The 60948-nt window shown below is 35.7% G+C and overlaps 2 protein-coding genes across 2 annotated transcripts; one reads left to right on the forward strand and one right to left on the reverse strand.

Annotated features, from left to right (window-relative positions):
- Positions 1-16877: 16877 nt before the first annotated feature.
- Positions 16878-48259, forward strand: LOC129942695 (uncharacterized). Its single transcript, XM_056051742.1, has 3 exons — positions 16878-17461; positions 46889-47152; positions 47212-48259. Exons 1-3 carry the CDS (start codon positions 17450-17452, stop codon positions 47971-47973), a joined length of 1038 nt encoding a protein of 345 aa, XP_055907717.1. The 5' UTR covers positions 16878-17449; the 3' UTR covers positions 47974-48259.
- Positions 48260-54893: 6634 nt separating this feature from the next.
- On the reverse strand, positions 54894-55746 carry LOC129942701 (uncharacterized). Its single transcript, XM_056051748.1, has 2 exons — positions 55596-55746; positions 54894-55512 (listed from the first exon to the last, which is right to left on the reverse strand). Exons 1-2 carry the CDS (start codon positions 55642-55644, stop codon positions 54992-54994), a joined length of 570 nt encoding a protein of 189 aa, XP_055907723.1. The 5' UTR covers positions 55645-55746; the 3' UTR covers positions 54894-54991.
- Positions 55747-60948: the final 5202 nt, after the last annotated feature.

Below are 60948 nucleotides of genomic sequence, written 5' to 3' on the forward strand. Positions count from 1 at the left end.
AGAAGCGTGTGGTCGAAGATGTTGAGAGGTTTAAAAGCAGGAATGAAGTTCGAAAATTTTATGAACAGGTGAAACGAAATTCACAGGTACATAAACCTAGAACCGAAGGCTGCAAAGACAAAAGTGGAACCGCAGTAAATGTAACGGCAACGACGAACTGAATTCCGCTGTCAGCCAGGATGATGAGTCCTCCTGACTTAGACGAAGTAAAGATTACCTTATCTAAGCTGAAGTCTAATAAAGCCGCTGGAGCGGATGGCTTGAATGCCGAGCTCTTTCAAGCAGCTGGAGATAAGTTGGTTAGGAGCATGCACCAACTTATCTTTAAGATATGGTCGGAAGAAAACATGCCCGATGAATGGAACCTCAATATTGTTTGCCCGATCCTGAAAAAAGGAGACCCTCTTAACTGCACCAACTATAGAGGCGTCAGTCTACTTAACATCGCCTAGAAAATCTTCTCTGCCGTAATATGTGAACGTCTAAAGCCCATCGTCAACAACCTGATAGGTCCTTATCAGTGTGGTTTTAGACCAGTAAAGTCCACAGTTGATCAAATATTCACATTACGGCAGATCCTGGAAAAAACCCAAGTACACAAAATCGACACCCACCATCTTTTCATCGATTTCAAGGCCGCATATGACAGTATCTACAGGGACGAGCCATGTCTAGTTTTGGCATCAATGCCAAACTCGTCCGTTTGTGCAGAATTTACGCTGCTCCATAAAGGTTGCAAACAACTTAACAGAACCTTTCGATGTCAAAAAAGGTTTTAGACAAGGTGATGCCCTGTCATGTGATTTTTTAACATCATGCTTGAAAGAATAGTACAGAGCTCACACGTCAACACTAGAAGCACTAACTTTCAAAAGTCCGTCCAATTACTGGCATATGCTGATGACATTGACATAATCGGAAGAACTCAGCGTGATGTCAAAGAGACTTTTATGAGTATTGAGGCAGAGGCGCCAAAAATGGGTTTAACGGTTAATGAGGGCAAAACAAAGAACATGCTGTCGTCAAGAAAGGACATACAACACTGACATCTTGATCAAAACGTCACCATCGACAGACGTAACTTTGAGGTAGCCAAGGACTTCGTCTACCTAGGCTCCGCTGTAAACGCAGAAAACAACACCAGCGCTGAGATCAAACGCAGAATATCTCTTGCTAACCGCTGTTTCTTTGGGCTAAGAAAACAATTGAGCGGTAAAGTCCTCTCTCGAGGGATGTAAGACCCGTATCATCACCGGTCTGCTATACGCTGCAGAAGCATGGAATATGACAATAGATGATGAAAGCGCCTTGGGTCGGTTCGAGAGAAAAGTTCTTGGTGTGATCTACGGTCTCGTATGCATCGAAGGGGAGTGGAGGAGAAGATGGAACGACGAGTTGACGGGCTGTACAGCGACGTAGACTTAACCAGAAGGGTAAAAGTCAAACGAATAAGATGGCTGGGTCACGTAGAGTTCATGGAAACTAATGCTCCGGCCCGGAAAGTCTTCGAATCCACACCCACAGGATAGCGCAGTAGAGGAAGACCGCGGATCAGGTGGCGCGCACAAGTGGAAAGTGACCTCACCCAACTTGGAACGCAAAACTGGCGATATCGAGCTAGATCTAGAAGTTTGTTGGGTGAGGCCCTAGTTCACACAGGACTGTAGCACCACCTTAAGTAAGTAAGTAAAGATTGATGCTGAACACTCTAAGAAACTTATTTCGGTTAGTAGATTGCATATTAGATCCTTACAAGACACTGCTTAATGGGTAGGCCTGTTTTTTGACTTGAAGATAAAGCAATTTTATCGCTAATTTCGTGCTTTATCAAAAAGACGAAGACTCCACCTTAGAGACTTTTACTTCATTGATCCTAGTGATCTAAGAAATTATATTGTCTTAAACGCTTCTTAGCTACTCTGGTTTAACGAATAAGCTATCTTAGGATGTGTGTGGTATTTAAGCAGATTGACAATTAGGATGTGTTGGTTTTCCCGGCAACAGCAATTCTTAATAATAACAGATATTTGCTATTTAATGCTTGTTGTCAAACATTTGGGGCTTACTTGACGAATTTCCAAAAAAATTGGAAATGTAATCATTACATTTTGTACTGTACTTTAGAATCGTAAATATTAAGTTTTCAATGATCTCCTTTGTTTGCATGTACTTAAAATTTCATACTTCTACATGAATAAGAAGGATACTATTTTAAAAATAACAAGAATTTATATGTAAATGGGCGCATACCACGCCCCTTAATCAAACGATATATGTATATATGAGTAAATTTTAGCTTTTGCAAATTTTTAAAGTCCTCTATCTCAGAAACTTCTTATGCTATAAAGCCTAAATTTGGTGAAATGTTTATTGCAAATTTAGAGTCTATAACTCTATAGGTTAGGTAATGCCAGAATTTGGCTAAAATGAAAGGTTTAAAAATGTATTGATCTCTGCTAATGTTGTGAAGCTTTTTTTCAACTATTACTGGGAGCTGCAGTCTGTAGCTTTTTTATTTAAATGTTAGAATTCCGCAGCCTTGTTTGCCCTCGTAGTTTATTTTTGCCAATGTAGATAAAGCACATTATTGTCAGTTTTTCCTGCAAGAATCTTTCCCCTAATTAAAACATCCATCAGCAATCATTCTAACATTTGTTTCATTGTTTCCTTATTATTAGCCTCATTCGTCATCTAATTTGTGTCTGCGACTTCAACAGTTTGTCCAAATGCCAAAGATAATGTATTCCAATTAGTGTCTTATCTTCAAACAGATTCAGTTTGATTTAAGTCGAATAAAAATCTTTAAGAAATTAGGTTATGAACAACTTAAAACTACGATCATCGGCGGTAAGTTTTCTCCTTGAATTTATATCAAAACATCAGTATTTCTGCCGCGAATCGTTTGTATGCCTTTAAATTACCGTCAAACTAGAAATGTTTACTTTTTGTTTACCTCGCATTTACGACTTTTTGACTCTTATGCAGTGCTGCTCCACCTCTTCGATGTCTGCATTATGCTAACTAGATATGCTTAATGCACTTGTTCAGTTCAGGGCACATCCGAGGCAAACAGCCAGTCCAGTAGGACATTTGAAATTATAGGAGCAATTACGTCTTCAACAGTTAACAGCGGTAAGTTAGGTTCGTATTTGCATTCGGCGGCGGCGGCTGAGCGGTCCAGCGCTGCGGCTGACTATTGGCAAGTTGTAACTTAAGCTACAAACGACATAAGTCAAGTCAAGCACGCACTTTATAAAAAGAGTGCCTGGTTTTGGTTGCATATGTCTCCTTATATCACTTAACTTCCTGAAGCTAGACCAGGTTTGGTTTTTTGGGATGTTTTTTTTTTTCATCGGAGTCTTCGTCAGGACTCGTTCCTGATTGGAATTTCATTTGCAAATAGATTCGCGAGCAATATTATCAGATCTCTTTCTCGGTCTGTTGGTCAGTGGTGACTTTTCTCATAATTAGAGTTTGCATATGCATTGCATTGAGATTGAAAGTGAGGATGGCTTTGGGAGAAAGGGGGCTTCATCATCTCGATCTGGATTGGAACATATTATGTGAACATTTGGTTGCAATAAAAACGTAGGTATGATTTAATACGTTTTTGAATTGCGACTACTTTCACCTTTCGTTGAAGGATCTCGTTTAAATAAAATATGCAAATAAAAATTATATCGATATGGATATGCATTAATAAAAGTAAAACTTGAAGTTGTTGATAAAGGGGCGGGGCAGGGATGTTACATTAGATTTTTCATAATTTTGTGTAGGTTGGTATTTAGTGTTGGACATGTGTCGGCTATAACATAAAGTACTTGCGAGTTACAAAAACAATCATTTCATAATCTTAAGGCGTTAAGCACTTGGATTACACAAATATAAACAGGGGTTAAATAACTTTTAAATTGGAATTTATTGGATCAATAAATGAGAAAACAAATTGTGATCGAGGAGGTTTCCGAGAATCACTTCCTTCTTCAGTTTGACTATACATTAATAACATGGTAGTAAAATGTTTAGCTTTTGAAAGGCTGCTTGAAGCAGTTTATAATTTTGAAAACGAACTTTTTGTATAAAACGTAAAAAGTATCTTAATAAACTGTCAGCACTTGAATGGCAACATTTTTGTAGGTTAAGCCATTAGGTTGGACGGGCATTAAATGGTATCAATAAATCCCTGCCAGCTGAATCATTTCGAGCTTCTTAGATTCATCAATGGACAAGGTTTGCTTCAACATACTGTTTCCTTCTCCTAATTTTTAAAGCTTCTGCAAAAATCATTCACAAGGACTTATTAGATAAATCGGTGTCATGTCGGAATTAATGCGTAATATTGCAACCTGATCAGAGATTAGCAAAGCTAAGTTAGTCTGATCTGTTTTACCCATTTGATGTTTTTTTTTCTCCAGTCGGACTTAAGTGCTTTGAGTTAAGTTCACATAACATGGTAGTTGGATTGGCTTTCTCTGCGTTGTTAATCAGACGCATAGACTGGGAAACTTGTCAAGCTAGTCTGCTGAATTCGTAACGCACATAGCTTTTAAAATAAACCACAGAGTCCAGTCATAAGACTTTAAACTTATCTTGAACAAGGTTGATTTCCTTGATTTTGGGAGCATTAAAGTTCAGCCTAATGTAATTTCTATCCAATGTATCACAATTTGACACAAAAATGTCACTATTTCATGGTAAATTTCAGCTTAAAAAGGGTGGGTCAAATACAAGTTTCTTGTTTTTAAAGGCAAAAATATCAACAAGATTAATTTCTTCTAGTTTTATGGTCTTAGTCGTGCATTAAATTATAAAAAAAAAATAAGGTGGCGCAACAGTCCGTTGAGAATTAGGGCTTTGTGACTTACAACTCTCAACCATTTCTGTGTGCGAGTACTGTTGTTTTAAGCTGAATCCAAACGGATAATTTAAGAAAGGCCTTTTCATGGCAAGAATTACTCTTGGAGAAGTTGTGAATTTTTTGAAATAATATCGCTGCTTCCTAAATGAACCAAAGGTCACGCTTCTACTCCCCAGTCTGAACCAAATTGTTACTTGGCCCCAGATTCGGCAATTGTGTCTGTTAGCGTAACCGCCGAAGTAAAAATGAGAATCACCCAAATAGAAGGTTGTTCTACCAAATTCAAGCCATTTCAATGTTCAAAGTGATATAACTTCTATGTTAAAAACGTATAACCAAGATCTTTCTGGCAGAATTTCCTTCACTCCTCCTGCTGTTCATCGACTTTGAGAAGGCCTTAGATAGTGTTAAATATCCCAGAAAAACTAATTCCTATTATTAAAGCAACATATGATGGATCCAAATGAAACGTTCTGCACGATGATAGGTTGTCAGATGATTTCGAAATCCGAAGCGGAGTCAGACAGGGCTGTATTCTGGTCCAATATTGTCTTTGTTGGTGATAAGCGATGTACTGCGCTCAGCTCTGTCAGGTAGCGGAGGAATCCAATTTACTTTTACATCTTTATTAAAGCACTTGGATTAGGAGGACGATGTTTGCTTACTCTGGATAATGGATTTCTATCAAATGACAACAAGTGTAGAAAGAGAAGCAGGAGTTGTGGGGCTGAAAATTAATTCCCGCAAAACAAAAATGATCAGCCTTCGAACCCGACCATCCTCTTAAATAAATATTTTCTCGCATTTGGTGCAAAAGTGGAGATCTTTTAATACCTTGGAAGCATCGTTTCAATCGAAGGCAACAGCAAAAGCAGCTTTCGGTATGCTGTAAAAAATTTGGAGCAATAACTCTATCATCTTAAGAACAAAATTACGACTGTTTCGCACAAACGTCGAATTTGTGCTTCTTTATGGGTGCAGCACTTGGAAGGTTACTTCAGCCATAACAAGAAAGCTGCAAACCTTCGTGAAAAGATTACTTCGCAAAATCCTTAGGATTTTCCGTCCACACCGTATATGAAATGAGGTCCTTCATAGAAGGATAGATCAGAAATCTGTAGACTTCACTATACGAGAGAGCAAGAGGAAATGGATTGGACATACGCTTCGAAAAGGTAACGACTGCATTGCAGCGGAATCCGCTCACACAAGAAGGAAGAAGAGCTGGACGACTGGGAAGCACATGGCGCTGGACAGTCAAACTGTACGAATACTTTTTACTTCATGGGCATATACATATATGAGACCTTAAATAAACTAGGACGGACGGAAGAAAGTTAATAAGTAGTACAAATAATAACGTCTCAAGGTGACTACCCTGAGGTATATCTATAAAGCAGACATAACCGCCATCCAGGAAATACGATCGTTCGGTCAAAAAGAGTATCAAAAACTGCGATATTTATTATGGTGACTGCTTCCACGAAAACCAACAGCACTTATTTGGATGCGGTTTGGTCATTGGAGATAGACTTAGGCAAGAAGTTTTGAGCTATAGGGTGCATCAATGAGCACCTCATGACCTCATGACCATACGCATCAAGGCTAAATTCGGCAACATTAGCCTGATATGTGCGCACGTCCCCACAGAAGAGAAGGATGTCAACACCAAAGATGTGTTTTTCGAGCTCTTGGACAAAACATATGAGCAGTGTCCTAGCTACGATATTAAAATAGTCCTGGGCGATTTTAATGCCAAGCTAGGAAGGGAAGACATTTCTGGTGGAATAATCAGGAAAAACAGCCTGCACGACAACACTTCCGACAGCGGATTTAAGCTCATAGATTTTGCTGCGGGGTGAAACGTCATGGTAGCCTGAACGCGTCAACATACACAAAGAAACTTGGAGTTCTCCAGATCAATCAACCGTCGACCAGATTGACTATATTGCGATCGACGCCAGTCACGCTTCCAGCATCATAGATGTACCGAACTTTCCGAGGAGCTAACATTGACTCGGACCACTACCTCGTTGTAGACAACGTAGAACTTCAGATTTCCAGACCTAAGGCAAAACAGGGAGGTGCTTGAAGAAGGTACAACGTCGAACGGCTACAATCGCCAGAGATCCTCAAATACCTCTCCAACCGAGTTACAAATAACCTCTTTCGAAGTTCTCTGCCGCCAACACAATGTATCGAAAACAAGTGATAACATTGTCAAGATGCAATCAGAGAAGCAGCCTCTGATATGCTGAGTTTCAAGCAGCCACCAACACCCTGGTTTGATGAGGAATTTCGGCAGGCAAATGCAGCTAAACAACAGGCACGCAAAGTTGCGCTGCATAAAAGGACGAGAGCTGCTCATGAGCTCTATGAGCAGAAGAGGCGAGAGGAATACCAACTTTTAAGAAGGAAAAAGTGAGGACATGAGAAGCGTGCGGTCGAAGATGTTGAGAGGTCTAAAAGCAGAAATGAAGTTCGAAAGTTTTATAAGCAGGTGAAACGAAATATACAAGTACATAAACCTAGAACCGAAGGCTGCAAAGACGAAAGTGGAAACATCATAGTGGAACCGCAGTCAATGCTGAGGATATGGTAGGACCACTTCTGCAGTCTGTATAACGGCGACGACAAACTGAATTCCGCTGTCAGGCAGGATGATCCATTCAACATAGACGACGAAAGCCAACGATCCCGTCCTCCCGACTTAGACGAAGTAAAGATTGCCATATCTAAGCTGAAGTCTAATAAAGCCGCTGAAGCGGATGACTTGAACGCCGAGCTCTTTAAAGGAACTGGAGATAAGTTGGTTAGGAGCATGCACCATATTATCTGTAAGATATGGTCGGAAGAAAGCATGCCCGATGAATAGAACCTCAGTATTTTTTTCCCGATTCTGAAAAAAGAAGACCCTCTTAACTGCACAAACTAAAGAGGAATTAGTCTACTTAACATCACTCAAAAAATCTTCCCTACTATAATATTTGAACGTCTAAAGCCCATCGTTAACAACCTAATAGATCCTTATCACTGTGGTTTTAGACCAGGAAAGTCCACAGTCTATCAAAAATATAAATAACGGCAGATCCTGGAAAAAACCCAAGAACACTAAATCAACACCCACAATCTTTTCATCGATTTCAAGGCCACATATGACAGCATCTACAGGGACGAGCTGTATAGAGCCATGTCTAGTTTTGGCATTCTTGCCAAACTCGTCCGTTTGTGCAGGATGACCATGGAGAATTCACACTGCTCCATAAAGGTTGGAAACAACTTACCAGGACCTTTCGATGTCTGTCCAATTACTAGCATATGCTGATGACATTGACATAATCGGAAGAACTCAGCGTGATGTCAATGGCGCTTTTGTAAGTATTGTTTCAGAGGCAGAAAAAATGTATTTAACGGTTAATGAAGGCAAAACAAAGTACATGCTGTCGTCAAGACTTCTCGGTCAAAACGTCACCATCAACAGACGTAACTTTGAGGTAGTTAAGGACTTCGTCTAGCTATGCTCCACTGTAAACACAAAAAAAAAAAAACAGCTCTAAAATCAAACGAAGAATTACTCTTGCTAACCATCGTTTCTTTGGGCTAAGAAAGCAATTGAGTATCAAAGCCCTCTCTCAAACTACCAAAGTCTGGCTATATATAAGACCCTCATCAACCCCGTCCTGCAATACGGTGCAGAAGCATGGATCCTTTTAAAACATAAGGATCACGAAATTCTCGAGAAAATCTTTTAATAAAAATATTTTCATTGTTTTACACTTGCCAATATTTAAAATTAAATTAAATTGCACCATTTCCTAAAACTTTAAAGGTCTTTTTGTAAAAGATAATAGTCTTCAAAATAGTTAATGGTACGAACAATATTTACATCATCGGCACATATAAGAGACCTATAATTAAATAGGACGAAAGACAGTTAATAAGTGGTACAAATAATAACGGACATAGTTGACTACCCTGAGGTACACTTAAATCAACAATATTTAAAAAAATAAATTGGGTGGCGCAACAGTCCGTTGTAAACCAGGGCCTAGTGACTTACAACTCGCAACCATTCCTGTGTGCGAGTACTGTTGTCAGGAATGGAAGGGACCTACAATTTTAGGCCGAATCCGAACGGCTAATTTGAGAAAGCACTTTTTCATGACAAGAATTACTCTTGAAGGAATTATCAATTCCTCGAAAGGGAAAAAATTAAGGTGTCACAGGCAGGGATTGAACCCAGACCCCTTGCACGACAGTCCAACGCACTTACCATCATGTCACGGGTACTACAAATCAACAGTATAGACGCTCTTAAAATAAATATTCTAATAAACTGTCTTTGAGATATGAAGATATCCACAACGCATATTATTTGTCGTTAAGACCGTTAAGACTGTGGTTTAGCTTATCAAATGCTTTGCTCAAGTCAGTAAAAATACAGTAAACTTCTTAAACTATTAAAGATTTGAGCACATTACTGTATTTTAAAGTTTTAAGTTACTAAAGTTAAGTTGATAAAATGGCTTAAGCTTTTGATAATTTGCTGAATCCGTATGAGTTCTAAGTTTCAAATTAATAGTTCCGTTTCCCTGATTTGATTGGTTTCTTATGATTTCCCATGAAAGTTATTTTGTACACGTGTTCAAGGTTGTTTCTTTGGTACAAATATGTTTATTATTTATTGTACCCATAATAACATCTTGAGTCACTGTCTATAATCAATAAAACGCAATAAGAAAAAATCTCTTAATTTATAGAAATATCGTGATAATCCTTACCTCTTTTTTCTATGATTTATTTTATCAACATTAATTATCAAATCAACTGAATTATGGGTAATTCCTTATGACTGTTTTTGTGAAGATTCACTTTACTATATAGTTGCAAATAATATAATTGATTGCACTTAAATATTTTTTGTAGACCGCCTATCAATTGTAATTTTCCATCAAAACAATCATCAATAAATTCCTTATTGCGAAATAATTCAATTTGAAAAAAAAAATGTACAAGAAAAGAATTATACCTATGCAAAAGAAGTTAGGTGCAGAGCTTACCATTTACACTGAAAAAAGTTAACTCTAAAAATTTAGAGCTATTTTAGTTTATGGTCATTTACGCCTAAGGCCGTTTTCACAAAAAAATACGGGCCTAAGTGATCGATCTAAAAAAAACATTAAAAAGTATTGGTGACCGTATACAGCCTTGTAGTACTCCAATTTCAAAATTTCTTTGAGAACTTTCATTATTTAAGACACATTCTGCAACTATTTTTATGAAATTCTGAAAAATTAGCTCGAATTGATATCTCCACAAAATTTTACAAATCGATCGAGAGTATGGGTTCTTAAAAACAATTCTAGATCTTTTTGTGAGTGCATAAGTTAATATTTCTATTCTATTTGATGCCAATCCATAGCGCAACCAATTCAAACAATAAATCTTCCAGATAAGTTCATTTTCTCAGAACCTCACATCTTGACCTAGAGTTGGTCTTTTCTCTATGCAGAATCACAACATAAATGGATTCCATTGTTTAGAACATAGAGGATCATTCATAACACTTTCATTGGGAGATTTTCGTTTTATTTTTTTAGAAAGTAGACTGAATTTAGTTCTGTTAGAAGTGAATAGTTCCAAATGAAAGTGATAACTTTTTTCGAAAATAAAAAAGGTAAAAGTGCTAGAGTTGGAGTTAAACTAGATCCAAAATTTCGAGCTAAACAAATTGCTGCATTTATCATAAAACTCAAGAACTGACAAACAAAATTGTTGTGAAAGTTCAGCGAATCGAACTTTGATTGATGATACTCAAACTCCATTCAAAAATGAATGCTGCAGTTACAAACAATGCTTCACAACAAATTGGTGCTCCCCATATACTCCTGCATAATTCAGCCACCAGCCGGAAAGTTCGTAAGTCTTCAGATCATTCGATGATCAATGAATGCACGAGTAATCGATGGTGACATGAATGTGAATATCTATGAGTAAGCATCTTTGCGGGAGTCTTTTGATGGGCACTTTATGTGGTTCTTTTGGTTGCAAGTCAATGCAAGACCAAGACCAAGATCAGACCTTATACAAAGGTTCTTCGTATAGCCTTCTTTAATATGGTTCACTTAGATTTAATGCATGTGATGCACAGAAGTTGTTGGGTTCTTCTAAGTGCACATGAACACATTGGGCCGACCGCCCTTTAGATTGGGTCAATAAAAAGGCTGACAAACGACAAATAATGCTTCCTCATTGAGACAAGTCAATGGGTTTTTGCTTGAGTCTTTGTACGGAAATTTAGTATGGCAGAGTTTATAATATGGGTCAGTAACAAATTGACAGCCGATCTCAAGTTTTAACGAGACCACTTGGGGTATAGTCATTGATGTTACCGACATAACTGAAGTTTTGTTTGTGATTGAAAGGTAAAAAAAGAAATATGGTAGTGCCAGTAATTGGAAATTGGTCTCCAAAGATTGGACCCAAAGTCGCAGTAATTAGCCATATATGAGATTTGAGTTTTGTGATGTATATTGGAAGAACGTAAAGCGTAATAGGTCAATTATGTCATTCAAGGATTGGTCAGCTATGTCTATGAAAAGACCAGTCAATTCTATAGACGATATTACATTTCGTAAGCACATAGTTTTTAAAAGATTAAAATGCAAACAATCAAATATCGAAATAAACGTACACAATTATTTGTACAACTTTGTTTGTTTTCTTTTAGGAAATCTTCTGAAATGTAAGAAGAGGTTAGATATTTCTATTTTCTTTAAATCGACAAAGAAATCTTGTTGTTTAAGCAAAGTTTCTAAGAACTTACATTTTTTTAATTCTACTTGAAAACTTTAAGGGTGGACTTAGTAACGTTCGTGGTTGAAGAAATAACAGCTATGCCACATAAGTCCACACTGTATGAAACAGGCCAGCTGTTTTGGCACTGAGTGAAACTCAAATAGGTGAAGATTCCGATAATTCGGAATTCAATCTAAATGGGTGCAACTTAGTGCCATTATTTTTTCTCCATGGATTAGCCGTGTATATAAGAATTGATGCTGCATACCAACTCCAGCCACAATATGGTCTGTGCTCTAAAACAAACTTTAACTTCATGAGGTTAAAATTCACGGTATATAAGCACATCATCCACTCATGTTTTTTAAATCGAAGTCCAAATCTGGACAGAAATTCAACTTTTAACGAATTTGATGCTCTATCTGACTCCATTCAAAGAATTGTTGCCCAATTGCGGGCGATTTCAATGTACAAAATTCTTCCAGTCAACACCGGAAGGAAGGTATGTTGAGATCTTTGCTGAATTAAATCAATTAACTCAGCTTGTCGATGAGCCAACTCGAATCCCTGACGTTGCAGGTCAATCCGCCAACACCCTACTTGTTTCTTACCTCTGACGCTAATAAATACACAATCAGTGAATTACCGCTAGGAACATCAGACCATTGTATCTTATCTTCAAAAATCACATGTCTAAAAAACCCAGTTAAAGAAAAAACTCCTATGAGAACCGTTTGGCAATATGAGAAAGCCAACTGGACGGTCTCAAATAATTCTTTAACTGGTGACTATGCTTCCTCGATAGTGACGTGGATTCCAGCGCAGATATGGTTACAAATTTAATTCTTTGTGAAATGAAAAATTTTATCCCGAATAGGATGAACTCTATTAAACCTAAAGAGAACTCATGGTTTGATTCGAGCTGTAAAGAGGTAATTAGGATCAGAGATGTAAGTTTCCGGATTTATAAAGCCAACCCAACTGAGGAAAACCGGAATAAGTTCAAACAAGCTAGAAGGACTTGTAACGGCCACATTTGACGAACCAAGTTTTTGCATGACCTTAAATTAAGGCAAAAAATACTACAATGTCCTAAAGGTAGTAAAAATGCCTGGTCATTTGTGAAAAAACATACGAAACACCACGTCATTCTCGGTTCTAACGCTCGTCCACAATGACCTTCCTATGTAAGCTCGATTGATAAAGCCAATTTGGTTTAAGTACAGTTTGCTGTTAATTTGGCGCTGCAGGAAAGTGCCATGAGTCCTCCTGTTCTTGAGAGCGTAAATGATTCTATGGGACGAATCTTCTTTCGAACTCGTGCAGTACTTAGAACTAAAAGACCTTGACATGCACAAATCCGCTGGCACAAATATTATCTCCTCAATTGTTCTGAAGAGGTGTTCTTCATCTCTGGCAAAACCACTACGTAAGTTTTTCCATCTTTCCTACTCTGCAGGTCTCTTTTCGAGCGGATGAAAACAGCATTTGTGCAGCCTGTCCCTAAAAAAGGCTAATCCCCCTCCAATAGCACTCACGTCCCTTCTTTCCAAGGTCATGGAAACACTGATTAATTATCAGCTTAAGAAATATCTTAAAGAACGGGAGCTTCTTAATGACCGGCAGTATGGCTTTCGTAGCAATAGTTCCACTGGTGACCTCATGGTTCATCTCACTGAACAGTGGAACAAATTTGTACATCGATTTGGAGAATGTAAGATTATTGCACTTGATATTTCAAAAGCATTTGATAGAGTTTGGCACCAAGCTCTATTATCGAAAATGCGTGCATTAAGTATTAATGAATCTCTTCTTCATTGGTCTCAAGTCTGAAATTTATAAAATAAATGCTGGTGTTCCCCAGGGCTCCGTTTTGTCTCCGACTCTCTTATGTATTTGTGAGTTTCGTTTCTTTTGCTCATAGAATTTTAAAACTTAATTTCTTCTCTTGGACTTCTCGTCAATTGTGATCATCTTTTTTGTAAAACTAACGCGTACTCAATGGGGGTTATTTATACCCTTAAAATGTTTAAAGAAGTATTAAAAAAAGATACTAGTGTACATTGGTCTTAAAGTTTTGAACAACAAAATAAAAGGAAAGCCGAGTTGGGTAAAGCATTCCACATTTTCGATGCGCAGTTAAAAAAAGAATCTTGACTTATTTGACAGTACGTCCGAAATTGAGCTCAATGGTTAACTGATGAGCATTTCTTGAAGTGCAAATATTATTAAATTATTTGAAATAGGTGTGCAACTGCAACTGAGGTAGAAAACAACGAAAGGTAAGAAACATTGCAGCAGTGGTCGAGAAATGTAAATGTTTTGGTTATAGTTTTACCGCCTATCATTTTTTCCTTGATACAAGTGCCGCTCATGGTTAGCGACATCAAGGGTGGGCTATGCCTTAACGACAAGAAACCGCATTAAGCTTTTGAAGCATTGAATTGTACACGGTTAATAATTCCCCATTGGACAATTACGACGAAATCGGAATTTAACAAGCTTTATACACGCTACCGTTGAAGTTCCACATCCGAAGGATAAATATGTAAATCTATATAATGGATTAGAAGTGCCAAACAAGAGATCGTTTATGGATATAAGAAAGAGAGTCGGAGACAAAACATAGCCCTGGGGAACACCAGCACTTATATTCAGATTTAAAACCAGCCGGTACAATTTGTATTGAACAGTTAGAAAGGAGCTTTCTAATCCAACAAAGAAGAGATAAAATCTCTACCGAGTTGTGATTTAGTTGACAGTAGAGCTGCCTGTATATAGATCCTGTGGCGTCATTCAAGTATTTCTCTCGTTGTTTTATGTCCACTGCAGAAATGACCTGGTATAAAGAAGCTTTTAAATCATCCTGATTATAACACAAAAGGTTAAGTTCCATTCCACATTCTCTTGCCGAATTTATCCAATCAGCACACTAACTTCTTTGGTTCGTATTACTTGAAGCGCTGCTATCTTCGGAAGCCTATTTTTGCTCATCTTCATAACTCTCAAAATGTAATAGTTTGCATTTTTAGGGTTTTTATGGACATAGGTGATAATCCTAAAATTCGCTGAATAAAGTATCGGAGAAGTTTCTCAACTGTTTCCTCAAGTTTGTGCCGCGTAAAACATGACAGACTCAAATACCGCTTCAAATATCTTGAACTTGCTGCTATGTGCTATACTCTTGTTGAAAAAACATATTTTCCAAGTTGCACTAATTGCACCTTTCTCCTTAACTAGTTTCTCTCTTAGGTGAATTTCCATGCTCAAATTGTTCGTTAAGTGAACTCTAAAGTATTTGAATTCCGTGACAACTTCAATGATCTCTCCATTATAGAACCGTTTTTCTTTCGCCGAATTGCGGCCTCCTCCTCGTTTAAAAATGTTGGACTTATTAAGATTAACCACCAAACTCCAAAGCTGGATTGGTTCCACTGTTCGGTTAAATAAGCAATCAAAATATCCGTGGACCTATTGTCACGAAAGCCATGCCATCCTTAATATTACCATAGTCTCCAAAACATAGACTCTTAGAATTTTGCGCTAAGTTACCTTTAAAAGCCTAAATACCTTAGTGTTAATGTAAAATCTGGTGTAATGTTGGAAGACGAGACAGTTCAACGAGAAATCGACAAACCTGAGTTTTTGTCAAAACTACTGGTTAAAACAGCAATATTCTCATTTGTCCTTCAGCATTTTTCACATCACTAAATTGTTGTAAATGCTAAAAAACTAAAAGCTAACATTTTCCCAACAATTTCACTACTGCCGGAAAAGAGAGTGATTTGCAATATTAGCAAAATTTTCAATATTTGTATAGTACATTTTAACAATTATCAGCAAAGTTAGTTGCATTTGAACAAACCATACAAAAAATGTAATTCCTGACATATAGACTTCCGCTATATCGTAGAACCTTGAAATTTCGTAAAAAGGTAGGTCTTATTGGACAAACAAAAAACTATCAACATAACATTTTTTATTTAGAAGAAGAAGTAATAGAATTTCCAATAATACCTAAATGAGACAAACTTTATTCAATCTGTCGAATTTTAGTCATCAGGAAAATGATGTCTTAAGATGACAAAAGGTATCATAAAACTAATGACATGTTCATATCTGTCGAAAGTCATTTCTTCAATCATCACAAATTCAAAACTGTCAGATAGTTCCCAAAATGGAGAGAGACTAAAATCCAGGCGAAGTATGTATAAGTACAACGATATTCATAAAAGTCACTTAAATGAGTTAATTTAAGAAATTAGAAACTCCCCATAAAACTACGACACTTCTGCATAGGCTTTTGAAAAGTTGAACTTTTGGCCATTAAAATGTCAATCAACCACACGGAAATATAATAAAAAGAAAAGAAAAAATAAACAAAAACCAGTCTGGCCGTAACCCAAAAAACTAAACAAAGCCGTAATTAATTGTAACAACAAAAAAAACGTTACTCGATTACCCATCGCCGAAGTCGAAATGTACCTATATAAGAGTCAACAACGTGCGGTAAGGCATCCAAAGCCGAACTCAAAACTGCAATTGCAACCAACTTCTACTTCATAAATAAACTATATATATAAACAAAATTGATGTCTCTATGCCCCAATGACTGGTTAAGGTTCATTAAACAATTATTATTCTTGTAAAACTCTTCCATAGGTACTCGGATCTAACCTCTTGTATAAACCTACTTTATACCATCCTATATCTACCTAAAGTGCTCTTGGGGCAGATTCGCACGAACTCGATCAATCGCTCGACTGCACTTCTTCTTCTTCTTCATCTTCATCTTCAACTAACCCAAAAGCCAAATTCGCGTCCGCAATGAACTACCAAGTCAAGCAAAGTCAAGCCAAGCCCAATATGATCTAAAATCTATACCGCCAAGCCGACAATAGGGAACAATCTTTTGTAATAGACAAATTTACCACCAACATTGGCTGCAGCCAGCACACACCGCAGCGCTGCGCAGCTCAGCACCTAGAAGTAGCAGCAACAGCAGCAGCAACAGTAGAAACAACAGTGACTACAACATTAACCCAGAGCCAGACCCCCTTCTACTTTTCGAAGCTTCAACCGAGTTAGATATTTTTACAAACAGATTCATCCATCTAGCTGTTTGTCTATAGGTAGACTCCAGCTGGCCAAGTCAGATTCAGATTCAGATACTTGAATCCGCCACTCAACTTGGAGAAAGGTATAAAAGGTTTCGAGTCTTTAAATTTTGCTCAATCGCTCTCGGTGAGTTCACAGTTTTAGGTGGTTGGTGTACAGGATAACTGCCTTATCAGTTGGATTTTAATTTTGTTGTGTTCTCTTTTTATTTTCCGACTTTTTGGGTTTTCAAAGTGTTTTTTATTTGTGTCCATAATTTGTTTGAAAATTTTGTAAAGGAAAATAATTTAAGTCAGAACTTAACCTTCTTCAACTTTAAAGTGTTGTGGGTGATAATCGTGAACTGCAAACACAATTAACTGACATAAATAAATCTGTGACTTGTATCTTAAATATTTTCAAAAAAAAGGTTATTTTAAAAAAACAAACTCAAGTTAAGTGTATCTGAAGAATAAATCCATAACAAAACCTTCGCGGTTCAAAGACACGAAAAACAAACAAAAAGTGCAACAGGAGCTGACTGCAATTGGCAAACTGCAGCGACATTGTTTGCATTGTTAATTGCATATTCGAAGACGCAACGGACCGGGCGGCAGCGTTTAGTTCAGTTCAGCTCAGTTTAAAAAAAATACGCTTATTACGTAAAATATTGTAAAACCAATCTTCTTCTTGATCATGGATGCAAAGGTGAATTTTAAATTTGTTGATTTTGTTATCTTAAGTTTTTTTTTGTTGTTGTTATTTTAAAATTCAAATCACATTAAGTTAAGTTATTAAGTGAGGTACTATTTGATATTTTTTTATGTTCTCGTTCTTAAAGGGCATTACATTTTTGGACCTTTTAAGTAGTCAGGTTGTTTGGTAATTGATGTATATGGAAAGTTGAAGGATGAATGTTAAATATAGGTCAATTGATGTTTTAGTATATTTCGATACAGAAATTATGGAGTTTTTTTAAGGAATTATCTTGCGTTTGTTGAAAACCAAAATGTCAAAAAACCATGATAAGTTTTTAGATAGTCTTGCTACACGCAAATTGCAGTCAAAAGCTACGTACATTATATAAAAACATACTTTTCTGACCTACATACGAAATGTTTCTTCAAATCAATTAAAAGTTTTTTAGATTTGTTCGAAAAATATAAGTTGTGGAAATAATTTCAATTTTCAAAGTTTTCTTAAATTACATTTCATTTTCATCAATTTAGTACGATTTAGTCACTATGGATTGTCAGAGTTCCAGGCGAAAACTAACAGATTTCGAAATGTTAAATAAATCGCCTGATTTTTCTTTAAACAAAAATGTTGACAAATAAATTCCAGTTTTCGCCTAGAACTCTAAATCGTGCTAGTCTGCGTCTTAAAAGAAGTCTGTTAGTCTTCGTCTCAGAATTCGGTATGTTATTGAACTTTTTCCTAACCAATGTTTCGTCAAAAGAAGGTAGATAGGATTGTACATTTCTGAATTGTCCAGTGTTCTGTTTTAGATATAATTTAAATCAAAATTATATTCGAATAAAAAAATAAATTATCTGCTTTAAGAATATTAGAGATTTTTGTATTCTCAGAAACATATGTACACAAAGTTCTATGGATTTCTCGGTTTCGTTGTCAAAACACTGAGATACCAAATTTTATTATTCGATTCCTCAATTTCGATTTCAAACAGGAAGACAATTTATTTGACTTCTCGTTGAATGATAAGGTTTATTTCTAATTCTTCTGCTCTGTCAAGCTTACTGAGAAAACTTTCAGAAGTTTTAAAAACACCAACTTGCAAAATATTTATAGTCATCAAAATCTTATTTTTGGAAAATTTGTTCCAAAACTTATTTTGAGGCCCTAAGCATTTCTTCATTTGTAATCATTTCCTATTGAATTGAATATTGAATTTTAAGGATATTGGATCTCTTACACTGATCGACAAAACTACGTTTTTTTTACAAACTAAAACTTAATAAAAAAATGTAATAAAAATAATTTGTCTATCACATCCCGTTTTTAAAATATGAGCCTCGAAAATTGCTGAAGACAACAAAAAACTGGGATTTTAATTCTTAGTTAAAATCATTTTAGAATCTCACTGTAATGTCTCATTAGTTTTTGTTCTTTATTTGACTCTATATGAAGTTTTGAATTTTTAGAGTTTGAATCCAAACTCCGATTTCAGATCCATACGTTTTCAACATTTTTAACTTCCCATAGAAAGTAATTGTGACGGGTCCGATTTGACAAATTGAACATTTTAACATTTCTTGAAGTTTTTAGGTCCCTAGATTAGAAATAAAAGGTTTTTAGAAAGATGTTTGTGCGTGCGTGTGTACGTACATCCGAACGTTAACGAAGTTTTTTTCGTTGTCCATAGCTCAAGAACCTAAACAGATATCGACTTCAAATACATTTTGTTATACTGATAAAAAAGCAGAAAGATGCAGAAAGGGCTCTCAAGAAAATTTTGTGGGTGGTTTTCTAACCATAACATTTAAAAAAGAGGCTGGGATGCGACCCACACTGATAATTTCCCATCCCTTCTCTCGATTTGTCTTGCTTAAAAGCAAAATTTTTACCAAATTTGCGTGCTATTTTTTGTAGATTTTAATTTTAATGAAAAAACGGGCTGTTGGATTTTTATATAAAAATTACTGAATATCTAAAACAATATTTTGTGTGAAATAAAATAAATTTGAAGCCAATATTTTTAGATTTTGAAAACCTATTTGAGTCGAAAATCATTTTGTACCAACTTTTATTTATTTTTTTTTCGGTTTTTAATTTTTTGTAAAAAACTGTCAATCTGATTTTTTCAAAATTTTACTGAATGTTGACAACAATATTTTTTGAAAGATAAAAGTAAATTTAAGAAAATATCTACAATTTTTGAAAAGATATTTGACTCAAAAATCAATTTTTACCACCTTTTATTAATTTTTTTTTTAGGTTTTTAGTTTTTGCAAAAAAAACTGTCAATTAGATTTTTCTCAAAATTTTTCAGAATGTTGAAAACAATAGCTCTTATAAGATAAAATAAGTTCGAAGCCTAAGTTTCAAGTTTTTGAAAAGATATTTGAATCGATATTCAATTTTTACCAACTTTGAGTAATGTTTTTTTTAGATTTTTATTTTTATAAAAAAAAATGTCCATTCGATTTTTCTCAAATGTTAAAAACATTATTCTTCGTTGCACAAAATTGTTTTGGAGATGAAATCATATTTTAGTCCTAAAATTTTGGAGGTGACAATTTTTTTTTTTCAGTTTTTTTTTGATTTATAAAAAAACCCGTTAAATGGATTTTTTTTTCAAAAAATATAATTCTTTGATATCACATTACAATATATTATACAAAATTTAATTCAAGTTTCTAGCGTTTTTGGTTCGTAAGATATTTAGGGTTAACCAAAATGTTCACCTTTTTTCAAACTGCTATGGTAAAAAAAACTACCCACGCAATTGTCTTGAGACCCCTTTCTGCATCTTTTTGCCTTATTATCTGTATAACAAAATTTATTTGAAATCGATATCTCTACTGGTTCTTGAGCTATGGACGACGAAAAACTTTGCGTACACACGCACGCACAGACATCTTTCTAAAAATATTTTATTTCGACTTTAGGGACCTTGAAACGTCAAGAAATGTCAAAATTTTCAATTTGACAAATCGGACCCATTACAATAACTTTCTATGGGAAGTTAATAATATATTGTAAAGTGATACCAAACAATTATATTTTTTGAAAAAAAAAACAACTAAAGTTTTTTTTACAAATCAAAAGAAGCTAAAAAAAAAAACTTTAATGAAAGTTGCTAAAAACTGAATTTCGACGCAAATATCTTTTTCCAAAAATAATTTTAACTTATAAGAAATATTCTTTACAACATTTGTTGAGAAAAATCGAGTTGACACTTTTTTTACAAAAAAAAATTATTAAAAGTTGGTAAAAATTGATTTTCGACTCAAATATCTTTTCAAAATTTTGAGATATTGGCTTTAAACTACTTTTATCTATTTAAATATATTGTTGTCAACATTCAGCAAAATTTTAAGAGAATTCTAATTGATAGAATTTTTAGAAAAAATAAAAACCTAAACAAAAAAATTATAAAACTTGGTAAAAATTTGCTTTCGACTCAAATAGCATTTAAAAATTAAAAATACTGTCTTCAATTTTTTCTTATTTCACGGAAAATATTGATTTCGATATTCAGTAATTTTTTTTGTATAAAAATCCAACAGTCCGTTTTTTCATAAAAAAATAAAATCTACAAAAAATAGTACGCAAATTTGGTAAAAAATTATATTCTGTTCTTGATATCTCTCAAATTTATTTCGTTCATCCAATTTGTAAAAATTTAAGAAATTCTACTCAAATTGGTGAAAAATTGCTTTCGACTAAAATCTATTTAACAAAACCAGATTTCCAAACTTAACTGTTTCTTGATAAGAATAATATTGTTGGTACAAACTTTTAGTAAGACAAATCGACAGACGAGATGCGAAGTTATCAGTGTGGGTCGCACCGCAGCCTCTTTTTTTAATATATTCATAAAATTGCTTTATATCGTTTTTCTGTTAAGAACAGTTTTAGCATAAATGCATCATCATTTTTTAAGGTAAATGAATAGCAGATGAAGGCTTACTTTTTAAAAAACGGTTTGAAGTAAAGGATTGAAGGTTTGGAAAATCAACACGAAATTTGTTGAAAGGAGCTATTCTTCCTTAATTAACGTCGCCTCAAAAAACTTTATATAGTTTTTTTTTAGAATTATAAATCGTTGTATCTTAAAAACATGATATTTTGATTGATTTTGAAGTCGAATTTGCACTGAACCTCCTATACATACATTAGAAGTTGAACAGTGTAATCATTGCCCTAAAATGGTTCTTCTGGTCTAACTGAAATTGCTTTTTGCTTGTTTCTTCTTCACGATCATTTTTTTTCAATTCTTCTTGAACAACAGAAAGCTAAACTAGAACTTAAAATAAAAAAGGATTTTAAAACCCTATCAGAAATATTTATTTAAAGTGCACAACTACTTCATTTAAACTTGAAATATTCTTTTTTTATGATGGTGAAGTAACTTTCAACACACGAGCTTATCAAATATAGATTAAATTGAAAACACTTCATACAAAAATAAGTTATAATTAAAAATCTTTTCTGTGCCACAAAGAAAACAATAACTTTTTAAGGGAATAAGAAGTCCTGCATTTCACACCAGGTTTTCAAAATATTTCTTTTCAAAACTGCTTAATACAACCAAAACCGAGGTTCTTAATGCTAAGTTAAAACTCAAAATATGACTTAACAACCTTAACAATGGTATGGTTAAAATCTTTCTCTTCTAGATACAATTTAAACCGTTTAAGTATCTTACTTATTTTCTGGAAATTTTCATTAGTTATGAGTCTTTATTTGACTCTATATGAACTTTTGAGAAAACCTTTACTTTTATACTTAGTTTTGAAAAATACGTTTTTGACTTAAATTTTAGTGTTGATTTTGAATCCAAAGTTTGGTTTTAACCTTTTCCTCAAGTTTTACAAATTCCCGTTTTCAACATTATTTTTATATTTCTTAATATATGTCAAAAACTTGGTATAAAAACATTGTTTAGACAATAGATTAGTTACAAGATCAAAACGTACTTTTAAACTGTTTTACCTATTTGTGTTGGAAACCGTTTTAACATAAACGGTTCAGTGTTTCTTAGATTTTTATAGGACTTATGAACATTTTTCGAATATTATATGTAATGATATAAATAAAGGCATTATTATAGATTTTTAAATGCAAGCCATAAGTTTAGATAACCTTAAAAAGGCTAATATACGTTTTTTCTGATTTTCAAAAAGTAATATCTCAAAAACCTGACATTATACATTAATTTTGAAGTCGTACTTTAATTAAGGCCATCAAAAGATACTGAAAAAGTGCAATTTTATTGCAATGAAAAAACGTTGTCGAGCAGTTTTAGAAATCAGAACTTTCTCAAGAAATTAACCGAATTCAAAAAAATGTTCAGAAAACTATGAAATTGAAAATTTTGAAAACCTTAACCAAAGTTAACATAGAGTAAGAAAATTTGTATAATAATTTGCCATTGCTTTGAGTATTACACTTTTATATTCAAAAGCTCTAAATTTGACGTACCTCAAAATCTACTCTAAACTTGTTCAGAAATGTTATCTCTGTTATCAAATACTCAGTGAAAAGTATCTCATAATTCATCTAAAAATTAATCAGCAAATTCGTTTTGCCTTAGGCTTAATGAATTGGAAAACTTATCTGTCCGATTTGAAAACTTATAAGACTAGTAGCCAGAGATTGTAGTACCCGTGGCGTGATGGTACTGCCTCTTACAGTACCCGTGAGTAGTTTTTGTCATGTAAGGTGCTTTCTCAAATTAGCCAGTCGGATTGGACTTAAAATTGAAGGTCTATTCCATCCCTGGCAACAGTACTCGCACACAGAAATGGTTAAGAGTTGTAAGTTCTCAACGGACTGTTGCACCACTTAATTTATTTGTTTTATAACACAAATATTATAACTGCATATTAAATAAAGTGAAATGTAGATAAAAGGCTTATAGACGTGTTTTGTCATATTTTAAAAGTAATATCTCAAAAACATGAAGTGATACCTTATTTTGAAGTCGGTTTTGGAAAAAAGCCATTGAAAAAGTGCAATTTTATTGCCAGGAAAAAATTCTTACCGAAAAGGGTAATTCTCCAATTTGTTTTAAATCCAGATTTAGGGATCAAATTTTTGTCAAGAAATTGGCCTTAAAAAAATGAAATGTGCAGAAAACTATCAAAACCTATGAAAACCTAAACCAGAGTTAACATAAAATAACAAACTGTGTACAATAACTTGCCGTTCAAAAGCTTATTACTTGAAGTACCTTAACATCTACTGTAAACTTGTTCAAAAGTAAGATTTTCCTCCGTAAAACTTAAATTTTGTCAGTGTTAGTAAAATATAACTTCCTCTAAAATGAACACTGCAAACTTGTTGTTCCTTTTCTATAATGTTGTTCGCTGGCAAAACCACTGCGTAAGTTTTATCATCTGTCCTATTCTACTGGTCTCTTTCCGATTGGTTTTGTCCAGCTTGTCCCTAAGAAAGGCGAATCATCCTTCCCCTCTAACTATCGTCCAATCGCACTTACGTCCCTTCTTTCCAAGGTCATGGAACCGCTGATCAACTTTCAGCTTGAGAAATATCTTGGAGAACGGAAGTTTCTTAATGACCAGCAGTATGGCTTTCATTGCATAGGCATTTGATAGATTTTGGCATCAAGCTCTCTCATCGAAAATTCGTGCTTTTGGTATTGATGAATCTCTTCTTTGTGGAGTTAGAAATTACAGCTCGGACCGTTCAATTCAAGTAGTATTGGACTTGGACAGGTTCAAATCTGATATCCACAAAATAAACGTTGGTATGACCTAGGGCTACGTTTTGTCTCCGACGCTCTTCCTTATTTTTAAAACTGATCTTTTGTATGAAACATCTAACCTCATAAAGATGAAAATACCCCCTGCTTTTCATATTCATTTTTAGATTCTTGTTCTTCGGATGTGGACTACCAACGGCAGCGTATGATAAGCTCATTAAATTCTGAACTTGACAGCATTGTTCAATGGGGATTCAAAAACCGTGTAGAATTTAATCCTCGAAAACTCAATGCTGTCTACTGTCGCACAAAGACGTAACCCTCCCCAAATGCCACTATCTATGGGTGGTACTTGCATCGAGGAGATTGAACAACTATCAGTCGCAAACCACTTGTTGTGGAGTGATCACATCACGTTGATATTTTCAAAAAAATTGACATCGCGAAAAATGCTGTTAAGTGTTTAGGTTTTCTCCGACGATGCAAGAAGTTTTTTACCTTTATTCGTCCTAAACTCGAGTATAACTCTCATATTTGGGCTGGAGCCCCAATAACTTACCTAAATCTTCTGGAAAGAATTGAAAGAAGAGCTTTAAAAATGATAGGTGATCGTTTGCTTCCCTCGAACACCGCCACGAGTTCTCATGCCTGTCGTTGTTGTATCGTTATTTTTATAAACAATGCTCTAGCGAAATAGCCAGTTGCATTCCTCCCCTTAAACAATTCAACCGTAATAACCGTACTGCTAGAAATGCCCATCAGTTTACCCTTGAGCCCAATTTCAGATATACTGTTAAGTACAGGGATTCTTTCTTTAACCGCACTACGCGAATGTGGAATGCTTTACCTGACTGAATATTTCCTACTCATTCCAATGTGCTGACATTCAAAACCAATGTGCATCGGTTTCTCCTCTCTAATCCTATCCTCCTTTATGAATTGCTAGCACTGTGTTTAATCATTATAAGGTTATTCATAACGCCTTTAGTGCGCGCACAATATAAAAAAACCTTTGAGTCAACTGATAAGTTACGTTTTTGAAACTAAGAACTTTTCTGAGCAATTCCGTCCGATTTGAAAACTTATCAGTCTTTCTTAATGGTAGTGGCCGGAGTTTCGAAACAAAAATTTAAGGAATAGAAATTCTTACAACTTAAAACGCCAAAATGACGAAAATATTACAATTTACATTTAAAATAAAAAAAGGAGTTAAACAAAAGAGTAAGCTTGTCTTATGCGTTTTCTAGATAAAGTATGTTCTAAGATACAAGACAAAAATTTACTTTTCGAGGATTCAAAACAGAAGAAAAAAAACTCAACTTTAATTCAAAGTTATTTTTATTTCAAAGATCTCCCTTGCCTATAAAAAATATTGTCAATTCTAGAAATGGTATACTAGGCGTATACGCATTTTTTATTGGTAAAAGTATACTTTGCATTTCGAATAATCCTTGTTGATTTGGGAATTTTAAGATTATTGCACATGGCTGCCAAAATACGAGACCTGACTATTTTCGTAACAGCTAATCTTTCAGTAAGTTTCGTCTTAAGTTAATTGCTTAAAACCGTGATAAGATCAGATGGATATAAATTTTGTTTTAGAAAACTCACAATTTGTCATTAAAATGGCAGTTTTACGATGTTTTCAAAAACAAATATTACCTTAACCTAGAAAATTAATTTTTTTGGTGCAGATGACTTTTACTGGGTCTTACCGTTTTATGAATGCCAGTGCAATTAATTTATCAAAAGCCCTAAATGGTTTCTAGACAAACACAAAAACCTTTAATGATCCACTGAATTCTGTAATATATCGTTTTCGAAAGTTTAAAATATGGTATTTAAAATAATGCATAACATTGTTAAGAGTCAATAATAAATGTCAGAATCTGCTTGGCTGTAATATCAAAAAAGATCAATTTAAATTAGTTCCACCTTCCAATTATCAAAGGTGTTTATATATCCGTCTTCAATTTCTTGAACAATAGCCTTTGTTCAGTTAAAAGTTTTCTACAAATACAACTTATTTAAAGAAATACCAAACCGTGGTAGAAATGTGATAGCCGAACTTTTCCCAAAATCCAAATTTCAACATTCTTCACAAATAAAAATAAAAAAAAACAACAATAAGCCTGATTGTAAGTACCTTCCATTCCATATAGAAATTGTAGCAAATCAACAACATCTAAAAGTTACTTTCACTTGCGGGTCAAGTGCAAATAGTAAAAATCAAAAAAGTATAAAACTCAACGATCGTGAAAGTAACAACATTAACATTAACGTTGATTTTAAGTTCAACTCTCATAGACTGGTCCACCTACATGCTTTACACTTTGAAGCTCTATATAGAGGAGACCATAGATTTAGTCTTATTATATTGACTTACCCGCACCACAAGTCCGCACCCTGCACTCATTTTGACTTTTTATACTTTTATAGAGTTTAACCGCACCAAGTCGGTCGTCTGTAACAATATCTTTTGTTTGGGCACTTTATGTGACCTAGTTTATTTTTTAGGATTTTGTGAGCCCACAGTTTTTTGTTCATCAACGAGATGTAGTTAAGTTAGACCTTTTTGTCTATTTCTGTAGGCTTGTTTGCCCACGAATACTCTCATATCATATAATCCAGGACGTAGCGTTAAATGTTGTACTCTTTCCCCTTTGTCGATGGAATTCAGTGGGTGTCATTAATTGTAACTACAAATCACTCTCGAAATTTCAACTCTTTTCATCTAGACTATCATAAGCTTTATAGTTTTTAACTTGTTTTGAGTTTAGACTTGCCTGACTAACAACCCCTGACAACATGAATCTCCCCCCGATGCTGAATATTGTCAATTCATTATGTGACTTATTCAATTATCGACATTTTGACAGCTATCGACGCGTGTCGTACCGTACGTACCACACCGGTCAAGCCCAGCCTAGTCTGTCTGTTGCCTTAGCCAGCTTGAAACTTATACATGGAATGGAATATGGTATATTGGTAGACTAGTTAACTTGTTGTTAACAACATTTCTATGGTAATTGATTTGCATATAGTTCGCGACTACAACAATATTCTACATTATGATCATACATTCGATTATCAATTGAGGGCGTGGTGGCTTATAGAGAAGAAATTGTTATTGTTTACCAAAACGACAAGGTTGACTTAGTTTTGCTTTTACTTTCTGGTAAATAAGTTTCATTATATGTAAAAAGTTATGGAAATGGAAAAACTATCATTTGTACTATAATTGAACTCAAAAAATGGGGTGGCGCAACAGTCCGTTGTGAACCAGGGCCTAGTGACTTACAACTCTCAACCATTCCTGTGTGCGTGTACCGTTATCAGGAATGGAAGGGACCTACAATTTTAGGCCGAATCCGAACGGCTAGTTTGAGAAAGCACTTTTTCATGACACGAATTACTCTTGAAGGATTTGTCAATTCCTCGCAAGAAGCAGTACCCGCGAAAATTAATTAAATTAAGGTGGCACAGGCAGGGATTGAACCCAAGACCCCTTGCATGACAGTCCAACGCACTAACTATCATGCCACGGGTACTACACTATAATTGAACTATCTGTAATATTAATGCCTGGTTGCTTCAGATCATAGACTAACCTAGAATTAAAGTGACAATTGAATGTCAAACATCCCAATAATGAACAATTAAAGGTATAAGAAACGTCACTGTATATTTACAAGAACCTACGTTCTTACAAACCCCGTTTCCAATAGAAAGATTTTTGTGGAATTATTTTTAATATTGACAGACGATTTAAGGTGCAGTATACATTAGTTGTAATCAAATCACGTGCTGAATAGATTTGATTTCAATGTATACACCATAAATTAATAATTGTTAATGGTGATGAGACGCGTTAGATTGCCTGCGTGTGTCTCATTTTTTTATTATCTAGTAATTTTTTATGAGACAACTTTTATGAGTAACTTACCACTGAAAAATTTGATTTGCATTTCGCATATAAAAGAGGTTTGATTTTGAATAGGCCTTAATTTGGGTAGCTGTAATTTTTTTTGAGCTGTCATCTTTTGACATTTGATAAGAACAACGTCATTAAAAAAAAAAAATATAGGTACCGATAATGTTTTCTGATCATGTTATTTTACGAGAAAGGGTTCTTGATGGTCAACACCAAGTTTTTGTGAGTGAACATCTATTTTCATTGAGGCCATGTGAAAGAAAAGGTAAGAGTATATTGCCAATGCTCTGAAATCGACTTAGGACTATAATAGCTGAAACACAAACACGCTTCAGCTTCGGCTTCGCCTGACGTTTACGAGTTCAGCCATAGGAATTCAATGCATGCTATCACAATGAAGCTTTAACCTCACGTTTTATTTGACAATCGTAAGGAAATAACGTAATGTTACGTAATGTGACTTCAAACGGAAGCTCTAGTTCAAATTTGCTGAACATTTACTTTGTCTGACAGCTCAACAGCTGTACAAAATTCAACAAACAAAATACATTTGATTTTGGAGGGATTCCCATGGGTTATTATAGGCTGTGTAAACTACTTCCGATATAATTTAAATTTTTCGATTCCAAAAACTCATATTTTTTTTTTTTTATTTAGAGAAAAAAAAAAATAACAGCTGCTTATGACAGAAGTGCCATTTCAGAAATGTCATATTGGAATGGAAGTGTCATTCAAAGCAACCTCGAAGCAGGACCAACGTAACACAGAGGAAGCCGAAAAAAAACTGAAGCGTGTTTGTGTTTCAGCCTTAAAGATGGAATTGTGAAGTTATCTAAATAATAACAACTGCAAATGTGCGAATTTGAGATGAAATTTTTTATGAAAAGGATATGGTGCGCAACTGTTGCCGTGGCGGCCATTTCACTGAAATAAAAATGTAATCGCTTATTGGCAGTCTCTACAGTTTATAGTTGTAAGTTGACCACTTAGCTGTTTAACTAAAAGGAATGAATTTGATACCCAATAGAGTTTGTATGTCTTCATATCTATAAACATTTTGAAAAGAAATTGAACTTTTAACGAATTTTATGCTGTGTCCGACTCCATTCAAAGAATTGTTGCCCATTATCCTCAATGTACACAATTCTTCTTGGCTTCGTTATTCTGGCCAGTCAACACCGAAACGAAGGTATTTTGAGGTCTTTGCTGAGTTGAATCAATTAACTCAGCTTGTCGATGAGCCAACTCGAATCCCTGACGTTGCAGCCCAATCCGCCAACACCCTAGACTTGTTTCTTACCTCTGACCCTAATAAAAACACAATCAGTGTATTACCGCCTCTAGGCACATCAGACCATGGTATCTTATCTGCAATTATCACATGTCTAAAAAACCCAATTATAGAAAAAACTCCTATGAGAACCGTTTGGCAATATGAGAAAGCCAACTGGGACGGTCTCAATGAATTCTTCAGGAACTTTAACTGGTCACTATGCTTCCTAGATAGTGAAATAGATTCCAGTCCAGATATGGTTATAAATATAATTCTTTGGGGAATGGGAAATTTTATCCCGAATATGGTGAAATCTATTTAACCCCGAGAAAATTCATGGTTTGATTGGAGCTGTAAAGAGGTTATTAGGATTAGATATGTAAGTTTCCGGATTTATAAAGCCAACCCCATTGAGGAAAACCGGAATAAGTTCAAACAAGCTAGAAAGATTCATAACAAACACATTTGACGAGCCAAATTTTTGCATGATCAAAAATTAAGGCAAAATACTACAATGTCCCAAAGGTAGTAAAAATTTCTGGTCATTTGTAAAAAACGTACGAAACACTACGTCATTCTCGGTTCCAACGCTTGTCCACAATGACACTCCCTATGTGAGCTTGATCGATAAAGCCAATTTGCTAGCAGCACAGTTTGCTGTTAATTTGACAATACCTGATAGTGTCTTGGGTCCTCCTGTTCTTGAGAGCGTAATGAGCGATTCTATGGTACAAAATTTTCTTTCGCACTCGTGCTGTTGCAAGAGTACTGAAAGACCTTCAAATGTACAAACTTGTTGCTGCGGATAGTTTTCCCCTTATTGTTCTGAAGAGGTGTTATTACACTTCAGAATTTCAGGTCTCTTTCCGAGCCGATGAAAAACAGCATTTTTCCAGCCGTTCCCCAAAAAGGCGATAACCGCACCCTCTAATTACCGACCGATTGCACTTACGTCCCTTTTTCCAAGGTCATGGAAACACTGATTAATTATCAGCTCAAGAAATATCTTGAAGATCGAAAGCTTCTTGATAACTGGCAGTATGGCTTTCCTTGCAATAGGTCCACTGGTGATCTCATGGTTCATCTCATCGAACAGTGGAACAAATCTTTATATCGTTTTGGAGAAAGAAAGATTATTGCACTTGATATTTCAAAAGCGTTTGATAAATGCGTGTTTTAGGTATTGTACAGGTTGTATTGGATGGTTTCAAACCTGAAATATATAAAATAAATGCTGGTGTTCCCCAGGGCTCCGTTTTGTCTCCGAATCTGTTTCTCATACTCATAAACGATCTCTTGTCTGTCACTTCTAATTCATCAAACTGTTTCGCTGACTACAGTACCGTCAGCTCTTCATATTCGTTTTTAGATTCTCCTCCTTGTCCTTTGGATGCGGAAGTTCAACGGCAGCGTACGATAAGTTCATTAAATTCTGATCTAGACAGCATTGTACAATAGGGAATCAAAAACCGTGTAGAATTTAAAGCTTCGAAAACTCGATACTTTCTCCTGTCGTTACAGCGTAACCCACGCCTGATGCTGCTATCCATGAACTGCACTTGCATTCATTAAACTAATCAACTTTCAGTACTCGGTAGGTGTATCACAGATCACCTTTTATGAAATGATGAAATATTCGATATTGCCAAAAATGCTGACAGGTTCTTAGGATTTCTCCGACGGTGCAAGAAATTTGTCACCCCTTCTGATCTGGCTGTAATTTACAAAACCTTCATTCCTCCAAAACAAGTTTAACTATTACGTTATAAACAGTGTTCTTAGATAGTTACAATCCCCCCCCCCTCAAACAATTCAGCCGTAATTCTCGTACTTCTAGGAATGCACATCAAGTATAGAGATTCTTTTTTCAACCGCACATCGTGGAATGCTTTACCCAGCTCTGTTTTTTCCTATAACTTTGATACGTGTATTCAAAACTTTAAAACTAATGGACATCGGTATCTCCTTTTTAATCCTTCCCAATTCATTTTCCTAAAGCTTGCACTGCGTATAAACCTTAAACATGTTAAGGGTATTAATAACTCCTTGAGTGCCTAGACTCCTTTATACCTGGCATTAATACATGCAAATAGCTAGAAAAACTCAGCCCAAACTTTTAATTCAATTGCGTGGTAAATAAACATTTAAAATTGTGTCATTTGGTCAGAAATTAAGTGGAACGCGAATGGAGCTTGACAGTTCTTTATTTCATAAATATTGACAGGTGCGATATGTGATAATTTGTAAATAACAAAACTGACAACTGTCTCAATTTTGTTTCATAAAAAATTTGTCAATTTTGTAAAATTGCCGGGGAATTTGCCACAGTTGCCAAGAATTCAGATCATAAAAAAATTATCATGACAATGAATTTTCAGGGATTTCTTGAAAATTGTCACAAATTCCGTGACAAATTTGTAGGAAAATTTTTTTATGAAACAGAAAAAATAGTTCAAGTTACAATTTTGTCAGAATGTAGTTGAAAATTGTGACAAGCTCTTGAGTTTCGGACTTAAGGTGACAATTTTATTTTGATATAATAATTTCAAGTGAAAGTGATGATGAACTCGAAGTACGCCAACCTCGAATTTATAGACAAAGAATAAACAATGATTTGGCGTCATTAAGTGATTATCAATTTAAGGAAAAAAGTCGAGTCTACAGCAGAATATATTTTGTTAAGAATCGTTCGGCACCTCCAGCATCCCACAAAAAAAAACCATGCTATTGACGCTAAGACTCAAATTTGATGTGCTTTACACTAGTTTGGTGGAGCTCAGTACCATGTATAGTTGTTGATGGACAGGGTGTTTCTAAAAGTTTCATTCAGCGTTGCCTCGAAATATTTTGCAGTCTGACGGATGGGGGAAGAAAACCGCTAGCCTTCGGAAAATATTATGTCTATACCTTTTTGGTAATTTTCTTGTGTTTCTGGCGTTGTTGATGGATAATGAGTCAGCATTTGTTGACAGAAATGGTGACCACTCAATCAATGCCACGTTTCCATGCGGCCTAAATTTTTAGTTTTTTTATGTTTCTGCACGCTGGCCTGGATCCGTTCGCGATGATAGGGTTTTTTAGGAAAAGCTCATTAGCACGACGAAGCTGGGAAAATATAATGTAGGTCATTTCCAAATGCTTTAATATTAAGAGACAGCGGATATAGACGAAAAAGTTGGCTGATAGCACCAGTTTTTCCACACCAAGTTGAACAATCTGAAGCATTATTAATATTTTTGAGGGCTCATAAGAAAACAAGGAGGCTTGTAGAAAATGCATTGGGCAACTATTTGAGATTGTCACCAGTAACTGCATGAAAGGTTATTTTGTCTTTTACAGTACTGCCTTACTTGGAAAATCGTTTGGGAAGTAAACATACAGCATTTTAAATGATAGATTATAATAACAGTCACGACAAAATTGTCATACTTTGAAAATGACAAAATTATCGTTGTATTTAACTGACACTTATGTCAATAAGATATGCAATTAAAACATGTCACATAAGTGTGACAAATTTGTAGAAGTGTCACCTGTCAATGTTTATGAAATAGGGCCCAGATTGCATTTCACGGTGAATAATTTCTTAAATTTCTCTTATTTAAAAATTTCACATCACATTTAGCGGCTAACTGTAGCTGTCATTGGTCTTCACCATTGAAATTAATCATTGGAATGTTTTAACAGGGTGGTTACAGCTTTTATTGAGAATTTCTGTCAATACACATTTCCTAACTGGAATAATGCATTTTTGAAAAGTATCAAGCATTTCTTGATTAGAAAAAAGCACTTGAGGGTAGAATTGATTATTTAAAGTTCCACTGACAGACTGACAGGCTTTAATACAAACAAAATTGAACGCTTTTTTCCAAAGTGTGAACAAACAATCAGCTGTTGATTGAAAACAATTTCATCGTTGAGAAACTAAAAATGAACTAAGGGGCCATTAAAGAATTTTTTCCTTTGACAGGTCCTTTATAGTGATCATTAAAACATTCTGTCATTGAAAAGAACTTCCTGATTAAATGTTATCTGACAGAAAACTGTCATTAGAATTGTGTGAAATCGAAACACAGATCAGTGGAACGATTTATTTCACTTTTTAACATAAAAGTATCAGCTGTTCAGTAACAAAAAAAATCCGTTAGAGAATTAAAAAATCAATTTTCAACGAAGAATGACTGCTTTTCGATTGATCAGTATTTAATTTTCATTTCTAATCAAAAGGAAAAGACATTTAAACAGCCATTCAAAAATGATTCCGGATTGATTTTAATGACAATGTTTTGTGCTAAGTATTTTGTTTTTTAGTAGAAAACATCTGGAGGGCAGCTAAAGTTTTCATGCAGAGTACGAACGGCTAATTTGGAAAAAGAACTTTTTCGCAGGCAGGGATTGAACCCAAGACCTCTAGCTTGACTGAAGCTATAGCTGTAATTAGTTACTTGCCGAGGGGGCAAATGAACATTATCAAGATGGCAATTTAAAATATGCTTGCGCAAAATATCTATTATGTTAGGGGTTAATGGCAAAAAAGTCAATTTAAGTACCGCCAACTTCACAATCTGCACCAAACTGTCACTCTCTATGAATGCAATTTTTTCTCAACAATAAACAGATACGCTGTCAATTTGGTTTATTAACACATCCATCGAAACTAAAATGAGCCAAAAGATGTTGCTTTCAACCTGCTCTAAAGCCAACACTGTGAAGCTAGAACGAATCGGATGTTCCTTAAATTGTCAAAATCTAAACGTCAATATTTTATTTAGCACGATGCACTTGACCAAAATAATAGCACCAAAAGTTCTGTCATCTAAATCTCATAATACTTCAAAACACACTTCAATTTAACCCAATACGACAGATAAAATTGGTGCAAATATTTTTAATAGGCAGTGATTAAAATTAATGTTCTCATTAAAATCATAAATATTCTTTTGCAAGTAGAGCACTTAGTAAATATACACTCCATTCTTTTCGAATTGTATATATTGCTTTGTGCTTATAAATACTAACTACAAACCGTCACGCACTGGGTGTAACCATACATAATATAACATAGTTAATAATAAAATTTATAACATTTAAATGAACATTCTTGCACCAAGAACAACTTTTGCATAGAATAATTATTTTTATTATTTAAAATAAATCAACTCATTGCATTATTTTTGCGTTATTTGTTCTCTCATTAGAATATTATAAAAAAGAAATGAATAACAACTAGACAGTAAAAAGTATTCTATGAACATGAATGTCAATCAATACAGACTGTCACAATTCATAACAATTTACTTGACAGTTTTGTGATTTGTTGCTTGACAGAGAAAGCGTACCAAGTAGAATGAACTCGCTTCTAACAGAATTTATTACAGAATATAAACAAATTACAAAACGTACAATAACATGTTGAGGTAATATTCTTGAGTTTTGCCAATGACGTTTAAAAATATTTATTTCCATCAAAGATCTTAACTGTCATTGAACTGTTGCGATTTTATGCCGCACTGTTCAACTTTCGTGGAACGATGCACTCATTTAATTTGGCGTCTAAACTTCTATTTAAAAATGCATTTCTTTTAAACCAAATAAAAGGAACAAAGGTCTAATTTCCTATTTCTTAGTACAACTTTTATTAAACTGATAATTAATCTGACAGTTTGCCAATTTTACTTTATAAAAATCCACTGAACGCGCCTTAAACCGTTTGTTAACGAACCTTTTTATCATTCTTAAATGTCAAACATGTTGAAGTATTTGTTAATACAACTTTTATTAAACTGATATCTTTTAATTAATCTGACAGTTTGTTAATTTTTCTTTATGAAAATCCACTGAACGCACCTTAAACCGTTTGTAAACGAACCTTTTTATCATTCTTAAATGTCAAACATGTTGAAGTATTTGTTAATACAACTTTTAATAAACTTATATCTTTTAACTTATCTGACAGTTTGCCAATTTTACTTTATAAAAATCCACTGAACGCACCCTAAACCGTTTGTAAACGAACCTTTTTATCATTTTTAAATGTCAAACCGTCTTTAAATTCTAGTTTAGTACTAAAAATAAAGCACCCATTTTGTACTAAATTCGTTGGAATATAAAAATATAACTCTGTTTTATTTTAAAATCTTCTTAAAAAGACTTTGAGACTACCTTTATTAATTCGACTTAAATTTGTCACCAATATCTTGAAGAACAAATATGTCAGTTTAGCTTTGTAGTTTTCCAAAAGACCGGGTACTTGAACTTTAAGTCATTTAAGCTTTAATTTTAATTCTACTTCAAACTTTATTAATAGAATTCTTATAACCATCGATCAAAGTACTCAAGATAAAAATTAATCCAATTATGTGTGAATATTATCTCCTTTTTTAAATACCTACATTCGAATAAAGTATATCAATATTTGTATCAAGGTAATTATCCAATTGCGAATTAATTTTTGTCACCTCAGGCCAATTTATAAATAATAAGACACAACTCACTCCAACATAACTTAAACCGTATATGGGGGTCTCATTGTGGCGTCAAATGCTTTTTAATTCAAAATACAAATATCTATAAGCTGCACCCCAAGGGGACCCCACCCCATCACACAGGTTTTTTGAACCTATACGGACTTATAAAGTTAATATCTATATAAGCTGAAGAAAATCTCAAATAAAGCAGGCTTGAGATGGTTGAGACTTAAAAGCCTTTAATAAAAAAAAAACGATCGTGCCGCCAAACGAAATCGAAACGAGATCAGATTATTTTTTTTTTATCTAGCAAGTTGAACAATAACTTCCGCTTTATAACCGACAACGCGTCAACACCGACTACGTGATCCAATAGAAACACGATCAGAGTATTCATACATATACAAATGTATGATTATTTGAATAATAAGTACCTTGGGCTTACCTGATGACTATAGCCAACCTTTGGTATAAAACTCCACTCACTAGGACTTTACCCTTACAATTCATTATTCACAATTCAAATTTATGCGGTTCTTAGATACTTTATCTGATTCAGCATCTTAACGATACATCCCAAAAAAAGTTAACTACTTAACTACCAAAGATCACCACAAACGATTAGGTTTTGCAAGATCATTAAGTTTGCGAAAAAGCGACCTGCGCAGTAGCATCGAGAGAAATTATGATGCATTTGACCTCCATTCCTGTAGGCTAAATGTCCCAGTTAACATTAAAAAGCGATAATGGAACATAAACCCAAACATAAAACCATAAAGATCATCTTAAAACGCCTTGCATAACTGTAAAGATCGCATAAACAAAAAGATCATAGTGAGAACTACTAACACTGTACTCTGCGAATCTTAGAGGAGAAACCTTGTGGAAAAAGCGCACATTAAATCTATGATCAATCTACAAAATGTGACCTAACGCGATGTTATTTTGCCTTATAGCAGACAAATCTACGTAAAATCCGCTTCCAAATGCCATACCATACCATACCATACAGTTGTCGGTAGGTCTGACTAATGATTGGCTTAGATCCGACACACTCAGGCATCCAGGCCAGGCCAGGCCAAGACATGATGCTGATGGGAGAAAAGAGAACCATCATGATTCATGACTGATGCTGAATGTTTGGAACACTGTGGGAAATGCTTTATTAAGTGGATAATTGCAACAGACAGTATCATGATCTGAGGAGGTTCTTCTTCTAATTTGTTGGCTATTTGAGCCATCTTTCCATCTGCAATTGTTTTGGCACATGGCTGGATGTGAATCTTTTTAGTTTCGCATTCGAATGTGGACTTAGGGCGCCATTGTAATACAAATAGAGTACTTTCACTTGAACAAAAATTTCTAATGCTAAATTACATTCGCAGTTACAGAAGGATATAAAGTTCACATAGATTTAAACGGAATTAAGATTGCTACGTAAACCGCTTTGAAGACCATTTTTCTCTTACAGATTTGTGCATAATTGTCCTTGTGGAACTTAGTGAAAAGTAAAGTTCACATTTTTGACATTTTACAAAGTTGCCATCAGTATCTAAATAAGCTTGTAAAGAAAATCTTAAAACTTATTTTTACTAGAAGTTATTTGCATTTAACATCGACAAAGTCTAATAATAATTTTTTTTCAAATTAATTCCAAAAAAATAAATATATTCCTAATTTTTTTTTGGATTTCGTTCAAATGTTGTGGATTGCAAATGTAAAAATTTAAACTATCTCCGATGGAAGTGAGAATTGTTGAAAGACTAGAAAGAATATTTTATTCGTTAAAGTGTGGATCGTATGTTGAACTCCAATTCACTTTGACAGTTAGTTACAATTGGCCAAGAACAATATGTTTTTTTAAATTTAATATTTTGGCTATAAAAAAGCTAATTTAATTAACTTAACATTAACTTATGTATATTTGTATATTTTCTTTCACAATTTGCACAGAATTTAGGTTTATAAATTGTTTTAAATCACATTATTCATCCATCTGCCGCTTGTAGGTGGTTGGCCGCCATTTTTGTGTACAGTTTTACGTGTGGACAGTTACGAGTTGTATCTTTAAGTCAAAATTGAAGTCCACACTTTTGGCATTTCATTCCACAGCTGCCAACACATGAATTAGCTTGTAAGAGGATCCTACGGGCCTTACACATGAGAGCGAACAATGAATGAACCAATGGACGAACAATCGTGATTTTACACATTTCAAAAAGTCAATTTCAAACAAAAACACAATTAAATTATAAGAAACCAATTGACACTAATGTTACGAAAATTAAATTTGCATTTTGTTCTCTAAAACGAGAAATTTTTTAAAAACTTTTTCGTAGTAACGAATTGCAGTGTGGATGCTACTAACTGTCAAACCCTATTCGCGTTCCACATACCATCCACACTGCAACGAATTAATTGTTCGCATTCATTTTTACTGCAGAATTATACCACTCTTGTTTTGTTTATTGAAAAGAGTAATTATAAATTGACAATACGTCGCTGTATGCGAATAAAAATAAAGCTCATAAGAAAGAAGAGTCAAAATATGCGAAAATCCACAGTTCGAAGTTCGTAGCTCATGTGCTTAAGGTAGTTCTGCGAACAGAGCGAAAAAAAAATTTGCAATCCACAAAATTTGAAAAAAAAAATAAAGAATAGGTCATTGGAAAAATCGAAACAATCTGCGATGGAAATGAATGAACAATTGGATTAATTTTTTCCAGTTTGTGAAAGCACCGTGTAAAACTCAACTCTTTCTCCTATAGCTGTATGAACTTGCTCACACTTTTAACATTTCATTCACAAAGTCCACAAGAAACGAAATCCAAAAATAACGGATAAACAAAAGTGATGGGCAGACTTTGTTAATTTTTTTTCCATTTGGTGGAAGCAACATTGAAGCTCAGTTTATTCTATTCACATGAGAGCTACCAACGAATGAACAAATATTCGTCCATTATGAAATTTCTTTCACATCTTTTTTTTAATTCGTCTTTATAGATGCACAACAAATCCTAGAATGAAATTTGTAGCTTAAGACGTTCGTGAACATTTTATTCAGTGAAGTGTGGATCGTATGTGGAACCCTAATTGAATTTGACAGTTCGTTTCAATCAGATTTCAATTCCCGATGAACCATTTGTTTTCTCAAATTTCTCTTAAATTGGCAATGAAAAAGCTAATTTAATTAGTTATTTAATTAACTTAATCTATATTTTTATCTTTTTGTTTACAATTCGCACATAAATTAGGTTTATAAATTGTAAAAAAAATCACTTTTATTCATTCATCCGTCAGTTGTTGGTCGTTGGCCGCACTTTTCATTTTTGTACAGCTTTATTTTTAATTCGGATTGGGGAAATTTAAGTTCCATCTTTAAGTGAAAATTAAAGTCCACACTTTTGACATTTCATTCACAAAGTTCACAACATCAAAACAAAATCGATAAAACCTGTTATGGCGGTGATAAATGAACGAAGCAGATGAACAGTTTGGTTCATTTTGTTTACCAGTTTGTGTGGAAGCACTACTGACGTTCAGTTTAACACTGTAAGCAAGATAACACTTGTCGCAATATATGAAAAACTCCTCCATCTTTAAGTGAAAATTAAAGTCCACACTTTTGACATTTTAATCTTAAGGCTTTTACACTGGAAAAATCAGAACAATCTGCCATTTATTTTGTTTCCAATTTGTGGAATCACACTTTTGACATTTCAACCACAAAGTCAACAACATCAAAACAAAATCAAAAAAACAAACAGAGCACTGGAAAATCGATAAAACATGTCATGGCGGTGATAAATGAACAAAGTAGATGAACAGGTTGGTTAATTTTGTTTACCAGTTTGTGTGGGAGCACTATTGGCGTTCAGTTAAGCACTGTAAGGAAGTTAACACTTTTCGCAACTCAAGTGTACGGCACAACGAAAAATAAGTTCATAAACCATTTACTCCCAATGTATGAAAATGAAAAATTCATCTGAAAAAATCTCACAAAACAGGCTAACAATGACCTTTTCATAGCTCGACTGCAAATAAGTGGTTTTTCGTAGCATAACTTAGAAATGCCTTTTATTACTCTGCAACAATTAAATTTTCAGTAATGATCCTATTTGAAGAAGTTTGGATCAATAATTTCACTTTGTGGAACTTGTTTGTTTGATTGGGCATTTGTACTCGTGAGTTGAATTGTATTTTTGACGTACGTAACGTATCTTCATCGTTTTAAACTTTCTTCTTTTAATCTTTTCTTCAGAAGTAACAACTTAAGACAATTTTTTTATTTGCAACTATTTATTTCTAATTGGTTGTTGATAAAACAACATGGCCGCTTTAAATTGTTAATCAAAGTTACCTGGAATATTCGAATTGCATGCCATAATAATCCCTTTTGACGTTTCATCTCTATCTCCTTCGTGCACAATAAATAGAAGTTTTTTTTAAGTGTCAAACTTTTATATTTAAAAATTTGCAATTTTAACACCACCGTCCTTCAATTTGACAAGTAGTGCAGGTTGTAAATCCTGAGGCCTCTTCCAAGCTAATACGGCCCGACTCAAGCATCACCTAAAAAGAATTGGTGTTGTTCTTCTACTTTCAGCCAGCGCCAGTCGCTGCTGATGATGTCTATCTGATGGTGATGGGGTTATTTTCTCATTTCTATTATACTCAAGACGTAAAAACGAACGTGATAACGTGTAAGAATCTGTGTAAAGAGTACACGCTTAATGATGTGATTGCCATCATTAGGACTCTTCTTTTCCTCAAGCGCATCACAATTCACAACTGAACCGCATCGTATAGAAACGCTGCTGTAGACTCTCTCATCTCATCATGTTTTGTTTTTTAGATTTGAAATAAAAAGCACAAAAAGTTACTGACATTAGTAACATACGTACAAATTATTTTCACTTACTGTCATCTGTCATGTTGGATCTGTTTGTTGCAAGTTGAGTGATAATCAGTTTTTTTAGCCGTGGAGACTTGCAGAGGAATTGTAAGTTATCATTGGTAATTCAGAGAGTTAGATAGGTTAAGTGAATCAGTGAAATAAACACGCTTAAATAGATCCCCAAAGACGTCGTCGTCGGAGAATTTATCAACAGCAACCAAGACAAGACTCATTCTTAGAATAGGAATGATAATAATGAAAGCTACACATAAATTAACCGAGACCAAGAGAAAAGAAGCATCTGACAGAAGAAAAAAGTGAGAAAGTGATCCTTCAACTTTTTTGGACCAGGAAGACTACTTTTCATCTTGATTATTTGAGTGAATGATTTTTCACCAATCACTTTGATTTTCACCTGTGATTTGATTTTGCATTTCTGTTTGAGGATTTGATTACATTGTAAATCAAACATGGAAAACGTGAAGGTGTTCCTTTCCTATGGAGTCTGGTGCAAGATATTTCCACATATTGAATCCATACGAGACGATAGACCAAAATACATCATTGAATGCAATTTAAATTGTTGCAACTTCTCCAACATGAATGTAGTAAAACTTGATTGAACATTATTTGCTATTGAGTTAATTTTTATTCGTTGATTTAGTTACTCCATCATAGACACAAACAACTTTTTAAGTTTCTTTGGAGTTAGTTAAATAAAAATAAAAACAACACCTCGTTTATACAAACTGACATTTTTATAACTCCGCATAGATACTACAATATAGTAAATGGAGTCTTGTAATATTTTGCAATAGATTTGCCACGATACTAGATTTATGATCATTTCTTGGAAGGAAATTTATGGTACAACAGATTAAGGAACAGGTACTTACATTTGTGAAATAATGTCAAGGTAGCCACTTACAACAGTGGCAAATACATGACGTGTATTTTATAACTCGATGACTTTTGAATCTGGAAAGAAAAAGAAAGATTTAATATCCGCGATTTATGACCCAAGAGTCGTCGTGTAAAAGCTAAAACATGGTGAACGAACTTGTTCTTTTCTTCTTTTTAACCACGAAGTGGGAGTGAGATAAAGTTATGATACGTCAAAAAAGTTCGTTCACATTTAACTCTTGAACTGTCAAACTTAAATATTATTATTATTTAATATTTTTATTTTGTAAGTAAGAAAATAAAATGTTGAGGCCAATTAAGTAAGTTGCTAATTTTATTTTATCATCGTATACTATCACTTGACATTAAAGTCACAATCGATTACTTTAACTTTTAGTTATTTTCTTAAATCCATAAGACAACTTAGTATTGAACATTTCAAATTAATTGAAGCTTTTTCGAGATTTAGTCTTCTCACTGGTTAGACGGGTTTAAATGCATTGTTATGTTATTAATGAAAAGGATTTCAAATTTTGAATGGCTAGAGTGCTCAGCCCTTAACAATATTTTGTTCAAAATTTTAGGGCAGCATCTTTTATATATTTACATACCCTGAATTTACCGGATTTTCCCCATGCAACGGTACAACTTCAAAATAACAAACAAAATCTTACTTCACACACAATCTGTAGAAAATCTGACAAGGTTTTTTGAAAGATTATTAACATTAGGAATTCTTAGTTTTCGGCTAGGTTAAAGCACTATTCACATGAGCACGAAAAAACGAATGAACGAATATTCGTTGATTTTGACATTTCTTTCACATGAGAGTTTTTAATCCGTCGCAAATGAACCAAAACAAGAATGATTTTTTTAGGTTAAGTTTATTTTATTCGTTGCGAGTGTGGATAATGTGGAACGCGAATAAAGTTTGACAGTTCGTATCAAGTACAAGTTTTTTCGCGACGAATAGATTTGTTTTCTTAAATATATTAATATATGATATTGAAAAGTAAAAGTATGCATCATAAATCAAATAGAAACTATATTGCTATCGTTTTGTTAAGAATTTGTGTGGAAATATGTCTTCAAACGTAAATAAACTCACATTGTAAATCATTCGTCATCCGTTGTTCGTGCTCATGTGAATACTGCTTAAAGTGGATGTCCGTGATGGTGTAGGACACACTTATGCCAATTTAATGGACCATTGTGATACAACACAGGATTTCATTTACTACCAGGTTCCAGAGAGGGGGGGGGGGTAAAACATCAACTAGCGGTATAAGAAACCAATTGGCACTAATGTTAGGATAATAAAATTTGCATTTTGTTTGCTATAATAAGACATTTTTTTAAAAATAATTTAGTAGTAACGAACTGCACTGAGGTTGCTACGAACTGTCAAACTCTCTTCGCGTTCCACATATCATCCACACTGCAAAGAAAATAATGTTCGCGCGCAACATAACCTCAAAATTATATCACGGTTGAGGAAAATTTGGAGAAAAGAGTGATTCAATTCGTCGCTGTCTGCGAATAGAAATAAAGTTCATGTGAAAGAAAAGTCAAAATATGCAAACGTCCACAGTTCGCAGTTCGTAGTTCGTAGCTCATGTGCAAGATGCTTTAAGGACTATTCACATGAGAGCGATTAACGACGAAAAAACCAATTGGCACTTATGTTAGGATAATAACATTTGCATTTTGTTCTCCAAAACAAGACAATTTTGTAAAGACTATTTGGTTGTAACGAATTGTAGTGTGGTTACTACGAACTGTCAAACTCTACTCGTGTTCCACATACCATCCACGCTGCAAAGAGTAAATTTTTTGCCCTCAACTTAACCTCAAAATTATACCACTCCTGTTTTGTTTGTCGAAAAGGGTAATTATAAATTGGCAATTCGTCGCTGTCTGCGAATAGAAATAAAGCCCATGTGAAAGAAAAGTTATGCGAACATTCACAGTTCGTTGCTCATGTGCAAGATGCTTTAAGGACTATTCACATGAGAGCGACCTACGACCGGCGAATAAAAAAAAACAAATTTGATTTAAAACATTTAATAGGTCTAAATCCTTCACAAAAACTAGACAAAATCGTAGAAAACTTAATTAAATACATGTTAAGATATTAATATTTGCGTTTTAATTGCTCAAATAAGTGAAATTAAAAAATCAATTGGTCGTCACTTATTGCAATCTAGTTGTTACGAACTGTCAAACTCTATTCGCGTTCCACATACCATCTACACTGGAATGAATTAATTTTTCGCACGCGAATAACCTCAAAATCTTTCTTGGTATTGAAACTAAAAAATGTCATGTGAACAAAATGTCAAAATGGACGAATGTTTGTTCATTCCACGTTGTCTGAGGCATTTGTATTTCAGCTGTAAATAGCTGCGAAGCTGTTTAGAGACCATTATGGCTGAAACACAAACATGCTTCAGCTTCGTCTGTTGGACATTCTTTGAGGTTGCTTTGAATGGCACTTCCAATATGACATTTCTAAAATGGCACTTCTGTCATTAGCAGCTGTTATTTTTTCTCAAAATAAAAAAAAGAAATTAGTTTTGAAAACGAAACAATTAAATTTATCGCGGAAGTAGCTTACACATCCTGTAATAACCAATGAGAATCCCTCCAAAAACAAATGTATTTTGTTTGTTGACTTTTTTACAGCTGTTAGGCTGTCAGACAAAACAAATGTTCAGAAAATTTTAACTATGTAGAGCTTCCGTTTGGAGTCAAATTACGTAACATTGCGTTATTTTCTTACGATTGTCAAATGAAACGTGAGGTCGAAGCTTCATTGTATTAGAATGCATTAAATTCCTATGGCTGAACTCTTAAACGTCAGGCGAAGCCGAAGCTTTTTATGATACATTGGAGCCTGTCCGGATTTGATTGTTAAAAGTTGCGGTACCCAGTAGTTAGTTCAGCAATTGTTCCCTTGAAATTCTCCAGGGAAGAATTTGTAAAACGAAATGTAGTTTCAAATCGGCATTGAGACGAAAATTTACTTCAAATCAAATCAAACAACAGTCTGCTGCTAAACACAGATTCTGAAATAAAATAAAGCACAACTGTCAGCTGTCAAATCCCGACAAAAAAAAAACGGATATATTCGGGTGTTGAGCTCGAGCTTAAGATATTTGGGATTTACAGCGATCAAAAATCTTGAGGAAACATTTCAGATTGTGTCATAAGAGTCCATTGTTTCCATTCAAAATGTCAAAGTCGGCACGACCGAACGTGGTATAGCTGTTACTCGCTAATGTAGACTTCAGGATTCACTCTTAAGTTAATATCTAGTTAGTACGTCAGAATTTTAAAAAGATGAAAATTCACCTCGTTAAAAAAATCGTTGCCTATTTACATTAAGCTTCTGCAGGGTTGAACTGCAAACAAAAAGAAAGCGGATATTCACGTATCTTCAACTCCTGAATCGATGGCGAATTAATGCTTGTTAATTGATGTATCACAACTGGAACCATAAGTGTTCACTAACTTCTTTTTTGATTTTATTCAATATGTCCTATCGTTGTTCAAGCGTAAGCGCTCATTCCGTACGGTACCGACACAGACTTTTTGTCAAAATTTGGACTAGGAAAACACTGTCATTGTCAAAAGAACTTACGATTTAAAACAAGATGAACCACCCATATTGCATCGTGGAATTTATTTCGATCGTTAGAAATTTTTATATCTATATGGGAAAATTAAATTCAAATTTTTTAAATTGTTTAATGGTTGCGCGAGACCACTTTTTTTCATTCCAGACATACGATATTTTAACATAACGCTCTTTGAGGAATCAATTCTTAAACAATAAATCGAAAGGAATTATTATTTATCTCATTATCTTAATGCTTCCGTCCAAAATATATGAAAACCTACATACGTTTTGTTCAACTTTATCCAACTTTTGACAGTTTAATCAAACATTTAAATTCTTTATTTGTTTCTAATAAAATTAATTAAAAAACTCATTTATTGGTTACGCCTATGTACTTCTTCTATGGTCAGATAAACAATATAATGTTAAGTAAATGTACCTTGGTTGGGAGTCTAATGCTCTCGGCAGAATGTTCTGCATTGTGTCTTTCAAGCACATTATATTCTGACAGTCCAACCTTGTACCAAATTAAATTGAAAAAACAACAATTACAACTCGTTAAGGCACATTTTCAATTACACTACAAAACCTCTAGCTACTCGCACGTATACTTATTTGCCAAAGTTAATTTTTGTTTCGACCAACGACCAACCTATGTTATGTAAATGCTTCAAGACTCAATGTCCAGCCAGCCCATTCCTCCAATAATAATTATATTCGGTGCAGTCTTGAGTTCCATTTGCACGTATACATTTATTTGAGTACTGCTGCATTAGAATATCTAAAAGAACACAATGAATCAAGAAAGAGCACTTTAGTTGGATTTTATACAATATAGCCTGTCACTTTCCATTTGGCACTTAGATCTGTTTGAGTGAGCTATTGCATGCCTACGTTAACTCCATATGATGTATGCATAAATAGTTCCTGCATTTCGATAGATATATGTAATGTAGGTATCCATCGGCATGTGCAACCAAACCCCTCTCCCTTTTATGGGGCACATGTAAAGAATTATAGGTACATGAAGGTAAGGTAGGTATACAAAAGACAACCTTTACGCATGATTAATATTCAAATGCCATGACTAAGTCGTGCAGCAAATAAGCCAACTAAGTTGGACAGAATGTCGTTTGACCACATAATATTATAACAACCGCATGCTGTAACAAAATTGACGTTAAAATAGAATTTTCCATTGTTTGGATTGACAATTTTGAATGAGGTATGAACTTTTGATAAGAATAAAGAAACAAGTTCACCTGTGATGACGAGAATTTTGTTTAAATACATATAATTGACGTTTTAAATGTCAAGTTTGAGGACATTGCAGTTACGTCGTTGTCATTTTGACAGAAGATGAACTAAACGAATGTAGTCCCATCTGTAGTCATTTTTTGACAGTACTTTGGAGAACTAAGAGATTGACCTCTTAATTCAGCAAAATGGTTTCAGAGCCAAATGAGTTCCATTTCTCCTAGTTTTGTAAATAAGACGTTCATAATTTGTGTAGTATAGGAAATGGCACTTTTTAGGATGTTTTCAAATATTAATATCTATTAAAAAGTTTCAACATTATTACTTTTTAGTTTCATCTCGCATTAAAACAATTTCTCTAATTTCAGATATTAGTTGCCCTGTTTATTGTGGTAAATTGTTACTCAAGCTGTGGAGCTGCCCTCAGACGAACACCAAAAGTATACAATGCCCTCATTACCACCGATGAAAATCTCACTTCAAGTAGAGCATATCCCGTGATTCAACCCACTATTCATGAAACAGGCATTGCCAGTTACCCATATGGGCCGTATAATCCATATGGACTTTATAGTAACTCACTGTTAAGGTTTGCTCCGCCTATAGTGCCAGGTCTATCACCGAGAAGTCAAGTAAGAAAATCCAACATTTATAATCAAACCAAATACTTATGTTTATGTTTGCTTTTTAGCTACCATATCCTTTCCAGCAGCCAGGCTTGCCAGCACAACGTTACCAGCCTCCACAACCTCAATTCCCACAAGAATACCCTACACCTGAAGAGCATCAATTGCCACCATCTGGTCCGTCCGAATCGCTGCCTCCATCTGGACCCTCACCTTCCCTTCCACCCTCTGGCCCACCATCAGGCCCAGAGCTAGAACCTCCAAGCCAAAACGAAGTCATTCCTCCTCCATCAGCACCAGCATCCGAATCCGCTCCAATTCCCATTCAAGAACCAAAGCCCCCACAAGTTCAACCAAGCGAAAAACTTCCGATTCCGTTGAATGAATTCGGTCTGCCACCAAGCCTAGTTCCACTACAACCCTACCCACCACAGAGAAATCGTCAGCCATTACCCCTGAACTTCTCACCGTATCCATATCAGAACTTCCCCGTGCTCTATGAACCATACAATCGTTTCCAAGATCACTTTCTACCTCCCTACGATTATTTCCCACACAATAGTTTTGGCATTTCTGGTGCTGGAGCTGAAGCAGCTGTCCAAACAACACCAGCGCCACCTACGCCAGAACCTAGTAAGGCACCAATAATTCCACCACAACCACCTCAACCCGAACCTACCACACCCGCACCAGCTCCACCAACAGAAGTCACAACTCAAGTTCCATTGGAAAGTATAAAAAATGGTTCACCAAATAAAAATGCTGACGTTCCAGACGTTCCTCCACCACCAATACCATCTGGAGCCAATTCAACGAATAAGGCTTAAGTCCTACATTATATACAAAATTAAAGAAATAGATTTATATTTATTTAAAATTAAGTTTTATCCAAAATGTATTATTGTATAAAATCTTTTATAAAATAAGTTCGAGAGAGAGAGTGTACACAATCATCGTTAATGTATACTGTTTGGCGAACTGGATGTTTTGTGTGCAACATTTTTATTTTTGTTCGATAAATCGATTAACTTATTCTTATATTTAGTTACTTTATTTTTACCAACAATTTTGCTTTATATCTAACTTTAATTATAAAGAAGAAACAAAAAAGAAGATAACTTTAATTTTAGTTAACTTTGGTTTACTTAGTTAATTCACCACAAAAGGTGAGTTAGATCAAGATTAACTTTGATTTTGTGAAGCTGGGTGTGCATTAAATAAGGTAGGATAGACATCCCAATTTTTAAACTTTGTTACAAAGTATATGAGAATCCGGTAGAGTAGGTTGGGAAGGAAATCAAATGTCAATTTTGACATACCTACCATGAGGTGAAAAAAAATTGTTTCTAGTGTAGAGAAGTGTAGACCAGTGCTGGTTCATGAAAACTGTCAGGAAAAATTCAAGCAGCACCGTCTTACGTCAGATACTAAAGAGAAGAAAACAAATTAAATTCAGGGAAAATAAAATTAAACTTACATATATGTTTAAATAAAAAATACAATTTTAAAAGGGTTATCAAATTATGGAATACATTTTTCTTTATTAGTTTTTTACTTACTTCTTTCCAAGTTTTATTTATTTTAAAAGAGGGACAACACTGTCATTAATTTTTTTAGCAAAACTTTCCGTTTCCGCAGCGCTCGCAGCTTTCATATTTTTATTAGTCTTAAAGTTATACAACCTATTACCTTTCTCAATAAATTGACTATCTTACACTGAAAATATTTTTCAAGTCGGATCAGTAGTTGCTAAGTTTAGTGTGTTTAAAGAAACAAACAAAAACTCTTCAGCTTTGTTAACAAAATACATTAGCTGAATTTGACAGTTTTCAAAAGGCAGTGCAGAAAACTTATAACTTATAACCAGAGCCAGTGTTCTGCTCTGCCTCAGCACTTCGATTACGCTCTAAGCAGAGTTTGATCAGACCACGCGAAACAAACGTGAAGTCAGCCATGCTCAACTTTACACTACATTTGCTTAGTCATTTTTTACAGAGATCATAGAGCGCACTCCTGATTGAAAAAAGTAGCACTAATCGAACTCTCTGATATCTCTGAGCAAAAAAAGAAACACAGATCTTTTTTGACAATTCAATTCTCCGCTTTTAGCATTTAAAGAAAAACGCCTAATAAACAACAGAAACATGCACTTTTTTGCCCATAGAAGCATACTGCACTCCTAATCTGCACCGTCATCGTCAAGAATAAAAAGGGTGGTTAAATTTTATTAGCCGATTTTGAATGTGAACCACACCTTAACGTCAAGTGTATTTTTTGTGCATTTTATTTGACATTTCTTAATTTTAGACTAATAGCCTTTTCACACCAAACCCAAAACCAAATTTTGTGCAAACATTTTTGGAAAACCCGAAAATCTTTTACACCAAACATTTACACGAGCAACTTATAGGCAAGGTTGAGAAGATTCTGAACGATTTCATGTAGGCCCTTATGGCCTAAAGAGATAGTAATGGCTTCATTACTATCTCTTTAGTTTCTGCCTTTGAGGGCTCGTCTGGCTTATCTAAAGCACCTTCTTGATGTTGGTATCACCGTCCATGAAGATGCGATAGCCCACTGGAGCAACGACTCCCACATTGTGGAATGTTTTGGCGCAAATTGTCCTGCCCGCTGCGACTTAGCCTCCACCAGAGATTTTCTTTCATACTTATTCTCCTCCACAATTGAACTTATCGCTCTTCTCATGTCTCTAAAACCCTTGTGATTGAATTGCGAAAGCGTCGAAGACCCATCCCTTTGAAACGTCATTACGAACTACGATCAAGTCTTTTTCGTCCTTTGGGTCTTCACGCCAGTAGCCATAGTGAATTATGGTTCCTAGCTTAACAAAGAGCGTTTGAAACTCTGTAGGATCAAAAAAGAACCACCAGGGCCGCCAATAGTCACCAGGGCTTTTATTTCTCGCAATTTTTTTCCGTTACCACGCAGCTCCCCCAAAAATTCCTTTTTTTTGTTATTTTTTTCTCTTCCATATTCTGTCAATAAAAAACAAAAAGCAATAATGCTTATTTTGTAAGGAAATTCTATAAATAATATAACTTAACCTTGACCTCAACCAACATGCGTCTGCAGCCAGCTTGGTCCCCAGCTAGCTGTCTCCAGTTTCTCGAAGCATTCTAAGACGCTCTCATCTTTCTTTGACAGGGTCCAGGACTCAGCGCCATAAATTAGAACCGGGATGATGAGTGTCTTATAGATGGCAATTTTAGATGCTCGAGAGAGGACTTAACTTCTCAATTGCCTTCTAAGCCCAAAGAAGCAGCGATTTGCAAGAGTTATTCTTCGTTTGATTTCAACGCTGGTGTCGTTGTCTGTGTCAATAGGTAAACAAAGTCCTTAACTACCTCAAAGTTATAGCTGTCCATGGTGACGTTTTGTCCAACACGTCGTTGTGTAATGTCCCTTTTGATGACAGCATATACTTGGTCTTGCCCTCATTGATCGCAATGCTCAAAAACGCTCCACTGACATCACACTTTGATCTTCCAATTATGTCAATATCATCTGCGTATCCAAGTAATCACCTTTCGACCTTTCGAAGATTGTGCATCTAGTGTTGACGGTTGAGTTTTGCACAATTCTTTCCAGAACGATGTAGAAGAAGTCGCATGACAGGCCATCGACTTGTCTAAAACCTTTTTTGACATGAAATGCATCTGTGAGATCTTTTCCGACCTTGATAGAGCAGCGTGCATTCTCCATCGTCATTCTGCACAAACGGATAAGTTTGACAGGGATGCCAAAACTAGACATTGCTCGGTAGAGCTTTTCCCTATAGATGCTGTCATACGCGGCTTTAAAATCGATAAAGAGATGGTGGGTATCGATTTGAAGTTCCTGGGTTTTTTCCAAGATCTGCCGTAGTGTGAATATTTGGTCGATAGTGGACTTTCCTGGTCTGAAGCCCCGCTGATAAGGACCAATCAGGTTGTTGACTACCGACTTCAGATGTTCACATAATACGGCAAAGAGGATCTTATACGCAATGTTAAGGAGACTGATGCCTCTGTAGTTGGCGCAGTTTAGAGGGTCTCCTTTCTTATGTATCGGCCATATTATGCTGAGATTCCAATCATCGGTCATGCTTTCTTCCGACCATATTTTGCAGATGCTGCTTTGAATAGTTGGACAACAATTTCGTTTTGCAGCTTCGTTTGACTTCAGCGGAATTCGGTTCGTCATCGCCGTTATATAATTTGGAGAAGTGGTCTTCCCATATTCTCAAAATCAACTGCAATTCTACTACGATGTTCCCCTGATCGTCTTTACAGGCTTCGGTTCGTGGCTGGTACCCTTGGGAGGTTTTTTTTAATTTGTTGGTAACATTTACGAACCTCATTCCTGTTGTGACATCCATCTATCTCCTCGATGGCGCGCTTCTCATGCTCTCTTTTTTTCCATCTAAGAAGTCGGTGTTTCTCTCTCCTCTTCTGCTCGTAGAGCTTGCGACTTGCGAGCAGCTCTGGTCCTCCTGTGCAGCACCATTTTATATGCCTGTTGTTCCGCTGCGTGCGCTTGCCGGCATTCGTCGTCAAAGCAGGGGTTTCTCCGTAGTGGCCGTGTGAAACCTAACACTTCAGAGGCGGCATCTCTGATGGCTGCAAGTCAATGTTGCCACTGGTTTTCAATGCTTAATGCAGTCACATTAGGACTCCTGAAGAGTTTATTAGAGACTCGATCGCAAAAGGACATGGCAGTCCTTGCGATTCTAGCTGTCTAATGTACGGATATCCGTAGCCGTACCTTGGCTACAACGAGGTAGTGGTCCGAGTCAATGTTGGTACCTCGGAATGTTCGGATATCCTGTATACTGGAGAAGTGTCGTGCGTCGATCGCAAAGTGGTCAATCTGGTTGACGGTTTGTTGATCAGGAGATTTCCATGACTTTTTGCCTGAGTCTAGTTTCAACAACAAATCCACACCCAAATAGACGTTGTCTTTGTTCTCGGTAGCAGTCGCCGTAGTAGATATCGCAGTCTTTTAGTTTGCGTTTGCCCGGTCCATCCCATCGCACTTCTTGGATGGCTGAAATATCTGCCTTGCAGCAGTTTAGGGCTTCCGCTAATTGTTCGGCTGCACGTGGTCTGTTAAGGGAAATAACATTCCACGTACAGATTCGAAGTTCGTTGTCCTTATTTCGTTTGCGTCGGTTGTCAACAGTGAATCCGTTCGTATCCCAGGCATGTTGGTGCTTCGCAACTAAAGGTATTTTTTACGTGGCCAGGAAGTCACCCCGACTGCACAACCCCCAACCTGGAGGGCCAGATCCTTAATATATCTCCAAGGACGGGGAGCCGGATAAACCGCTCCTTACAAGCCTGGGCTCCGAATATGTCGAAGAAGCCCTATAAGGTGTTCACTAAGTAGTTCAACCTTACTGCAACTGATGATTCCATCTCGAGAATTCGTCCGATGCCGTCTGGATAAGGAGAGGTGCCTTAGTGGAAACACCTCTCCCCCCACATCTCTCGTTTGCTGCCCCCAACAACTTTCCACTGGGGTTAAAACCCAATCTCCAGTTGAGGTACTAGGCACCCAATGTTCACCGCGGGGAGGTGAGAGTAGGAGTTGATAGACAGAGGTAAGTTTTGAGAAAAACCTGTGGACGCTTGTGTCCTCTTGAATGCACACGCTATCATTTGAACATCAAGGTATAGAACTACAAAGTGAACTTTGTTTCAATTATATGGACACATATGAGCGCGACCAACGACCAATTTAAGAAAACAAATTTATTCGTCGCGAAAAAAATTATAGTTGATACGAACTTTCAAACTTTATTCGCGTTCCACATAATCCACACTCGCAACGAATAAAATAATCACGTATTTAACCTAAAAAATCATTCTTATTTTGGTTTCGGTGGTGAATGGTGTTCGGCTGTGGCTTCATTCGCGACGAATTAAAAACTCTCATGTGAAAGAAACGTCAAAATCGACGAATATTCGTTCATTCGTTGGTCGTTGGTCGTGCTCATGTGAATAGTACTTTAAGTGATAATTTTGTTCGGGGTAAGTTTAAATGGCATTTCAAAAAATGCCTAGTTACAAAATTCCATTTGTGTCAGAATGCAAATAAAAAGTTAAAGACTAGACAGCATCTATAAGGAAGATTTTACAGAGAAATGTCAAGTTTTGGCATCCCTGTCAAACTTGTCCATTTGTGTAGAATGAAGAATGATTGGTAATTGGCGCGTTTTTGAGAGCCAATGAGATGATGGGCTTAGTAGTCAATGAGAGCAAGACTAAGTATGCTCTGTCAATAAAAAAAAGGACATTAAATATTGACGTCTTCTACAAAACGTCACCTTGGTTTTTCCATGATCTGCCGTAATGTAATTTTTAACAAATAAATAAATTACAAATTTTATTACAGCTTTAACTTTGAGGTAGTAAGGACTTTGTTTAGTAAGGCCCCGTTTCAGCGCTAAAGTCTTAAGGATAAAAACTATTGCAAATCACTATTTCTTTGGACAAGGCAATTCCGTAGTAAAGTTCTTTCTCGAGCATCTAAGTTATCATCTATGTATAAGACACTCACTATCCCTATTCTCATTTATGGTGCTGGGACTTGTGTTTAATTGTTAAAGGAAAGATGAGAAAGTCCTTGGATGCTTCGAGAGAAAAATGTTTCGCATGGTTTTTATTCCCGTTTGCATAGATGGAGAATAGAGAAGAAGATACAACGACAAATTTCACAGGCTGTACAGCGAAACTGATCTGTTCAAAAGACAGGGCTTAGGTGGATGGGTCATGAAGACCGGATGGACAATAACGCTCCATCCCGGAAGGCCTTCGAATCCATCCAATTCCACAAGACGGTAGAGGAAGACCGTGACTAAAGTGACGCTCGCAGGTGGGAACAGGGCCTAAACCAACCATAAAACTGGAGATAGGGGCAAACTGGCTGGAGAAGCATGTTGGTTGAGGCCCAGGTCCTTCCCGAACTGTAGTGCCACCTTAAGTAAGTAAGTAATTGTTTGTTAAAATACTACATAAGGCGTGACAAATCGGGCAAATTGCATAGCAAGATGGCTGAATTACAAACACGCTTCAGCTTCCTCTGCGGTACGGTGGGCCTGCTTGAAAGTTGCTTTGAATGACATTTCTATTATTTCATCCCTCCAAAGAGCAAATAATTTGTTTGTTGACATTTTTGTGCAGCTGTTGAGCTGTCAGACAAAGCAAATGTTCAGATAATTGAACTAGAGCTTCCGTATGGAGTCACATTACGTTCTTTTTCTTATGATTGTCAAACGAAACGTGAGGTCGAAGTTTCATTGTGATAGCGTGCATTGAATTCCTATTGCTGAACTCGTAAACGTCAGGTGAAGCCGAAGCTGAAGCGTTTTTGTGTTTCAGCCAGAACAGTATTCATAAGTTTTTCGAAAATCAAAAATGATAGTTTTTCATAATTATGAATTCCAGTATATAGCCGGACAGTTGATTAAGGTGACGTTTCATATCGTTTGCAGAGATCGATCATGGAAACATTATTTTCGAACTTTCATATTGGTAAATATAATATATAGGTAGAAGCATTTAATATTTCTGAGGTCGAATTCGAATTCTTTTGATCAAAGTTCAAAGGAAGTAGGTGACAGGTGAATTCCTTTGGAGAATTTTGAGACGTATACAATTAAAAAAAAAATTAAATGGCCCTTTTTACGTAAAGCTTTCGATATATTTCTATAATAAATACTGAACAAAGATCCAAAATTGTATGTTTTTTAAGAATCTTAAAATATTTAGTTTTGATTAATACACATTTAGGTAGAAATTTGACACTGACATTTTACCAATTTTAACACAGAATCGAAATAAATTAGGCACTTGGTTCTCTTTTTGGATTTTCGTCATCCGATGCATAGTAATCATAGAGCCATTCCGTTTGAGTTGTTGTTTCTATTTTTTTAGTGGTTGTTGATGGTTCGGCTACAAAGATCTTTTCAGTAACTTCATTACCCAAAAATACCACTTCCCTCAATGCGGATGTGGTAAAAATAGTATCCAAAGATGGCGCTGTGGTCAATTCTACTGCTTCCACTGCTACTGGTGATGCTGTTGTAATTGATGGTGTTGAAGGACTTGGATTCTCTGTAGTACTTTGATAATAAGAATCCTCTTGCTGTTGATTTCCAGTGAAGGCTTTTATACTCGTAGTTGTTTCAAAAATCTGAGTAGGTGCTTGGGTTGAAATACTTGGAGTTACAGCTTCAGTAGTTGAAAAATTCAAGTTTGTTTCGTTTAATTTGTTAAGTGGAGCTCGGGTGGTACTCTTAGCACGTCGTTCCCTAAGACTGTAGCGACTCTTAAGAAACGGCTTTAGAGTTATCATATCTGTGCCTAAATTATAAGATAAGAACAAAGAAGAAGATTTAGAAAAACTATTAATAAACTAGAAATAGTCGATTTACGAACATACATACCTGCTAGAGAACATAAAAATAGAATTCCAACAATTCTTACAAATAACATGATGAATGTTGATTAATCAATTAATTGTTTGTATAAATATAACTTTGTATTCGAGACACAACTAAGATGCGACTGACACTGTCAATAATCGAGGATTGGGCTTAAATAGAATTACGTTATCTGGAATATTATTTTTGGATAGAATATGTGTCCATCATGAAGTCGAACAGTGGAATGAAATAACTTCATAATCGGAAGTTATTTTATTCAGGGAATAAATGACAGCTGTTCACAAACCTGTAATTCTTTTTCTTAACCGAATCCAAGAACTTCTGACTCACAAGTCATATGATGTGATCTTGCCTGCAATGAAGGGTTCCAGATAAGTGCAATGATTTAATATTACATATTGTTGAAACATTTTAGGTTTTTTTTTCAAAGCAAACATTCAAAACATTTCAAAAATCTGATATTTCCCGAATCAGTTTTTGTCGATTAGTAAAGCTAAAATTTTTTTTTTTGAATTAAAAATATAATGGGAATATTGTGTTCAACTTTTAACGTAGGTTGCCCCACTGTATGCAAATATAAGACGCATCAATGGAAATTGAAAGTGCAAAAATACATCAAAATGATAACGCAGATTCAATGGCGTGAATCATTTATATGTAAAATAATATGTACCTATAGTAAATTTAATATTGTCTGTTGAAATGTTGCTTTTTAATTTAATGCACTTGGCCTCTCTGATGATAAAACCATAAGTCTTAATAATTCCTAATTCCCTGGAAGGCAATATGGAACAGAATTATCAATATCAAAAGATAATAGATGGAGGGTTGAGTATATAAAATGGCCGGTCAGTGCTCTGACTTGTAATTGTATTTTACATAAGCTAACTTTTTCCGCAAATATTGAATTTGTGTAAGAAAATCACAACAATTGAAATATTGGCAGATTGGTGGGGATGATTTGTGGATGCTTTTGAAAGTAGAAGGTGGGTAAATTTTAAGGGCCGATTTTAATTTTTAATAAAAGACAAATTATTTAGAAAAAAACTGTTATTTCTTTTTATTATGTTAATACTGCTATGGTTCAATTATGTGTGAAACAAAATATTGGCCAAATAGTCGCGGTGACCAAGGTGGCACACCTCCTTCCGATGGTCCAAATTTTCAATGAATAATTTCATCCTTTGACTCTTGAATTTTCGTTGGCTAATCGATTTACAACTTCTGTGAGATGGTATAATAAAACAATCGTTTTGTCTAACAAAAAGCCACTGTTTAGCTCTGTGGTAAGTGGCACCTTCCTGTTGACTGGAGATGGTTTTCTTCGAAAATTGACCATCCGATAAACAGTTGCCTAAACAGACCACGTGTAGCCGAACAATTAGCGGAAGCCCTAAACTGCTGCAAGGCAGATATTACCGCCATCCGAAAAGTGCGATGGGATGGACCGGGCAAACGCAAACTAAAAGACTGCGATGTATACTACGACTGCTTTGGAGAACAAAGACAGCGTCTTTTTGGGTGTGGATTTGTTGTTAGAACCCAGGCAAAAAGTGTTGAGTTTCAACAGTGTGAGCGAGGGCATCACGACAATCCGCATCAAGGCTAAATTCGCCAACATAAGCCTAATATGCGCAACAGAGAAGAAAGTTGAAGACACCAAAGACATATTCTTCGAGTTCTTGGACAAGAAATATGAGCAGTGTCCTGTCTTTGACATTAAAATTGTCTTAGGAGATTTTAATGCCAAGCTACGAAGAGAAGACATCTTTAGTGGCATAATTGGGAGATACAGCCTACACGAAACCACCTCCGACAACAGATTCAGGCTGATCGATTTCGATGCGGGGCGAGACGTTCTGGTAGCTAGTACGCAGTTCACACATGTCAATATCCACAAGGGGACATGGAAATCAACCAGATTGACCACATTGCGATCGACGCACGACACTTCTCCAGTATACAGGATATCCGACCATTCCGAAGGGCCAACATTGACTCGGACCACTACCTCGTTGTAGCCAAGGTACGGCTACGGATATCCAGATCCAAGCCAAAACAAGGAAGTACTGTGAGAAAATTCGACGTTAGACGGCTACAATCGCAAGAGACTGCCATTTATTTTTCCGATCAAGTCTCTAATATCCTCTTAGGGAGTCCTATGCTGCCAGTGGCAACATTGCCTTGCAGCCATCAGAGATGCCGCCTCTGAAGTGCTAGGTTTCACACGGCCACCACAGCGAAACCCCTGGTTTGACGACGAATGACGGGAAACGCACGCAGCGAAGCAACAGGCATACAAAACAGTGCTGCACAGGAGGACCAGAGCTGCTCGCGAGCTCTACGAGCAGAAGAGAAGAGAGGAACACCAGCTTTTTAGATGAAAAAAAAGAGAGCATGAGAAGCGCGCGATCGAGGAGATAGAGGGATGTCACAACAGGAATGAGGTTCGTAAATTTTACCAAAAGGTAAAAAAAACCTCCCATGGGTGCCAGCCACGAACCGAAGCCTGTAAAGGCGATCAGGGGAACATCGTAGTAGAACCGCAGTCTATGTTGAAAATATGGAAAGACCAATTCTCCAAATTATATAACGGCAATGACGAACCGAATTCCGCTGTAACTGAGATAGAACCACTCAACCTCGGCGACGTAGATCAACAATTCTGCCTACCCGACCTTGACGAAGTGAAGTTAGCTATATCTAAGCTTACGTCAAACAAATCTGCTGGAGCTGACGGCATCGCTGCCGAACTATTCAAAGCAGCAGGCGATGACTTAGTAGGGAGCATGCAATAACTCATGTGCAAAATATGGTCGGAAATAAGGATGCCCGATGAGTGGAATCTTAGCATAGTTTGCCCGATACATACAAAAGGAGACCTTCTAAATTGCGCCAAGACGACAGAGGCATCAGTCTCCATAACATTGTATATAAGATCTTCTCTGCTGTATTATGTGAACGTCTGCAGCCACACGTCAACAACCTAATTGGTCCTTATTAGTGTGGCTTCAGACCAGGAAAGTCCACTACCGACCAAATATTCACACTTCGGCAGACTCACGAAAAAACGAGTTAAAGTGGACTACTCTTCAGCCACACAATATTTTCATTTTCGAGAGTACTGAAAGAGCTTGAAAAACACAAATCCGAATAGTATTCCCCCTATTTTTCTGAAGAGGTTGTTTTTTAAAGCTAGTCGAACTACTGCCGAAGCTTTTCCATCTTTCAATTCTGAAGGTCTTTTTTTGAGCGGATGGAAACCAAAATTTGTACAGCATGTCCCTAAAAAAGTCTTATCCTCCTCTCTCTCGAACTATCGTCCAAATGCAATCACGTCCCTTCTTTCCAAGGTAATGGAAACGCTGAAGATTCATAATGACCGGCAGTATGGCTTTCGCATCACATATTCGATATTGCAAAAAGTGCTGCTAGGTGCATAGCATTTCTCCGACGACGGTGAAATAAATTTTTCACCACTTCTGATCTGGCTGTAATTTAAAAAGCCTTCATTCGTCCAAAACTTGATTATAACTCGCAGGAGCCCCTAAAACAATTTCAACTATTTTGGACAGGAGATAAAATAGAGCTTTGAAAATGATATTCCATATAACTATGGACCAATTACGTCACTCGAACACCGCCGCAATGTTTCATGTCTTTCATTGTTTTTACCAATATTTTCATAAATAGTGTTCCCTCAAACAATTCAACCGTAACAATTCAAAGCACATCACTTTAACCTTGAGCTCAATCTCGGACGTACTGTCAAGTATAGAGATTCTTTTTTTAAACGCACATCGCGAATGTGGAATGCTTTACCCAACTCTTTTTTTCCAATAATTTTGATATTTAAAACCTTAAGACCAATGTGCATCAGTATCTTCCCTTTAATCCTAATCCTAATCCTCTTAATACTTACTTACTTAAGCTGACGCTACAGCCTTGTATGAACTAGGGCCTCACCCAAAAAACTTCTCCTTCTAGCTCGGTCTCTAGCTGGATGTCTCCAGGTTCGCTCTCCAAGTTGGGTGAGGTCACTTTTCACTTGTGCGCCACCTGATCCGCGGTCTTCCTCTACTGCGCTGTCATGTGGGTGTGGATCCGAAGACTTTCCGGGCCAGAGCAATGGTTTCCATGCGCTCTATGTGACCCAGCCATCTTAGTCGTTTGACTTTTACCCTTCTGGCTAAGCCTACGATGTTATACAGCCCGTACAGCACATCGTTCCATCTTCTCCTCCACACCCCTTCGATGCATACGAAACCGTAGATCACACGAAGAACTTTTCTATGGAACCGACCCCAGGCGATTTCATCAGCTTTTGTCATAGTCCAGAAGATTTTATAGGTGATGTTAAGTAGACTGATACCTCTATAGTTGGTGCAGTTTAGAGGGTCTCCCTTTTTCAGGATCGGGCAAACAATACTGAGGTTCCATTCATCGGGCATGCTTTCTTCCGACCATATCTTACAGATAAGTTGGTGCATGCTCCTAACCAACTTATCTCCAGTTGCTTTAAAGAGCTCGTCATTCAAGCCATCCGCTCCACCGGCTTTATTAGACTTCAGCTTAGATATGGCAATCTTTACTTCGTCTAAGTCGGGAGGACGGGATTGTTGGCTATTGTCGTCTATGTTGAATGGATCATCCTGTCTAACAGCGGAATTCGGTTTGTCGTCGCCGTTATTCAGTCTGCAGAAGTGGTCGTTCCATATCCTCAGCCACTGGTTCTTGATACATTTTGTTGGCGGCAGAGAACTTCGAGGGAGGTTACTTGTAACTCGGTCGGAAAAGGATTTGGCGATCTGTTGCGATTGTAGCCGTTCGACGTTGTACCTTCTCCCAGCACCTCCCTGTTTTGCCTTAGGTCTGGAAATCCGAAGTGCTACCGTGGCTACAACGAGGTAGTGGTCCGAGTCCATGTTAGCTCCTCAGAAAGTTCGGACATCCATGATGCTGGAAATTCTAGAAGTCTGTCGTCGATCGCAATATGGTCAATCTGGTTAACAGTAGATTGATCTGGAGAACTCCATGTTCCTTTGTGGATGCTTAGGTGTGGAAAACGCGTACTGGCTACCGTGACGTTTCGCCCCGCAGCAAAATCTATGAGCCTGAATTCGTTGTCGGAAGTGTTGTCATGCAAAATGTTTTTTCCGATTATTCCACCAAAGATGTCTTCCCTTCCTAGCTTGATATTAAAATCGCCCAGGGCAATTTTAATATCGTAGCTAGGACACTGCTAATATGTTTTGTCTACGAGCTCGAAGAACATGTCTTTGGTGTTGTCATCCTTCTCTTCTGTGGGGGCTTGCGCGCATATCAGGCTATTGTTGCCGAATTTAGCCTTGAT

The sequence above is a fragment of the Eupeodes corollae genome, chromosome 1, assembly GCF_945859685.1.
Source record: "Eupeodes corollae chromosome 1, idEupCoro1.1, whole genome shotgun sequence".
NCBI lineage: Eukaryota > Metazoa > Arthropoda > Insecta > Diptera > Syrphidae > Eupeodes > Eupeodes corollae.

Bases quoted from the DNA above. Each gene is read 5' to 3' on its own strand.
- LOC129942701 (XM_056051748.1), bottom strand. From the start codon at position 55,644: ATGTTATTTGTAAGAATTGTTGGAATTCTATTTTTATGTTCTCTAGCA. The intron at 55,513-55,595 runs GTATGTATGTTC...CTTATAATTTAG, and splicing joins ATTTTTATGTTCTCTAGCAG to GCACAGATATGATAACTCTA.
- LOC129942695 (XM_056051742.1), top strand. The intron at 47,153-47,211 runs GTAAGAAAATCC...TTTGCTTTTTAG, and splicing joins GTCTATCACCGAGAAGTCAA to CTACCATATCCTTTCCAGCA.